At 41.3% G+C, this 72,089-nt stretch overlaps 1 long non-coding RNA gene across 1 annotated transcript; it reads left to right on the top strand.

The window, feature by feature from the left end:
* The first annotated feature begins 18,646 nt into the window (after positions 1-18,646).
* Positions 18,647-45,077, top strand: LOC118493501. The gene is made up of 3 exons (XR_004895451.1): positions 18,647-18,659; positions 24,706-24,709; positions 44,821-45,077. It is a non-coding gene; the product is annotated as an uncharacterized LOC118493501 (long non-coding RNA).
* Positions 45,078-72,089: the final 27,012 nt, after the last annotated feature.

The following is a 72,089-nucleotide window of genomic DNA, read 5'->3' on the forward strand; positions in this document are numbered from 1 at the left end:
GAAGCAGAGGTGTCCTCATCCTCAAAGGAAAAGAATTCATCCTCTATGGCTGAGTCGGTGCTGAGGCTGTGCGTTGGTACCTGTTGGCTGGTCTTCATCTTGGGCACTTTTCCGGCACTCCGCCAGCAGACTTGCCTTGCCTTGTCCTTCCTTTCCTGTGTCCGCAGCCAACGTACTTTAAATCTGGGCAGTGTCACCGCAGCCAAGACAGCAGTCTCACTTTCCAGCACCTCTGCAAATCTGGTTTTGATTGCCTGAAATGAGACAGACACACACACACACACACACACACACACACACAGACATAGACATAGAGCATTACACATAAGCCAAGAGCTAAGAGATATACATTTCATTTTACTTTGATTTCATAATTCATAATTAATACATATTTCATGTATGGGAGTATGTATTCAATGTATTTGAAGAAATACTAGCTCTTACCTTGACAACAGCCTCTGGAAGGTCACCAAGAATTTGATTCAAGTCCAGGGTCTTGGAGATCAATGTCTCCAGTGTGGGTAGGATAGTGCCATAGAAACAGTTGTCTTCGCCCTGAAGAATGTCAAGGGCTACTGTTAGTGGCTTCATCACTGTGGCATCATGAAAGGAGTTCCATCTTGTCGTACATGGGACAAGGAGCTTCCTTTCAAGGACTTCATCCACGATATCTGCAGCCACTGTGGAACGGCTGGCCTTGTTCCACAAAGCTATGCATTTGGAGGTGGCACTTCTGTACACAGCTTTTATGCCTGGCCTTGAAAGTAGCCACTTGTCCACATCAGAGCATGAAATAAGGTTTGCTGTGTGTGATGCACATCTATGGTGTGGTGGCAAAGTCACAACATCCTCTTCCACATTCATGTCTTGTAAGGCATCATGAAGGTTGACAAAAGTCACATCATCATCATCATCCTCCTCCTCCCCAGAGTCATCACCCTAAACGGGCTGGTAAACTTTAAAATCTTTCACAAAATTCGAACCACTGTCTGTGACAGTAGCTGTGATTTTGTTAGAAATACTAAAGGATGAGTGGATATTGTCCAGTTCAGTAGCAATGCTGTCATACGTATGACGGCCCTTGAAACGTCTGCAGGCCAAGGCTGCTTTCTTTCGCTCTAGGCTGTGTGGCTCTAACCAGTGGGCAGTCACACTGAGGTAACTGCGGTTGTGCGCAGTCCAAATATCTGCAGTTGTAGACAAAAAGTCCAACTCTTCAAAACTCTTTTTAAGCTCTGTGTTCATTTTGGCGTACTCAGCATCTAGGTATTTAGCAAACGTCATTGAGCATGGCGTACAGGCCCCTGCTTTCTTAGGTATTTTAGCAATAATGGCTCAGAATGAATCATCCTCCACCATCAATAATGGCAACATACTTTTAACAACATACCTGCCATCATACAGTTGACTTCAGCCTGTGTCATAGGTTTGTGTTGTGAGGCAGAAAGATCTAGCTTTAGCTGCTTGGAGGACTTTGCTCCGAGTCCTTCTTTGCTAGTGGATGGCGAGCTATCATCTGTGGTGGAGGTATCGCTGTTTTTGGCCACTAGCTTTGTAGATGCGTGTGTCGTTTTGAGATGCTTCATTAAATTAGAGTTGCTTACAACAGATGTCGACAAAGTCTTCGCTCCCGGACATAATGTACACATTACATGCACGTTCTTGCCTTTGACCACAATGAATTTGAAGTAGTGCTTATATCGCCACCTTGAAAATGCCAACTTTTCATCGGATTGCTCCTGACTCGCAATCTCTGCTGCTTCATCGAATCTCTGTTTAGCTGTTGTGTGTGTGTGTGTGTGGCGTGTGTGCTGGCATGTGTGTAAAAACACTGGCTCTGATTGGCTACCATGAAACATGACTCTGCCTTAGCCAATCATAATCGCTTACCTCGTTATTAACCCACCTCCTCACTAGCTGTGAGCCAGGGGTGCGTTCGGATTACACAGTTTATTCAATCAATGCATAGTAACGCACCGCATTTAACATCCAGTAACATTAACGGCGTTGTAACGACGGGAAAAGTAATTAGTTAGATTACCCCGTTACTGAAAAAATAACGTTGTTACCTAACGCCGTTCTTTTAAACGGCGTTATTCCAAACACTGCTCTTCTGTCAATCAATATCACAATTATACAAAATTGGCCTCTGACTCAAACTCAGAAAGAAGCCCTCAGACATGTGATTTCCCTTGGACAAGCTCTGGTATGTCTAAGGTGCCAGTTTCACTAATGGAGCATAGCATTAGTTCAGGCAGAGAACTGAAGTTGTCCTTGCATTAGCTGATTGTCATCAGTTTCATTTAGGCTGGCTCAATTATCAGCTGTTGGCCTAAAGGATAAAGAAGTGAGCTTGTGCCAGGGAGGTCGCCGGTTCAATCCCCAGACCGACAGGATGGTGGGGGAAGTGAAAGAGCAGCGCTTGTCCCTCCCTCATTACCACCACTGAGGTGCCCTTGAGCAAGCCTATAAACCCCAACTGCTCCAGTGGAGCTGTTCAGTGGCCAGCAGATCAGACTGTGGTAGTACAGGGCAGCTTCCAGGTATCAATGTGGAACTGTGTGAATGTGACAGGTCGTCATTGCAAATGAGAATTTGTTCTCAATCGACTTACCTGGATAAATAAAGGTTAAAAAATAAATTAAAAAAAAAACATTATAACCTGACATATCTCACTATCACTATGGTGGTACACTCTTTCCAATGCTGCAGCTGGTATTGTTGATAATAATAATTTTAAAACTACATTTTATTTGTTGGCGCCTTTCAGGACACCCAAGGAGACCTTACAAATATTAATGTTAACACACTGATGTACTGTATGTTTGTTGGGAGTTAGGGGGTCACCACCCTAACCTTGAACCTACACTTACCGCTTTGCTACATAAACATGAACTCCTGCCTTCGTACTAGACATAAATCAGTATTAGGGTTAGCAGAGACAATGAGTATAGTTCCAAAGAGCGAAAATGTCAGAACAGGAAACACATTATTTAGATAAAGCACTATAAAAATTAAGAAGTAAAGACTGTGATCGAGAAAGAAACCTAATCACTGTTTCTGGGTAAATATGTAATCAAACAGACGGCATCATATCCATCAATGGTGGACACATCTGACTTAAATGTATGTCAGTTCACAGGTTACAACTCTGGTGAAACATTTGCAATACCTTTTCCCACGTTATATGATGTACACCACAGAAAGAATCCCAGCGAACAGCCATAGGCTATCAGCTGTGAGAGTGTCCTTGGTTCTACATGTTGGCTCGTGTTTGGGCAGGAGTGCAGGCTGGAAATGGCAGCAGGGAAGTGGAGGCTGTCTGCTCAATGAGAGCGACTGTCGCCTCGAATCTGCAGCGGGCACATACTTTGCAGCGGCCTGGTTAAGGGAGGCCGGGCTGCCAGAATGAAAGGTAATCTCAGATATCACTTTCAATAGGCCCGGCAGTGGGTGCAATGTAGAGGGGCTGTATCGAGCCTTCTCAGTGGATTAGGACTGTGTTCTCCTCAAAGGAGAAGTGACAGAGGAGAAGTCAATCTCCAGGGAAACCTCACTTTCTTTGTGCCTGTCCCCGTCCATCTCTGGCTCTGACTATCATCCACTACCACTGTTTTAAACTGGTCCAAAATGTACAATAAATCACTGACAGTTTTGCATACATAAATGTCTGTCTTACTTTTCTTAGTTTAAAGGATTTAAATTAGGACATTGCAACATATTAAAATTGGTCTTTTATTTTCTTAGCTCTGCCCATTATTTTTGTTGGTAATGGTAACATGGTACTTAAATCCTAAGATCTGGGAACAAAGTGAGGTTGCTAAAAATAAATCAATGGGAACAAGAAAAATGGAGCAAAAAAGAGCTATTTACAGAAAAGAACATGTTTTTAATTAGTTGACAGAAATTCTGTACAACATGCATGTACGGTTCTGTGTCCAGAACACAAAGCTGTTAATAAGCATACGAGAAACAAACCAATAAGAGAAGATACTGAACTTTACAAAGCTATTCTCAGACAGAAAAACATACTGTAAGAAAATGTTTAAAAATCTTCATATTAAAGGGTAACAATTTTTTTCAACCTGGACCCTATTTCCCCATGTTTTTCTGTCTACGTGACTGAGGGGAACAACAATTTTTGAAATTGGTCCAGTATAATGCAAGACAAGCTGCAATGTTAATGGACAATTGTGCACCTTCAATTTACATCAACTAAAAGTACTTGTTTTGCCACTGACATGCACAGATTGTTAAGTGTCTAACAACATTATGGAAAAGATCCCTACAGAAGTTGACATTTTTGTTTTTGTAAGGAGTAAGATCTTTTTTGTTTAACATGAAACATCCCCGAAATCGCTATCACCAAACTCACCAGGCTCCATTTAAATAAACAGTAATTTTATCGTTGTCAAACACATTTCATTCAAAGTCGACAGAAACAAAATAAAACCACCACTCTGCAAATGGTTAAAATAAACCCTTAATTTACTCATTAACATGTGAATATAAGCTGGCTCTATACACGCTAAAAGTACTGATTATTTAATTTGAGTCTGGTGGGTTTAGCGATGGTGATTTCGGGGCTGTTTTTGGTTAAACAAAAAGGATCGTACTCAATAACAAAAAGGTTTATCTTTGTAGGTCTCCTTTCCATACTGTTGTCAGACACTTAGAATAATAATCTGAGCCTGACAGTGGCAAAAACAGCACTTTTAGTAGACCAAATTGATGAAGCGCATTTGCCCTATATGATTACATTGCAGCCCGGTTCACAGCTGTCAGTTACAGTCTTCTCGCTCAATACTGGACCAATTTCAAAGATTTTTGTACACATTAGTCACTTAGACATCAATTCGTGAAAAAATAGGGTCTAGGTTGAAAAATACCGAAATTACCTTTTAACATGATGTGATGGGCTGATTTGTTTTGCGTGTATGTTAAACCAAAGTATTGCATGAGGTGACATTTTGACCTGATGATTGTGCTAGATGTAAGCTCTAAGGATTGCTAAAGTTATAACAATCCATTCTGTATGTGTTCAACAAAACGTATGGCAATCCATTCAACAGTTGATGAGATGGCAGCGTTGGTTGGTCTGCAAACTGACACTGACATACCTGGAGAATACTATAACTAAAAAAATGCAAGGGAGGTTTGGAGGGTTGGATCGTTACCTTGGGTATGTTTTTATTTTCATTCAGTTTTACATCACTTATAATAACATTGTACTCACCATGTTAACATTTAGGAATATAGCGACATTTTTTAAATGAAGCCTGATTGGGCAAGATGGTTAAAGGGGACATATGCTTTTTCATACTTTCTGTCATATCTACAATGTTATAATGTCGGATTTTCATGTTTAATGTGGCCAAATTTCAAATAATAGGGTCAACCTATTTTAGAGAAACCCACGTGAGCTAAAAAGTTCAGATTTACAACTGTTCTGAACGCTCCGGTTTCAACAGTTTTTTCTACTCTCAGCTTAGTGTTACACAACTCTAAGCCGGCCTTCTATGATTGGTCATTTGCGCCAGACAGGCAGGACTGGAGTGTTTTGTTTTTTTAAGCTAAAAACATTGTGTTAACATTGTCGCATGTAGCTACATGCTAACGGCAGTAAAATGTGTCATAAATGGCTGCTAGTGTTGTTAGATTCTCCCCAATTCCGGGACACATAACTCCTAAACATTTCCAGTTATGTAGGTTAAAAAGCCTTTATTGGTGATTTTTGACTGTAGAAAGTGCTGCTATTCTATTAGCGTCCACTGCTAACTATAGTAGCTAACGTTACATGCTAATGGCAGTAAAAATTGTCATCTTGGCTGCCAATTTGTTAAATTATCCCCAATTTCGGGTCGCATTCCTGCTGAAACATGTCCGATTGGGTAGTGTTTGGTTCAGAAGCCTTTATCTGCTTTTGACAGTAGAAAGTGCTGCTTCATTGCATTACAATCTAACGTTAGCCTAGTGCTACATCTTAAGTAGCTGCATGCTAATGCAAGATAGCTGTAATCTTGGCGGCCAATGCTGGTCATTTCTCCCCAATTTCAGGGTCACATTACTGCTGTGGCATGTCCAGTTGTGTGGTATTTGGTTTAGAAGCCTTTATTGGTGATTTTTCATGGTACAAAGTCCTGGTATATACTCCGTTGCAGTAGCTCCAGCTTCAACTAGTGAAACAGCGGAGCAGAGCACAGACTCCAGGAATGCTCTGGCCAATCAGAGCAGACTGGGCTTTGTCGAGAGGGGGGCTTAAAGAGACAAGCGCTCCAACAGAGCGTCTCATACAGAGTGTGAATACAGGAGCAGCAGCCATGGGCAGTATGAGAAAAATAAAGTGTTTTTTTTACATTAAAGCATGTAAACATGTTCTAGTACAAACACAAAATACAAATATTATCCAGAAAATGCTATATAATAGTTGCCCTTTAAACTTTAACCTACTGTACTTACTGCTGTTGGCTTGATCACAACCCGTCTTATCATCTGACTGATTGTGTTTCTTACCCATATAGACCTATTTTTAGTGATGATTTGAGAAGGAAGCCATGAGATCGAGCGCTGCCTTGGCGTGGCAAATCACTCAAAATTTCCAACGAGCACTGCGCTCACAGTTCAAATTATTTTGACTTTGACCTTTCAAAGCACAACTAATGAGATAAGGAGGTAGCCAGAAGTGATGATGAAGATTTCCAGTCCGAGCGTGCATGGAAAGATTCCCATGTTTAAAACTTGGTATTGTGACCAGACAACTCACAATAGTTGTATGATTGGTTGTCATGTGAGGGATAAGAATACTGTGAATTGACAGACAGACAGAACTTTGGCTGACATAAGTGTCCATGTTTGTTTGACTTTCAGGCACATATACTGTATATTATCATATTATTGAGCATTCAGTCAAATCTATCTCAGTGTTTCCCAGTCATAACAACTTGGATGTTGATGTGAACACTACTTGCAATATGAAATGTTAAGTAATGTTATGGGTTAAGTGTAAAGCTGGAGTCAGGATGTGGTTAGCCTAGCTTAGCATAATGTCCAAAGTTCAATACTACACCTACCAAAACCAGATACCGATTGTTTTGGCCACTGACATATAATCACCTCTGAAGTTGACTTGTTGGCCAACAGTTGCTCATTTACACATCCAGCAGTTACAGTGCAAAAGTATTAATCATTTGGAGTGGTGTTTGTGTCCATCTGATGAATGTAAGTCCAATATTTCTCTCTCTTCTTTCTCCTTTAGCTCTGTTTTTGGTCGCTACCAACCTTTGAGTAAAATCTCTGTTTCTTTAGCTACTAAATGCTCCACTATGTTCACCAGCTAATCTCTAACTATGTCTGTCTGCTGTTTGCGGCTGAGCAGGTAGAGTACAGTGGCTTTTTATTTGAGAGTGAACAAAAACAATAAAGTTGTGGCCCGGACAGCCAAACAATGAGCTGAAACTCACAACAAAGCTCAAAAAAGGGGAGGGGAGCTGCAGATTCAGGTGACCATTCTCTTTAGGTTCATCACTACATGTGATGCCTCTCACATTGCACATAATCATTTGATACATTGTTATTTTAAAAATGTGGATTATAGCCACTTTAAATGATATGCCATAGTACCACACTTAACCAAGACGTACATTGTGGAATTGATGATGACGGTGATACATCTGTAAAAAGCATTTCTTTTAGGATCAAAAAGCAAAGCACATTCAAACAGAGCAGTACTATTTGGAGGCTGTAAACACTCTGCGTCTAAGCAATCCTATCTCTCAAGCTTTATCTGTAGTAGCAGCATGGCCTCTGTTGGTGAAGCAATCTTCATTCCAGTCTAGGTCAACCTGCAGATGTAATGGATTCACTCAGCTGTCCACCTTCTAGGAAGTAAAGAAAAGATTCTACAAAACTGACTACTTAACTGGAGCTCCAAATTCAGCAGAAGAAAAAAAAACTGACAGGAGAGGAGGAAGGAGAATCAGTCTAGCGTGGGCCGGCTGCAGGCAGTCATGGATTCGTGCGACTCGCAGCCTTGTCTCTCATCTCCGAGTGACAGCGCAGAGTAATGACTGGTAATGTGATTACCCAATGTCATTTTTCTTCTCTCCGCATTCACACTCGGCGAGAATGTTTTATCTCGGCGCTACAGCAGCGTATGTGTGAGTGTGTGATTGAGAAAGCGAGTGAATGAATGAATGAGTGAGGGAGTGAGTGAGTGAGTGAGTAAGACAGCGAGTGAGAGAGGAGTAAAGGTAGTAGAGGCAGAGAAAGATGAGCATTTCATCTGCTCTGGCAGCGTGCTATGGTACCTGCAACATTGGAAAACAAATTGGTGTCATGTCTGTTTTACTTTTTGCAGGATGCTGTCAGAAACTTTCTCCTGGTAAAAGAGCTATTTTATTATCCTTGTTCTATGGTTGTAGTTTTTCTCAAAACTGTGGTTAATAGTAGAACAAGGTGAGTCTAAAGTAAGGTCAGCAGTACGTATCCCATATCCATTAAATTAGGGAGTTAGTTGGTGACAAAACACAAAAATAAGGTTTGTGATGGTAAGATTAAAAATCCCAAATGTGCTTATAAAGGCATCTCTCTGAAAAGAGAAGTAAAAAGATGACAACAGAAATTCAACCAATGAAAAGAAAAACTACTATTAATTAATGTCACACTATGTCAAACAAATGAGGAAAGAGACAAAAGGACAGATAGTCGTTGAAGTAGTTCAATAGTTCATCAAATAAGTCCTGAGCCTAACAACAAAAACACACCGCAGCTACCCTTCCCTTCTCCACTATACAGAACGGCTGTCTTTCTCTCTCTCTTGCCCCGTGTGTGTGTGTGTGTGTGTGTGTGTGTGTGTGTGTGTGTGTGTGTGTGTGTGTGTGTGTGTGTGTGTGTGTCTCACTCTGTCTGTCCATCTGTCGCTCTCTCTTTCTCTGTGTGCCTGATCACGTGTCTCGCTCTAGACACTGCTGAGAAGTCAAGACAGCCAAAATCACCATAAAACTGGCTGTTTTATTTTGAAATTTGTTTTATTTTGTAAAGTATCCCGCTGCACTGTGGCCTTCCTGTCTGTGATTACCTGCCTGGTTTGAAACATTTGCTCGCGGAAGAAATAGAGGAGACGCTGAAACAATCTCTGCAGTGCGCGGGCCGGCGCGGCTGCTCCGCTCCTAATCGCGCCCGCTCCGCGTCAAATCGGAGCCGGTGTGGACGGACATACTGGATAACATAGGCGTCTATTTGCGGCGCTTCTGCCTGCGGTGTGTTTCTGGCGTAACGTGGATTTTCCACTGGGCACGTCTGTGCTGCGTTCCGGGTCCGAACCGTTTCTGTGACGCGGGTGGTTGAATATAACACACTGACTTGACTTGAATGGCTGCGGGGTCGCTGGAAAGTGTGTGTGTGTGTGTGTGTGTGGACGGCTGGATGGACGGGCACAGGGATTTGGTGTGTCATCAGATTGGCCAGACTTAAACGACCTATGCTGGAGGACAGGCACTGAACTGAAGTGGACCAGTCGTAGAGGACCCATCTGTCATCGTGGAAGCCAGGCTGCACCATAACAACATTGCTTACCTGCTCCAGTCTAGAAGATCAAGGCAGCCCATTCTATCTATTCAAAGAGCCCAAAATATGGAGTACTGGTCCAGTCTAAAACTCCAGGGAAAGTTGGCAAAACTGCCCTGTGCAGACCACTCTGTATCACCCACTATCTACAGCAACACCACCATCAGTGAGGAGATCCTTATTTTCTGTATAACAGCATGTATGCAGGTTCTTATCACTGTGGTTTCCCTCCATTCATTCACCCCTCTGCATGTTGCATGACCCTACTCAACAGTCAGTAGCCCATATCATTAACAGTTGTCCATCATTTAAAGGACTATATACTGCCAGACATGACAGACTTGTGGACCTCATTGCTGCTCAGATTCCTTGCGTGGCTGATGAGCAGATTTTTAAACACACTACTATACAGTCTGAATGGTTTAACTCACATGCAAATGTTTTTTTTAGAAATTGCTAATACACCAGATATTGTTAACATCTTTCAGAATGGCAAAACAGTTATACTCTTTGAGGTGTCATGTGCATTTGACTTGTTTATGGAGGACTCTTACTGTTCTAAAACTCTAAAATATCAGTCATTGCGATCTACCATTGAGAACCTTGCGTACAAATGCAAGCTCATTGTGCTAGTGTTTGGTAGTCTAGGTCATGTACATAGGCTGGCGATCTGTGGACTTTGCATTGGGGGGCTATCTAAAACAGGGGCCAAACAGTTGGCAAAGTACTGTTCAATCTCAGCAACTATAGGAAGCATTCCTTTATTTGGAAAAGGCAATGTTTCCTGTACCCTTAGAATTGTATAATTTATATCAGTGTGCTAATCTGTTTTACACGTGTGTGTGTGTGTGTGTGTGTGTGTGTGTGTGTGTGTGTGTGTGTGTGTGTGTGTGTGTGTGTGTGTGTGTGTGTGTGTGTGTGTGTGTGTGAGTGTGACTGTACACCTGTGAAATTTTGTTGGGAAACGCATGCTGCATTAAAAAAAACTATAATTATATAAAAAAAAGCAGGAGTTGTAGCTAGACATAATATATGTGCAAGTAGCAAAATACAAAACACTACATTTTATTTACTGCTATAAACATTGGACCAAAATATAAAAAAAAAAAACACAAAATAAACATGAAAAATAATATAAAGAAATCAGAATAAAAAACATACATTTGCTGCATATTTTGGGGTAAATTCCACTTCTACGTTAGACAATATTAAGATTAGAAGAACAATAATGAGGAGTAAGCACAACAATTAATACATTTTAGGTAGTTGACCTATTTTTAAATGTACAACTTAACAATTAGAATAAAACAACAAAAACGTAAGGGTAGGGGAGAACATTTGCTATTTTACAGGCTACACATAGAAACAGGGTCAATAAAATATATACAGTTTATTTAGTATGTATCACATAGTAGTAGTAGTACCAAAAAGGAAAGTTGTAAGAATAGTTGTCAGTGGCCTGACTTCTAGTGTTCTAGGATCTGTTTCCTTACAAGTACCAACATCTCTGCATGGAGTTGATCTTATGCACAGCAGCACCACCATATGGCCCGTGCTGCAGCCAGCCATCTCTCCATGAAGCTGTGAGAGGGGCGAGCAGAGAGAGCGGCTGAGCCTGAAGGCCTGCTGATCCTGGCCCACCTCTCACTGTTCCTCATTCAATTAATCAAAGCCTTGATCAGGCGAACACTGACTCCCTCAGGTAATGATGAATGGGCTGCTGGAGACGCTGAACTCTGCATACTGTAAGTGTGGCTTGTATGGAGGTGGCAGACAAACCTGGAAGCAGGAGGGTGGTGGAGGGGTTCAGTCAGAGTTCTGTACATAAGACAAAAGACATCATGACAACATATGAAAAACGCAAGACAACACAGAAAAGACACAAAAGATTTAAAAAAGAATGAAATTTAAAGATAAGCTAACAAAATAAACAAAGAATACACATTTTAAAATGCATTGGTATTTATAGTTATTTTGAATACATTTTATATCTAAAAAACACTTTTGATTTAAATATGTGATTTGGGCCTCCAATTGAACTGCATCATAATTTATAGATTGACTCTATTGAGTATAACTCATAAAATATGAATCTCTAAACTTTCTAGCTTCTAATACATGAAATATTTTATTTGTCTTAATGACACTAAATGACAACTCATTCTCATTAATATTCACATGTAGCAAAGCTGCTCAGCATTTATATTTACTCAGTATTTTTCAGTGTACAAATGTATTAAATTGTCTATTTAAAAGAGTACAGTTAATGTAACTAAAGATTTCATATAATAAAGGCCTGAAGCAAACAAAAAGTTTTTTTCAATAGGCTGATTCTGTAATTATTTTGGTCATTAAAACTTAGCTCTGAGCTTTTGAAATTTGCACCATTGACCAATCTTAACAGTGCTGACCAAAGACAGCTAGAAAGCCATCTTAGCTTAGCTGTGTTACATCATCCTCTTTTATAAAAACCCTCCTCTGTCAGTGTATAAAGTGCTCCACAAGAGAGACATGGTTTACAGTTTTGAGAGAAGAGTCAATGGTGCAAATAGGTCTCGTGAATAAACTGTTTATTTAATGTCCCGTTAGAGACTGAGAGCTATTGTGAGATTAGAGCTAGCATGTTCCCAGCTGGCTAGCGTGTTAGCAAGTAGCTCGGCAGCTACAGTATTTTGCCAACTAACCGTGCAAGTTGTCACTATGTCATCAAGTTTGCTAGCAGTATGTAAAGACACTTTCTACTGTAAATAGGGCTTCATTCAGTGATAGCATATTTAAATGTATGGGTTGGCCAACACATTCTCACTTCCATCACGTAAAATACGGATGCTTGTTCAGGTGCCTTTGGCATTGTTATTGACGCTAAAAGTCTCCTTCAGCATCATATCTAAATAAGCTTTATCTAAATGAGCTTGGTCGGGACTATTGGCGTGCAGTTAGGTTAAGGAAAAGATTGTGGGTGGGCTTATAAAAGGTACGTTTCTGTGACACGCAGGACAAGAATGGGACAGATGGGTTTAGGTAAAGAAGAACGGGACAGTTGGGTTTAGGTAAAGAAGAACGGGACAGTTGGGTTTAGTAAAAGAACGGGACAGTTGGGTTTAGGTAAAGAAGAACAGGACAGTTGGGTTTAGTAAAAGAAGAACGGGACAGTTGGGTTTAGGAAAAGAAGAACAGGACAGTTGGGTTTAGGAAAAGAACAGGACAGTTGGGCTTAGGAAAAGAAGAACAGGACAGTTGGGTTTAGGAAAAGAACAGGACAGTTGGGCTTAGGAAAAGAAGAACAGGACAGTTGGGTTTAGGAAAAGTAGAATGGGACAGTTGGGTTTAGGAAAAGAAGAACAGGACAGCTGGGTTAAGGAATCGTGACATGCCGTACACGAACCCTAGTCTCCGGGGTGTAAGTCTTGTGTTGTTTGCAGAGATGGCAAAAGTACTCACTTCCCGTACTCAAGTAGAAGTACAGATACTTGTGTTAAAAAATACTCTGGTAAGTACTGATTTAACTTCTTTACTCAAGTAAAAGTAGCTCAATGGTGTTTTAAGCCCCCAACATCTCCATCCAGGCAGCGCTGCGACCGTTGACTTCAAGGCACCCACCCATTTCCATCGCCTTTTGATTCTGAACAGTAGCTATTGGCTGGCTTAATTTTGTACCACTGGACTTCCAGCAAGAGCTGCTTTTTCCACCACCAGCTATCTAGCAGGGCTAGCTACTCTCCTAGCAGCCCCCTGCTCACGCACCTTCTAACACCACCTAGAAGTAACAACCAGGACAGTCCTACGCCCTCCACTACACCACTGGACTTCCTATAACAGTGGCCCATTTCCATCAGGTAAGAGCCCTTCATTTTACAAGCAATTATTAACATGTCTTTTCTTCAAGGGAAGGCCTCTCCTGCCAGCAGAAGGGTGAGTCTCCCACAGCCCTCACACACCACATACACCACACCAACACCACTCATGTCCCTCAACATTCCTCACGGACCCTCACGTAGAATCAAGATGAGGGACGTACCACCCACCGAGGCTCTCACCCAACCACCAGATCCAGAGACCAGAGCTACCAGTAAGACATATTTCAAACTTATACAGGCAGTGCACCACAAACACATCATCGACCATGCAATAGCCACAAACAATTTTCCAGTAGGTATGACAAGTACAAAGACTCACAACTTCATCAAACCATCCACACCCTCAACCATCACACGAGAGAAAGTACAAAATAACGCCACAACCTGGATGATGACCAACATGCAGATTCTTCAGCGGCACTATCAGACCACCATCTTCACCCTGAGCACCACCCCCTATAACCCACTGGCCCTTCACATAGTCTTAGGCTGGGCAAAAAAGCTCTATAAGAGTAGAAACATCCCAAACAGTCCAACACCTTTTGGACCCTCAGATCTTACACAACAGCACCCATGACCCCCAGACTAACACTTCCGCCTCGCCTCGACCACCGACTGGTCGTTCAAAGGAAACAAAGCAGTCTTAATTTTAGGCGACTCAAACATCAACCGGATTCCACCCCACTCCAATCCCAACATCCAACTCGACAGCTACCCAGGAGTCAAATTCTACATTTTCATCGAAATCTGTAAGAAAACTGCCCCTAACCCACATCCCAGAGTGGTTGTCCTCTCCGTCCGGACCAACAACAGGGACGAAGACCCCAGGCAAACCTGAAACCACAGTTAAGAATTCTCTATAAACAGGCAACAGACACCTTCCCCAATGCAGACATCTACTTCCCTATCATGAACTTTTCACCTCACCTCACCAGTACACAACAGAGCAATCTCAAACTCATCAGTAACACCATAGCTACCCACTTTCCTTTTCTAACAGAAATACCACACAACACTTTCATCACACAATCAGACAACATACATTGGGCAACCGACACAGCCCAGACAATTCTTGATTATTGGTGCAAACAGTTAAATTTATTGATTAATTTAAATCCAACCTGGCCGACAACATCACACACAACACTAACACAACATCTGACCCTCCACCTGACACCACTACTCATCTGGACCTGGACTGGACTTCCTCTTCCAATGTTTTCAAACTGTCCAAACTCTTCACCCCATCACCCATACAGCTTTCACTTCTGGAGAGGGGACTTTCTTTCATTCCACAACCATCCCGCTTTGATTGGGAGGAACTTCACAGGGATCTCCATAAGTACCATAGACGCATCAAACTCATTTGTCACTTTCACTCCCATGCCCAGTCACGCCCGTCTCATTCATTCACTCAACCATCTAATTGTGAACTACTCCATCACCAACTTGACCCTACAGTTAAAAAACTCATTCAAAATAACAAACGGACCCTCGGCTCATATCGACCTCCGCCAGAGGCCCCAGACAACCTGTCTGGTGATGAGCGGAGGGCCCTGTCACAACTCCATCGGAATCTAAATATCATTATTAAACCAGCTGACAAAGGATCCAAAATTGTGATCATGGACAGGAACCAATACCTAACTGAAGCCAACAGACAACTGTCCAGCACCGACCACTATCAACCCATTCAATCAGGCATCCAACTACAAACCAAAGCAAAACTTAGGAACATTATCCAATCACTCTACCATAGAAAATTCCTCACCGCCAAACAGAGAGATCATCTTTTCGGACCCGAACACCCACGCCCTAGATACCTCTACCTTTTGCCAAAAATTCATAAAGAACCCCACACCTGGACCATTCCCTGTGAAATTCCTCCTGGCAGACCCATAGTCTCCGATTGCAACAGCACATCCTACAATATTTCCACATACATTGAACATTTCCTCGGCCCCCTCTCTATTCAAGCTACATTAAGGACACATACCATTTTCTGGACATCATTCGACCCATGGTTGTCCCCCTACACCAGTCCAGGTCCACATAACACTATGTAATCCACCAGCTCCCAACCCTTCAACCATTCAAAAGATCATCCCGTTGGTATCCACATATTCCCAACAGACCACCAGATTACACCACCATATTAAACAAAATTACACTATCTTACAATCACAACATCAAGCCTTCTACAACCACAAAACTATTTCTGCCTACCGGAGAAAACAAAAACCTCCAAAACCTACTTGTCCGATCTCAGTTTACAGAACATAGACCTGCCATCAACACCCAACACAACACTTTCTATAAAAACAGAAAATTCGTCTGTAACCCACATAGCCGGATGTCCCACCCCATTCTTCAATCTTACGCCCTTCACACTAGTAATACCATTTACATTATCACATGTACCATCTGTAACAAACACTACATAGCTGAAACCAAACACACTATACTCACACGCCTCAAACAACATCTGTACAACATTGGGGAAGGTAAACTCACCACACCACTAGTTCTACACTTTCAGCAGCACTCTAATAATCACCGCATCATTTCTGGTTTGGAGTCTAATGACTGCTGGACCGTGGGGCAGAGGAAGAGGGCAGAAAAAATCTGGATCCACCTCCTTAAGACCATACCCACAGGTTTAAACGATCTATAACTTCCCCATATGTACATCCCTTCTCCTCAATTGTTGCCTCAAATCCACCCCCTTATCATTAATACATTTGCCATAAGTCAGCCCCCCACCACCAAGCACTTATTATATCTTGTTTTCAATTCTTTATTATTACTTATTTTCTATTTTATCTATTTAATTATTTATTTATTTATTCTACTGCCAGCTAGATGTGTTTGCATGATTTTTAGTGGCCTTTTTAACTCAGCACTTATATATTTTTTATCCCTTTTGGGTGGCTGCATGCACATAACTGGTTACTTTTGTTCTTATATTACTATGCAGGACTTTAGCACTTATCTCAACCTTTCTTATGGACTTTTAGCTACTTCTTCGTCTTATATTACTTATTGATGTTACTTTCTCTACGTCTCTTCTCTATACTTACCTTTCTCCTTTCTATCCATAAATCCCATTTCGGTTAAACTTTAAACACTCTGGTGCCCCTCCCATCCCCTCCCTAAAATGGACACCCGGACCTCATCCCAGCCCCAGATTTGTTGTTTTTCCGCTGTCCTGCGATCCGGTGGATGTACCTTGCCTGGGCCTCGTACCCCGCTCCCCCGGGTTTGGAGAGACAGAGCTGCCTCTACACTACCAACCCATCTGCCCACTACTCACTAGCAGCCCATTCAACTCCCTCAGACTTCCATCTACCTTTTTTCCCTCGGATCAATAGGCCAGTGCCATAGAATTATAACCCTTAACCACTAACTCTAACCCTAACCCAACCCTAACCATAACCATTGCCTAATCCTAGTGCCTTCCAGGCAGCGCTGCCTCCATCCAATTAGATTGATTTCGGTATTGATGACGCAAAAAATAATAACGGCAACTCCACTGAAATTATTTGAAACTAAAGTAACAAGCCAATTTTGTAAAATGTATGGAGTAGAAAGTACCGATATTCGTGTTAAAAATGTAATTGGTAAAAGTAAAAAGTTGGCATAAAAATAAATAGTAAAGTAAAAATATCTGAAAAATCTACTTGAGTACAGTAACGAAGTATTTGTACTTTGTTACTTCCCATCTCTGGTTGTTTGACGCCACCCCAACCAACCTCCCTATGCGGAATTTTCTCTCTTAGTTTAATCTTCTTCAAGCGCTGCGTAGGTGCTGCTCTGCCCGGTGCGTTCTACACACACGCTGAAGGGTGATTTTTGCAAGATAGTCTCTATCCTGCGAACAGGCTACAACCCAGTTAAAGAATGTGCCTGAAAGACCCGAACAGGTTGTCGGTTCAATTTCTGGAGATGTAGGGAAGGTAGAAGCTAGGCTGCTACTTGGACTAGTATTTTTGCTTGGACTGAGGTCATAGCAAATATTTCTATTTAAGACCTATAAGCAGTAAAGTCAATACCTACAAACACAGACAACTGAGAAAAGAATAACAACACTTGAACTGGTGCCATGAGACATATTTGGAGTTGGGCCATTGACACTGAATCAGTGACAGGCTCCATGAGCTCGTAGAATGCTTTTTAAAGACACTTCATCCAAATGAGTTCAGTTTGAATACTGGGCTTCCAGCTGTGAAAGAGAAAATGTATTCATATATCCCAGGAAAAGCATGGCTGATGGCACAGTGTCCTAGGAGTTGTTCCATTATTTACTGTCTGTGGAGGAGCTCCAGCATTTGTCTTGAGATGACATCATTAACTCTCATCTGTCTGCTGATCAGCTTAAAGAGAGACATCCTCAAATTCACAACTGAGCTGGACAGTTTTATAGAATTCATATATGTGTATATTTATATAATAATATAATATAAATTCTCAAATGTTTACCTGTTGTCTTGAACAATTCAGAATATTCCACTGCACTATTCCCATCGGTACAACAACAGAGTCACTGTTGCTGCTCTCTTCCCTAAAAAAAAACTGTTTTCATTCAATAATTATTTCCATCTTTGGATCACTATTTTCCTACCATCAATAACTCAACAGGTTTTGGACAGATGTTTCAAATTAAAAGTCTCATCAGCTCAATTTGAATAAGGTGGTTCTGGTTTACTTTTAATGTGAAAAGTCTTTAGGAAGTGTTTCATTGACTGTAGTTAAACTATGGTTGGGCAAAAAGCAAAGTAGCAACTAAAAAACATATCTTTGCCCCCACCCCACGAATTTAAATTGAATTGTAGTTATGAGTTGATTGTCCTTTTGTTAACATAGGACATTTTAACGAAGATTTGAAGGTTTTCACTCTGTGGAAAACCTTCATTGGTTGTTTGGGTTGAGAGGAAAATAAGAAATATCAACCTGCTATTTTTAATATGAATTGACAAGGCATGCACCAGTGTTTAGGTTAAATGTGCCTTGTCTACGTTCTAGGAGGTTTATCATTTCAGTGTAAAATCAAGTTGCAGATTATTATTATTATTATTATTATTATTATTATTATTATTGAGAGGGTTCCCACAGACTTGCCTGCACTCTTATACTAATTCCTTTTGAAACATTTTCTTTTATTTGGTAAGAAAAGTTAAGGAACATAATACCAGAGGGGTTGCTAACTAGTGGCTATCGGTAAATGTAGTGGAACCAGATGTACAGTGATGGTGGTAGGACAACTGAGTGGGCCTTGGCATTCACATGAAGTTGCCTGTCAAGCCAGTTGGGCCAGTTCAGCCTAAGCAGATACAGTGTAGATATAAGCCTGGGTCAAGCCACTGAGTATCTGCTTTTTGCTTGGGTGAGGAGAGAATTTAAACCTATAGTGCATCATTTTTGTCGTGGAATTCTAGGTAATGACAACAAAACCACTGATGACATGTCTTAAGGACATTAAAGCATGGATGGTATTATATATATATATATCTTAAGCTTTAATGAAAGCAAAACTGAGGTCCAGATATTTGAAACAGGTGGTGAACATAATGTGTTCCCTGGAACCATATATGAGGTCTTCTGTTAAAAATGTGTGTGTGATAATAGATTTATATAGATAATAGAATTAATGATTTTAAATTGGACAGCAGATAAATTCTGTAATAAAATCAAGCTTTTTTCAACTGAGGCTCTTATCTATAAGGTCAAGCCCTTTTTGTTGTTTAGTAATTTTCAATGAGTTATACATGCTTTTATTTCAACCAGGCTTGACTACTGTAATGCCCTGTATGTTGGTGTAAACCAGGCCTCTATGTCATGCTTGCAGTTGGTACAGAACGCTGCAGCTCATCTTTTAACAGGAACTTGTAGGCGAGATCACATCACCCCTTGTACTGGCCTTACTTCGCTTGCTCCCTGTAGGTTTTAGAATTGATTTTAAGATACTTTTGTTTATGTACAAAGCACTTACTGGGCTAGCTCCAACCTATCTCTCCAACCTACTGAAACCATGTGTCGCCTCCAAGGTCCCTCAGGTCAGCTGACCAGTTGCTCCTTGTGGTCCCAAGAACAAGGTTGAAGAACAGGGGAGACCGCACCTTTGCAGTAGTAGCCCCTAAACTGTGGAATCAATTGCCTCTACATATCAGGCTGGCTTCTACATTGTCTGTTTTTAAATTCTGTCTAAAGACATATTTTTATTCTCAGGCTTTTAACAGTTTACAATAGTTGCTTTTTGATTTTACTATAATTTTGCTGTTAAACTGTTGTCCTTTTGTTGTTTTATGTTCATTGTGTTCTTTCTATGTTTTTGTTTTTCTGATTGTTAAGCACTTTGGTCAACTGTTGTTTTTAAATGTGCTCTATAAATAAATTTGGATTTGGATTTGGAACAAAACTGTCGGCGCGTCCACATGAAACAAGCCATACGTGATTGCGCACGTGGCCCCACCCCTCCTCCACGCAGTTGCTAGTAGCCAAGGAGGACACGGAGGATTAAAAAACATGATGAACTCTTCAGAAGAGGTCATTATCTTCACTTGAGTTTCTGTGCATGAAAGTCACCGGACGCCACAATCTTCTAAACATAGCCATACTGAGAAATCCAGAGAGAGTTGTGTGGAGCTGATTGGAGCTGAGTTTTAATTAGCTTTGTAGCAACTCATTGAGCAATGGATTGAATGTAACGGATGTTTATTAATATCAAAAAGCTACGCACTAAAGCTTTAAGGGTATGCTAGGTCAGACCTAGAGAATGGTAAATTTAACATTCTGGCTCAAGGTTCCCCTAACTTTTGACACATTTTACTGTGTACTGATAAAGCTAGATTTATGGTTCTGCATCGAATCTACGCCAAAGGTACGTACGTAGGTACGCATAGATACAGACCCCACGCCGTAGCCTGACATGCACGTCATCAACACAGACACAACTGTGATTGGTCCGCTTGGCCGTGGCTTGGTAGCGTTGTATTTCCCCCTACTCATTTCTGGGTTCTCCTCCTCTGTAAACAACATGAAATCAAAGAGAGGGTTACTCTTCTCTGCTTCTCTTCATAGTCGTCAGATTGATCTACCAAACCTTATAGAACTGGCTAATAATGCGGTAATATGGCCAGACTGCTGGGGGACTTCCTTTAACACACTGAACTCCTCTCGCCTCTCGTTACTCACTTAGCTCCGGGGAGCTTATGTTTTCTCACCTCGCAGTTTTTCTTGGATTGGGGTGGCACCTAAATCGTAATTGCAGCTGCCGCCGTGGTCCTGCTTGGCGCCCTGCCATGCCCTCCTATGCCCTACTACACCCTGCTATTCCCTGAACTGCTACAACTATTATTTCTAATCATAGTTCCATTATCGTTATCGTTACTATGATTCATCATACCAACTGCTATAATTATTTTGAATCATATATCTGTATATCTGTATCAGTGTCTCTGTGTCCCAACCAGCACCGGCAGATGCCCACCACCAAGAGCCATGGTCTGTCTGAGGTTTCTGCCTAAAAGGAAGTTTTTCCTCAGCGCTGTTGCAATGAATGCTTGTTGGAATTTTTTGGGTCTTTGTAAATGATCGAGTGTGGTATCTGTAAAGTGTCCTGAGAAAACAGTTGTTATGATTTGATACTATGAATAAAATTGAAATGAATTTAACTTTTCCGACCGTGGTCAGACAGCACAGGGGAGAAACTTTGTTTCTCCATCTCCGCAGCTAGTGTCGGTACTCGCTCCGAAGGTTATCACCGTCACTCTCTCACTTGCTCTACCACACACTGCGCACACATACACACATACCGGCCCTGCTATTCTCTTAAAGAGATACGCAACAATGATGCAGACATACCAGCGCACAAGTATAAACCTCACAACGGTGTCGGCTACTTACACAGGATACGAGCCTATGTACAACCATAAATCAGCCTTGACTCACATTAAAACTAGCTAGATATAAGTAATCTACTAAGGTGACTATATCCTGGGGTATTTTGGAATGAATAAGCTGTTGGCAATAAAACACAACCCTTTCTGCAGATGTTTCACAATAAAAGCCACTGGAGGGCTTTTATCTCTTAAATGTCTGCGGCACGTTTTGTTGCACGGATGGCAGCTTGATAAGAATGGAACATGGCAAAGCAGCACAGATTTCATTAGTGAGACCAGGTTTTCTGTTACAAAGAGAAATAACATGACTCTGTTGTTGCACTGATGGAATTAGTGCTGTGGAAATGCACAGTACATAATACAGAATATATCCACACAACATGTAAACATCAAAGACGTTTGCATTGGGAGCAGATCAGAAAACAGCGAGGCATCTCTCTAAAATACAAAATACAAGGACAATTAAAACATTGTCTATATAAGCCTGTAAATAAAGACGTGTGCATTTGAGGAAAGTAAAGCCCCCTTCCACAATGTACTCTATTGTTATAACAGTTGATCATAGATAACTGCCTCAATTTCTTTAAAATGGGAAATCAGTAACAAAAGAGAGTAATCCCAGTTTAATCTTCAAATACAAGAACAAATGTGTTTTTTTCTGTTTAAACAACCAAGGTACAAAAACAGATGATGCCTGTGAACCATACGGGGCATGACATCTTTTTGTTGTACTTTAGTGTCCAGAAAAAAAAAAAAAAGAAAGTCCAGATGTTTGATCCCCTATGGGCCTTGCGAACAGTGAGAGCATCGAGACTGTCTCTGCCAAATGCAAGGGAAGACCCCCAACTCTGAGATCCATGCAGCAGGCTGCGACACTCTGGCTGCTCGCTCTGCCTACCCTGCCAGATGGAGGGCTAATCACAGGAACAGCATGCAGCCCAAGCCCCTGAGTTAGCCCTGCCTGTCTGGACACAATGCAGGACGCTAAGCTCTGTCTTTCACTGTACTGGACTGTCACACTGCTGTTTGCTCGCTCCATCTGTCTTCCTCATTCTCTGATCCTTTTTAGAAGTTTGCCTCACTGCACACACCCTGTTTCCCGTCACTTTGTTGCTTGTTGCACTCAAACATTAGAGAAACCCACCGAGAAATTCTACAATAACTCAGCGGACAGCAAACAAGAGGAACAATTTATGAATCTCTTTTCATTCCAAGAGATGCAGACCCATTTAGGTTTTGTTGTCAGCCTCCGAGTATTCTCCAGAGAGGAGCAGTTGCAGGAGATAAGAGGAACTATTCAAGGTCGATGGTATTGAGCCTGGATTCCTGTCCCTGACGAGATTAGCTGGCAGAGAGAGACAGAGATGTTAGGTAAGCCACGATTTGAAAAGAATTGCAGTTTATAGATTATCTGTAATCTTGTTGTCCCCAGAAAGCCCCTCTTCCTAACACTTATCTGTCAATGACACAATTCCATCATGATGCAATTGTATGTGTTCAGTTTCTCTGTAAATCACAACGCAGGTGTTCCGACTCAACAGCGTTTCAAACACTGCGAGACAGAGGTTTGGTGTGTATAGAGGTATTATATTTGTTGTTATTCAGGACATCCTTCAAGCAAAGAAATTAAAAAAACGTTATCTCATGGCCACTTTGAATAAACATGTCAATAATAACAACTCAGACATAATTGAGGGAAGATGTGACCCATCTAAGAGAGAAAACGTCTGTCTATCCATTGTTGTTTTTCCGGAACAAGATAACTTGTCAAGTATGGTTGGAATACAATGGAATTTGCTAAGGACTATGATTACTTTGGTGGCCAAAGTTTCCATTTTTGATCAGTACAATAGTATACAGTAGGACAATTTGTACAATAGCAATAGTATCCATGAGAAGGTAATAGCAATAACTCTGAGCAGCCACAGGATGATTACCAAGAGAGGCAAGCAGAAGAAAAACAACATATTAGTTAAAAAAAAAAGATGTGCTTAATTATAAGACACTACTCCAATCTTTGCTTCTTGCCTGCGCATTTATCAGTACATATACAGTATATGAGATTAACCCTCTGAGAACAATAGACGCACTGGCGCGTCCAAATATTAACACTACTTTGTGAACCTACATTTGGTAAACTCATTTCAAGCACCAAAACAATTTGTACAACACATAAGTTAAGGTTTGTTTTCAAAAGAGATTTGAGTATTTTCAAAAAGCGAATATCAACGTTTTCAGTTTTAGCGCCACATCATCTCTTTACACATTGCTCTGGGACAGATTTGGGTCTCACTATACAGAAAGATGAGTTTGTTCTGAACATTTTTATGTTAAACACATGGGGATCAGTTATATGCAGATACCCTAAAAGATGAATTTAAGAAGATGTGTGAAGATGCCCTCAGACCAGAGGGTTAATATCTCATAGAAACAAGAAAACGGTCTCATAATTACAACATCTATAGATCATTGTTACAAATGTTTTGCATAATTACATATGGACCGGCAATACTTATTTGGAAGAGAAAACACAAAAGGTGAACAGTACAATTATTACTTAATCTATCTATTGTAAACATCCATCACAGTGTACGGCCTGACTTCCTGTTTCAACTTTAAACATTGTGCACGCTGCGTTCAGGTTTTCTATGTAAAAAGGTAGGGCTGCACCATATGAGGAAAATATGTGATATGCGATAACGTTGTTGAATATGCGATGAATAAACAAATATTAGAGTGGACTCAGTTCTGCTACTTTCCACCATAAAGTGGTCTAAGTACCGTATTGGTCCGAATATAAGACAGGGTTTTTTTCCTAGAAAAAAGTCTGAAAAAGTGGGGTCGTCTTATAATCGGGGTCTAGACTTTCAGCTGTTCAAGTCGCAGAACGTAAGGGACGTCACCTGTTTCAACAGCCAATAGAGAAGTCAGCTATAAACTATTGAAATAAAATGATCCATAATACATTTTATATTAATGTTACAAACAGCTGGTCAAAACGACCGATAGCACTGTAATGTTATATGGTCAAGCGAGATAGAGAGTGACTGAAGAGAAGAGAGGGAGCCGTGAATCAGAGAAATAAAACATGTTTTTGCCGATTCATCACTAGAAGTGTAACTGTAGCAAGCATTTCAATATAACTAACATTATCCACATTAATATTTACACGAAACAAATGATATATCCAGCTACAGAAAGCCTGGAAGTCAGAAGTACAACGGAAGTACAAAGAGGCGTTGTCTTGGAGATGATACACTGTCTAAAAATGCCAACAGCCAGAGAAAATCTTACAACAGTCCTCAAAGCTGCCGCTTCCAAGAGATTGACAGGAGAGTGTGTGATTACGTGGCAGAAAAACGTAATGATGGGATGCCCAGTACCAGAGCAGTCATTCAGCTGAAGGCCTTGGAAATATTTACCGTTAATATAAATGTAACACTTTCATCTAAAAAGATATGGAAAATATTATTTTATTTAAAAGATTTTAAAAACAACAGTCTACATTGTTTTATTCAATGTGTTTTTATTAGAATTATTTTCAAATAAAAATATTTTCTTTATGAAAACAATATTTGGCTTTTATGAAGTATTTTTCCAAAAATGAGTCTTGAAAAAGAGGGGGTCGTCTTATTGTCAGGGTTGTCTTATATTCGGACCAATACGCTAATTTGGATAAACGGTTGGATGGTTACCACCTGTCTGATCGTCTGACTGCTTGGTATTTATTGCAACCCGTTCTCACCCCGAATTCGTAAAATACGGACGCTTGGTCAGTGTCTCTCAGCATCAGATACGACTCAGAAATCCCCCTTCAGCGTGTGTGTAGAACACACCGGGCAGAGCAGTTCAGTTTATTCTTTGTCCCAGAAGGGCAATTTGTATGCAGCAGGAAGACATCACATGGAAATGTACAACACAAACCACACAACAATGAACTTAATAAAAAAAGCAATAAATACAGCAATAAAAACAGCAATAAAAAAAAATAAATAAAAAAATGAATAAATACAGGGATAATTAAGATAAGCAAGAGCTATCACCTCCTCTTAGCTAAGTTGAGTGCCTGAATGGAACGAGGAATAAAAGAGTTTTTGTATCTCTGTTTAAGAGCCAAGGGAGTGCTAAAACGTAAGCCAGATGGTAATAACATGTATTCTCCGTACAGCTACGCAGCGCTTGAAGATGATGTAGTAATGAAGCTCAGCGCAAATTCTTTCAGGAAGACTTCTATATTACACAATCACCACTATCTCTCCCTAAAACTATTTATCTGTTAAGAGGCGTTTACTTTTCAGTAAACCAATCAGAATTGGCCACGAAATTCATGATCCAATCACAGCATGACATCCTGCTTTAAATGTCTTCTCTCCTTGCTATCAGCTGTCTTTTCAGGCAAACGTGCAACCCTCCTCCTCCCCTTCCCCCTCCGGGCATCGGCAATCATTGCAACCTGAGTCCCTTTCTGGCAGACGGGTCCTTCATTCGGTCTCCGGGTTCCCTCTCCGCCAGTGTCTAGGCTCCATCTGGGGGAATATGTTGGCTTCTATAATATAAATATTTTTAATAATGGAGTCTAATCTCCAAAGACTCATTACATATACATTTCATATTATGCTTATTTTCAAGAAATATTTGCATATCTGCAACGAAGTCTCTCCTGATTGAATTAAGAGCAACAACGGTAGAGAGTAGTATGAAACCCCGAAATTCCACGTAGGGAGGCTGGTTGGGGTGGTGGATGAGTCAAACAACACAGGACTTTCACCCAGGAGCCTGGGCTTCGTGTCCCACATGCCACGTTTCCTAAACACAACTTTCCTGTTCTTCTTTTCCTAAACCCAACTGTCCCGTTCCTCTTTTCCTAAACCCAACTGTCCCGTTCTTCTTTACCTAAACCCAACTGTCCCGTTCTTCTTTACCTAAACCCAACTGTCCCGTTGTTCTTTACCTAAACCCAACTGTCCCGTTGTTCTTTACCTAAACCCAACTGTCCCGTTCTCCTTTACCTAAACCCAACTGTCCCGTTCTCCTTTACCTAAACCCAACTGTCCCGTTCTCCTTTACCTAAACCCAACTGTCCCGTTCTCCTTTACCTAAACCCAACTGTCCCGTTCTTCTTTTCCTAAACCCAACTGTCCCGTTCTTCTTTTCCTAAACCCAACTGTCCCGTTCTTCTTTACCCAAACCCAACCGTCCCGTTCTTCTTTTCCTAAGCCCCACTGTCCCGTTCTTGTCGAGTGTGTCATGGAAACGTACCTTTTATAAGTCCACCCACGATCTTTTCCTAAACCTAACTGCGTCAAAAGTGTCTCCAATAGTCCCGACCCAGCGCATTAAGACAAAGCTTGTTTAGATCTGACGCTAAAGGAGACTTTTAGCGTCAATAACAACGCCAAAAGCACCTGACCAAGGGTCTGTATTTTACGCGATGGGAGTGAGAATATGTTGATTTCTTGAGTCTCTGCCGGGCGACAGGGCAACCAATCATTAATGTCGATCCGGCTCCAGAGGTTGATTGAAAAGCAAGTGTCATCCTGAAACAACAAAAACCTGTCAAAATAACAAGAAAGCCAGCCTTTATATAGATACTAAATGAAGATGCTGGATTCATTAAAACATATGCAATAGAGTTGGAATGCAGTTTTTAAAATAATAAACATATTTAATTCAGTGGATACTGATTTATTTAGATATATTTTTTAATTGCTTAGATATTTATTTCATTGCCTACTCTCTCATAATGAGAAAAACTTTCTCATAAGCGAGATTAGAGAAATCAGAGAAAATTATATCATCATAATTAGAAAAATAAATAAACAAGATTAATATCTCACAAGGAGAAACTAGAAATAAATCTCATAATTACAAGATCCATATCCCATGATTACAAAATACGTTCCCATAATTACAAATGTATTGCACAGTTATACATAATTCCATGGGCCTGCATGTTACCAGACACAGAAGACAGCCTGTAAATCTACTATGGACAAAAGACATGCAACACTTGCATATCTGGAATCAAACCTGAATGGAAATTACGATAAAACTATCTCATACTTCTAGAGACCTGTATCTCATAGCTATGAGATGGTTTTCTCATAGATTTAGAGAGAACGACAATTTTCTCATGAATGAAAAAACTGTCTCCTAATTTTTGAGTAATAAGATGATGCAAATCTTGTGCTATACAGAGTCACTATTTGGAGATACAGAACTCAATTATAAATTAAAAAAATATATATATATCTCTCTCTCTCTATATATATATATATCTATATCTCTCTCTCTCTCTCTCTCTCTATATATATATATATATATATATATATATATATATATATATATATATATTACTCTATATCTCTCTCTCTCTCTCTCTCTCTCTCTATATATATATATATATATATATATATATATATATATATATATATATATATATATATATATATATATATATATAAGGGCTGTCAATCGATTAAAAAAATGTATCTAATTAATTACAGACTCAATTAACGGTGCCTGAACCGATACTTTTGTTTATACCGTATCTTGAAGAACAATGTAATGTAGTTAGAATTATAACAAAATGCAGTAGCGCAAAACAGTTGCATTAAAAGGTAATTTAGGAGGTAAGGTTGTCCTTGGAGTATTTCACTTACCTACTCAGAATGAGCACTTCATCCTTAGGTTTAAGAAATGAGTATTCACTGTAATTGTAAAGGGTTGGGGTGCCACCAGGTTTATACTTTTGCTTTTTGTTTATTGCTAAGGCCATATGGTCAAAATGAAATGATTTAATAATAATGTATAACAATAACTTATTTCACTAGTAAATTGCTGTTGAACGAGAAAAACAACCACCAAGGACATTTACAATAACTTCAAATGCACCACGAAGCTGTAGTTTACCAGTTTCATTGAACGCACCGTCTGTGTTGGCAGCTCGGCAGCTGCAGATTGTTACATCCTGCTGTTGAGTCACAGTCCTCTACAGTAAAACACAGTCAGACTTTACACCGTTCAGCACTAGCTGTCAGCATTGTAACCGTGTTTAATCCAGCTACTAGCTAGCGGTAGGCTAACGTTAGCTGCTGTTGAGTATAGTGTTAACTAGCTAGCGGTAGGCTAACGTTAGCTGCTGTTGAGTATAGTGTTAACTAGCTAGCGGTAGGCTAACGTTAGCTGCTGTTGAGTATAGTGTTAACTAGCTAGCGGTAGGCTAACGTTAGCTGCTGTTGAGTATAGTGTTAACTAGCTAGCGGTAGGCTAACGTTAGCTGCTGTTGAGTATAGTGTTAACTAGCTAGCGGTAGGCTAACATTAGCTGCTGTTGAGTATAGTGTTAACTAGCGTCACGTGCAGCGGTGTTTGTGTTTCCTGTATCGTCTGTTTCAGAGTATCAGAGAGAAGAGCAGACATATCAGTGGCTCCAGATTTCGGTAGCCAGGGTTGGCAGGAAGAAGATTTTTACAAGTAAATGTTCCAGTTAATGATCCAGGCAGCACATTCTCGTCTCCCTCCTTCATTTTACAGTCCAATGGTGGCTAGAACGGCTGGAATGGATTAATCTGCGTTATTTTTTTTAACGCGTTATTTTTTCTCAGATTAATTAATCGAAATTAACGCGTTATTTTGACAGCCCTAATATATATATATATATATACACACACACACACACACACACACACACATTGATATTGTTGCCTTTCATTCTTTGACTGTTTTCTCTATTTACATTTATTTATCATTCATATTTTTGTTGTTTAGGGTGTGTATAGTCTCGCATTGCCAGACCTTCCTCCACAGTGCTGTTAAGGAGGGTCTGTGTAGTCCACACAGCATTCCAGGAGGGGAGAAAAACGTGCTCTGGTTTATTGGCATTTCTTTAAACCAATCACAATCGTCTTGGGCGGTGCTAAGCGCTGCCACGGTGCCTCTGCTAAATAGTCTCAGGAAGAAACTTGTTTTAGTGGAACATGTGTATGTTCAAAAGTAGTTTCAGTCGTGCAACAGAAAACTGAGATTGGACAGATAGTCTAGCTAGCTGTCTGGATTTACCCTGCAGAGATCTGAGGAGCAGTTAAACATAGTCCAATTCCAACTTAACAGCTGGCCGAAAAGAAGGACACTACATGTTTGGAGAAAGTTACTGTAATATGCTATGTATTGATGTGATTCGACTCAAAATGTATATTAATGTGTATTCAGGCGCAGTGGCGCAGGATTCTACTAAAGCAGTTTACTGCGCCAGAAATCAGCTGTTCTTAAAATATTTAATGTGTATGATTTAATGAGAGTGTGCTAATAGCGTACTTTTATCGATGACCAGATCATGAAAATATTTTACTAAAGCGTTTTGTAAGAGAGAGAGAGAGAGAGAGAGAGAGAGATGCGCTCAGAGCAGACAGCTGTCAGCGAGCATGTACGGAGATATGAATAACCTGATTTCTCTGTGTGCCATGTAAACATCATATCCCGAATATGATCAAAAACAGGATAAGCCTCATAACCTGCATAACCACAATATTCATGTGCATGTTAACACACATGATTCAAACAACATGCTAGCTCCGTCTGTGGGTTCAGCGATAGTCAGCGTCCAGCAACCAGTTTATCTACGGATCGAGATATGAAAATGAACATTCTGATTAATAGTGAATGGGTTGTTGGTGAAATAATGTATAATTAATGAAAAAATTATTACTGTGAACAGAGCAGAGAGCAGAACAGAGCTGGTCGGCTGCTGCTCCTCTGCCCATTTACGCATTGTTATCATTAGACGCGTTGCGATTAATGCTGCCGGCGCCACTGTTCAAGCGGGCCAAAACTGTTGTGCACTTTCCCTGCATGTCCGTTTCTCTGTCTCGCCGCTGTCTCACTGGCTGACTGAGGTCTGTGTTCATTGTTAATCAGTTAAACTGGCCACACCAGGCGGGAGAGCAGAGCGATAGTGGTGTGTATACGCCATGGAGATCCGCTCTACAAACTGTCTCCTATTTGCGGTGAAACACGGGAACAGAGGATGTCAATGATCGTGTAAAACACGCTCATAATTTGTTGCGCCAAAACCAATGCCAAATGTCACGGCAGCTGAGTGTGTGAACGTTTCTTAAAAAAATGACCAATAAGCTAATAATTGTGTGTCAATTATCGCTTTCAGTGCATTTGGGCCTTTAGGTGTAAGGTCTAATGTTAGCGTTATCATTATACTCTATCACATGCACACTCTGCTAAAGTACCGTCATGCTGTACACCCCCTTGTGCAATGTGCTAGGAACCTTAATACAGTGTTAAATCTAACAGGGAGTTTCTTAATGGGGGCTATTACTCAGTTCCTGTTCCTTTGATGATTCCAGTCTATCATCCGTTCATGCCATTTTAAAGCTTGTCAGTGTGGAGAGTGTCTTCAAAGCACATCTGCGTGGCTCACATGAAATATTGTACTTCTCTGGAACACACTGTACTCTTAGTTTACTGTATGTGTTCTGACATTGAACGCAAGGTAAACTGGCTTCAAAAAGTCTTGTGGTCTCCTGGCTCCGGTTAGTGTGTGTGAATGCAGAATGTCGAGTCAGGGCTTCTTTTGGTCCGTGACAGTAGTGTAATGGACACTGACAGGCCTGTCTCCTCTGCAAGGAGCATGTTTGATGGAGACTCATTAATTACCCCAAGCAGGGTGGCCATTCGCAGCCTTCAGGTTGGTTGGCCTGCCCATCACCTGCCTGGTTAAGGTTAGAAATCATTCAGCGCTCCCAACTTCCTGTCCTGATCAAGGAGAGAATAGCAGACGGTGTCGGACTCTGTCAGGGCTCCTTTGTCAACACAGTGAACAAGACGGGCAAGGTGAGGTAAGTAAGGTGCTGTCATGGTAATACACTGTAAGTGTCAAAGAAAGAAAAGAAGAACAACAGGGAGGGGAAAAAGCTAAATTTTTTGTTGCTGTTTCTGACAACCATTTATGAGCTCCTTTTAGTTCCCCCTGGGTTGACTGCTTTAGCCTGGCGCATGAGTCGGCAGGAGAAGTTTCCAGCAAACTTCACGGAGAACAATGGGGACAAAACAGCATCACCAATCTGTTTTAACCATACAGCTCAGCTTAAAACACCATATCCATCAGCATGTTAGCGTGTCCAACAATGTTTCAACTGACTTTGGCAGTTCAGATAACACTCTCGACTGTCCTGCTGTTACAGACGTAAACTAACCACAGACATTTGCCCCGTTTATGGACTCACAGCAGTGCAGCGCTGCAGTTCATGGCAGTGCAGGTATTGGCGTTATTTTTGGCATTAAAAAAACAGAATAATTCTGCCCTGGCAGCGGTTCCTGGTGCCTGGTGGCACCCCAAGCCTTTACAATTACAGTGAATACTCATTTCTTAAACCTAAGGATGAAGTGCTCATTCTGAGTAGGTAAGTGAAATACTCCAAGGACAACCTTACCTCCTAAATTACCTTTTAATGCAACTGTTTTGCGCTACTGCATTTTGTTATAATTCTAACTACATTACATTGTTCTTCAAGATACGGTATGGTTAAGTGTAGGAAATTCAATAAAAAAATTAAATTGTGGGTTAAAGCTTTAATGTGTAACTTTTTGATATTAATGAACGTCCGTTACATTCAAGCCATTGCCAAATGAGTTGCTACAAAGCTAATTAAGACTATCAGCTCCACACCACTCTCTCTGGATTTCTCAGTATGACTATGTTCAGAAGATTGTGGCGTCCGGTGACTTTCCCGCGCAGAAACTCGAGTGAAGATAATGACCTCTTCTGAAGAGTCTATTATGTTTTTTTAATCCTCCGTGTCCTCCTTGGCTACTAGCAACTGCGTGGAGGAGGGGTGGGGGTGGTGTGCGATCACGGAAGGCTTGTATCATGTGGATGCGCCAGTGGTGTTGTCATTACTTAGAATTCCTCATGGGGGGGAGACAGAAACTATGCACTATAGCTTTAGTATTATCAAGATTAAAAGTTTATAGCCAGTTGATTAAGGCAGTTTGTTGTAGTGCCTGCCTTGAGCAAAATGCTATTAGCATGCTGCCCATAATATCAATCGGGGGAGCGGAGTTAGTACCCCAGGGTAAACACAAGATTTTCACCCAGGAAACAGGTGTTTGTGTCCTGTCGTGTGTTTTAATCCAAACCACGATATTTTTTCTAATCTTAACTAGTCGTTTTGGTGCCTAAACGTATCTGCCGGCACCGCATGACGCTCTCCTTTTGTCGGCTAAACTCAACTTGCCATGGCCCATGAAACAACAGACAGCTCACAGTGCTCTGTAGCTGGCTCCCAGTACCCGGCTCCCAGTACCCTTTGGTTGGCAAAATATAACTGTAAAGACCGTTAAACGTAACTGTCGTGTAACCGGTCGTCACGTGATAAGCCGGCCTTTGCCTAATTTTGTTTGATATCATATGAGTGGGTGTGCATAAGCTTTCGTACAGTACGATATCATACAAACCCATTCATGAGAATGCGTTTTGTTTTGAAAATGATTAACTTCAATAGTAAATGCATGTTTATATATTAAAAATGAATGACTTCACAGGTAAATGCGTATGTCCAAAATGAATCATTTTAACACATTTAAACATGTTATGTATCCAAAGCATTCTTTTTTCCTAAATATAAATTTTGTTGATTCATTCTGTTCTTTGTTGGCCTTTAGAAGGCATTTCTGTTTTCCCTGAGAAGGTGAAGGAAAGGACATTGTGTTCACTGCTTTCTGTGGACAGCATTTAGTTTACTAAGGAAAAAGAATTTGGCTCACCCTGAGAGTGGCATTTTGAACTGTGCCTCGGCAGCCCTGACCTGCTTTTCTACTGTAATGGCAACACATTACAGCCAGTTCCAGCTTACTGAGTCTTAAGATTGAGCCCTTTGCAGTTCAAACAGGTGTGACATTCAGACAAGCTGTTCTCCTTTGTCCTTGGTCACAAATCAAGATCTCCCAAAATGTAATGTTCTGTGGCTGGATGACGCTTGAATAGGCAAGGGGACTGCTGGGTTGAATATATCAGCTGACACTCAATATCTCAAGGTTAATACATTCTGTGTTTTACAATTCTCTAATCATTAGATGCAAAAGGCAAATCCAACAATTTGGTAAATATTCCACTTCATTTTGAATTGTTTACTCATAATATCTGACAGATTATAGTTTTCTCTGTCTGTTGAAATGTGTCCGTGGTATGTACCCATCAAGCACTGTGTAGACTGAGGTTTAACATGAAACTGTCCACAAAAGGTTCAAGCCCCAACACTCAAGATATCCAAAATCATTCCGAATCACTCAATAATCCCTTTCAAAATCCCAAGTCAAAAGTACTCCCCCAAAGAAACTCCCACACCTGTCTTACTTGCTAAGGTAAATTTAATAGCTGGCAACGTTTCGTTACTAGACCTTCATCAGGCAAATGGTATTAGATACTAAGAAGTCATCTTTTGTAGGAGGTGGCTGTGGCTCACATTCTCTACATGAAATAAAGCATAAATACATAGCAACCATTTCCTATACATGGAGCTTCAATAACAACACTTCATATAGTATAGTAACAACAATAATATACCATCCCAAAGAAATATATATGGAATAGATGTAGATTTCTGTATAACTAATGCTTAAACCCAAATGCTAAAATGCATGTTTTCAGATATGGCAGGTAACCTTTACATCAATAGATAATAAACACAGCAAAAACACCTCACAAAAATGCAATGGGCAAATACTTGATCACTATCTGTTAGATAGTCTTAATCATCGAAAGTACATTTCCAGGATAATTGCCTGGATGTCCCTCACCTTCCTCTCTTTGTGTGTTACCATTCTCAATGTCCCTTCACTACGGGAAACAACAACAACAACAACAACAACAACAACAACAACAACAACAACAACCTTCGAGCTAGCAAGCTACACGCTGAAAATGGCAAGTTTTGAAGCAAATGTGGATGGTGCAACAAGACAGGCCTGCTTGGTTGTCACAAGGGTAAGTAGCGAGGCTTGGACCCAAATGCAGTTCAGTTCAGAAAACAGAGTTTATTAGCAAAAACGTACAACAAGTGGTTCCAAAAGCACGCAGGCCAGGAAGCGAGGAAGCCAGGAATGAGCAGGCACACACAGTACCCCAATCGAAAAACATGAAAAGCAAAAACTTGACACCACTGAACAGCAACACATGCAGCACACAGACAGAACGTAATGATCACACAAGACACAAAGGAAACACAGAGACTAAATACACAGGGTAATGAGGAAACGAGGGACAGGAGACACTAGGGCTGGGGAACAGGTGAAACATGTCAGACAATCACAAGGGCGGGAAAACCAAAAGACAGGAAGTAAAACCAGACGAGACTAGGGAGAAAAGACAGACTTCAAAATAAAACAGGAAATGGGAAAAACAAACAGAACATGAACATGAACCAACTAAACAAAGGGACTAGAAGTTACATTGGTTCTTTCAGGGAATGATTGCAAAGATTTACAAAGAATATGTTTACATAATTTCCTCTCTAACTGGGAATTTTTGGGACCGATTGGTGGGATTGCTGTGGAGGAGTACACACGGAGATACACTGGTAAGAGCCAATGAGGTTTAACCATGTATCAGCTAATTTTAATAGCTCACGTTACTGTATTATGTCAACAGTTAACTTCATTTAATATTGAATGTGGCGTTTGGCAAGTTCCTTCCCGAGATTTGCATTGCCACCGTTGCTGAGTCCAGAGTTTAGCACCGCCCAAGATGATTGTGATTGGTTTAAAGAAATGTAAACAATCCAGAGCATGTTTTTTTTTATCCTATCCCAGAATGTATGGTATGTGTGGTGTAGCCAGACCTTACTCTGCAGTGTTGTGGAAATAGAGGTCTGGCAATGCGACACTATGTGTTCAGACTGATCTCATGAAGTGGCGTATGTATGACCCATCAATTCGTATGCCATTATTGGTGTGTTATCAAGACGCATAATCGCTTTATAGCGTGTTTATCAATGCCGTTTTGGCCTCCATTGACTTACATTACCTTGTGATTATGTGTCAATTTACGCCGTAGCGAGTAGTATGAAAGGGCGTAATCAATCAAATCACAAGATGGGGGAGGAGGAGCAAAGTGTGTGACAGGACTGACACAGACAGCCAGGTCGCCTCTTTGATGAAACCGCAGCGGTGCATACTGGAGAGAAACTGAAACTAAAGTATCAATCTCATTACACTGGTATTGATCAATTATATTGATTATTATATTATATATATATATATATATATATATATATATATATATATATATATATATAATATATTATTATATATATTATCGATATTTCGATCGATCTGCCCACCACTAATATTTATATAAACAAATAATTTCTTCAGTAGTGATAAGCAGCCTAACGCTTTATATTTGTAATGTCTCTTTGCATGATTAACTTAACACGCTTATTTTAGACAACATGACTCCAGAAAAAAATAATTCATGTTTACTAATGATTTATAGTAATGGCTACTAATGTAAACTAGATGTGTCTACTGCATCAACTTACTGCTCTGTGTTAATAAAACTTAACCTGTTAAATGTCACCTTGTGTAAAAACTTCAATGGTTCAAGGCAACGGGTTTCCATGGAAATTTTTAGTAAAGCCAACTAATTCAGGATAACAGTGTACCATTTTATCTTTAAAGGCATTCTTGGTGAACTTCCTGTTTAACCTCTGGTAAAAAATGCTTTCTCCTATTTCTAATAGCAATCAGACCAAATCATCTAGATGCATGATCTTCAGTGTCTCCGGAGTTTGCTCAGAACTTGGTTTCGTATTATGCACTCTGGGCTTGGAATAATTTAGGAGAGAAACTTCATCTGGAAATGCTGCCTTCGTATTAGGCATTACAAGCATCACATACAAGAACATGTTTCATGAGGAATGTAATCGTGTTAAATAGTCAAGTTCTATCTCTTTCATGTCTCTCGGGTCCTGTTTTATTGTGCTATATGTGTTTATATATAGATTAAAGGTCCCATGGCATGAAAATGTCACTTTATGAGGTTTTTAAACATTAATATGAGTTCCCCCAGCCTGCCTATGGTCCCCCAGTGGCTAGAAATGGCGATATGTGTAAACCAAGCCCTGGGTATCCTGCTCTGCCTTTGAGAAAATGAAAGCTCAGATGGGCCGATCTGGAATCTCCTCCTTATGATGTCATAAGGAGCAAGGTACCTTTCTCTGCTTTGCCCGCCCAAAGAATTTGGCCCGCCCATGAGAAAGAGAGAGACATCATGGCTTGCAAACAAGCAAAGTGGCAGTTGGTCAAGGCCACACCCCCACCCTCCACCTTGCCCCCCCTCTCTCCTCCTCAATAGCATTTAAAGCTACAGACCCAGAAATGGCACATCCTAAGGAAAGCTCATTGTTGGGACCACTAATGCCTATATAAAAGAGACTTCAGATACAGTATTAGGGGACCACTAAGGCCTATATAAAAGAGACTTCAGATACAGTATTAGGGGACCACTAAGGCCTATATAAAAGAGACTTCAGATACAGTATTAGGGGACCACTAAGGCCTATATAAAAGAGACTTCAGATACAGTATTAGGGGACCACAAAGGCCTATATAAAAGAGACTTCAGATACAGTATTAGGGGACCACTAAGGTCTATATAAAAGAGACTTCAGATACAGTATTAGGGGACCACTAAGGTCTATATAAAAGAGACTTCAGATACAGTATTAGGGGACCACTAAGGCCTAAAAGAGACTTCAGATACAGTATTAGGGGACCACTAAGGTCTATATAAAAGAGACTTCAGATACAGTATTAGGGGACCACTAAGGCCTATATAAAAGAGACTTCAGATACAGTATTAGGGGACCACTAAGGCCCATATAAAAGCATCATACAAAAGTTAATTTGCTGCCTCAGTTTCTGTTTTTCACCTGTGAATCTGTGTTTTCTGGGAGTTCCTGAACGCATCCTGTCTGGTTGCCTGGCGACGAAGCAAGGTGGGAGAATCTGCAATCACACTCACCTGTTTCTCATCTGCAATCTGCACACCTGGTCCTGATCATCATCTCTCCACCATTTAAGCCGTGAACTGACATCCATTCCCTGCCGGATCGTTAGCCTCACCAGTATGTTTGCTAGAGTATCAGTTAGAAAGTTTGATAAGTTTGTTCTACTGTTTTGTGACGTTTTGCCGTTGCTAATCTGCCTGTTCCTCTGTCTGCAGTTTTGTGACCTGGAAGATTCTCTCCATCTTCGTCTGGCCGTCTGTTTCACCATTATTACTGGATCTGCATTAATCCATCAGCCGACTCAATTCCACCCACTGCCTTACCAGCTGGACTCCCCTGCTTCCATATACCAAAACCAAATAAATACTTACCTTTTTCCATTCTACTTACCTTGTCATTGTCTGCTTTTGAGTTCCTGTCCTAGTGAAACGTGACTGAACGATCCGGCCTAGATGAACCCAGCGGACCTGGACTCTGTTCGCCATGCCATTACCCAACAGGAAAATATTTTGGGGCAGCACAGAATGGTGCTTAAGGAGATGGCGTCATCTGTGAGTAACCTGTCTGTTACTTAACTCTGATGGAAATGAAGGCTCAGCTCGGGGTTTCTGCAGATAACCCAACATTTAGTTGGCATTAAAGGAATCGCACTAAACTGGTTTAAGTCCTACTTCTCTGATCGATCGCAATTTGTTAATGTTAACAATAAACCCTCCAATTACGCTAAAATTAACCATGGCGTTCCTCAAGGCTCAGTGCTTGGACCAATTCTATTCTCCTTATATATGCTTCCTCTAGGCAAGATTATTAGGAAACACTCAATTAACTTTCACTGTTATGCGGATGACACCCAATTATATCTGTCAATCAAGCCAGACGAAACCAGCCAGCTAGCTAAACTTCAAGCTTGCATTAAAGATATAAAATCATGGATGGCCTACAATTTCCTGATGTTAAACTCAAACAAAACCGAAGTTATTGTCCTGGGCTCCAAACCCCTACGAACCTCATTAGCCGAAGATATAATTACTCTGGATGGCATTGCCCTGGCCTCAAGTACTACTGTCAGAAATCTAGGAGTTATTTTTGATCAGGATCTATCCTTTAACGCCCATCTAAAACACACCTCTAGAACAGCCTTTTTTCACCTTCGTAACATTGCTAAAATTAGGAACATCCTGTCTCAAAACGATGCAGAAAAACTAGTCCATGCATTCGTTACTTCCAGGCTGGACTACTGTAATTCCTCATTATCAGGATGCTCAAATAAGTCCGTTAGGACTCTCCAGCTGATCCAGAATGCTGCAGCGCGTGTTCTGACAAGAACTAAGAAAAGAGATCATATTTCTCCTGTATTAGCTTCTCTCCATTGGCTTCCTGTAAAATCCAGGATTGAATTTAAAATCCTTCTTCTGACCTATAAAGCTCTAAATGGTCAAGCACCTTCATATCTTGAGGACCTCTTAGTACCATATTGTCCCACTAGAGCACTACGCTCCCAGAATGCAGAGTTACTTGTGGTTCCTAGAGTCTCTAAAAGTAGAATGGGAGGCAGAGCCTTCAGCTATCAGGCTCCTCTCCTGTGGAACCAGCTCCCAATCTGGGTTCGGGGGGCAGACACCGTCGCTACATTTAAGACTAAACTGAAAACTCTCCTCTTTGATAAAGCTTATAGTTAGGGAGTGAGGAGTTGCAGTGAACGCCTAGACCGGCGGGGCAGGGTGTATAGCTGCAGACACAGCACCCCTGCTTTTCTCTGCTTCTCTTTACAGTCATCTGATTTACCTATCGTATAATCAATAATATAGTGCCTCTCCTAGTTATGCTGTTATAATTCTAGACTGCCGAGGAAGTTCCTTCTTATGACACGCTCTTTTCTTTTGTTTCCTTTTATGCACATCATGTCTCAGAAGTGCTTGTTACTCACCTAGCTCTGGGGAGTTTACTCCCCGGAGTCCTTATGTTTCTTCTTCACCCAGAACATCGCCTCGGATTAGGGCGACACCAAGACCTGGGTCTTGGGTGCAGCTGTGGCTATGGACCTGCTACACCCTGCTACGCTCTGCGATTCCCTGCAATGCCCGACTACGTCCTGCTGCGTCCACCGCGTCCACCCATGCTCTGCTGTGCCACGCTACATCCTGTACCGTCATAACCCCAACCGTCAGACACCGCCCACCAAGAGTCTGGGTCTGCCGAGGTTTCTTCCTAAAAGGGAGTTTTTCCTCGCCACTGTCGCAATAGCCACTGCTAATGCTTGCTCTTGGGGGAACTATTGGAATTGTTGGGGCTTTATAGAGTGTGGTCTAGACCTACTCTATCTGTAAAGTGTCTCGAGATAACTCTTGTTATGATTTGATACTATAAATAAAATTGAATTGAATTGAATTGAATTGAATAGATAATCCACCTGTTTCTCTATCCACGCCTGCTATTCCTGGAGCTGTTTCGTTCTGTGAGCCCAAAATACCAACACCAGATAAGTACGAAGGAGATTTGAGAAAATGTGGTTCATTCTTCATGCAGTGTGGACTGGTTTTTGACTTGCAGCCCAATTCCTACGCCACAGACAAGGCTAGGATAGCCTTTGTGATTGGACTGCTGCATGGGAAGGCTCTGGAGTGGGCTTCTGCCCTATGGGAGCGACAGGATCCCTGCAAGTTTTTGTACCAGAGATTCACGGTTAAGATGAGGAAGCTTTCTGACCACCCCGTCCGAGGGAAAGACGCATCTAAGAGACTGTATTCACTCCGCCAGGGAGCCCGCAGCGTAGCGGAGTTTGTTATTGAATTCAGGACGTTGGCAGTGGAAAGTGGGTGGAATGAGGAGTCATTACAGGCTGCTTTTCATCAGGGATTATCTGAACAACTCAAGGATGAACTAATTCCTTATCCCGAGCCTAAGGACCTTGACGAACTGGTGGCGTTGGCCATTCAGGTGGATAACCGATGCCGGGAGAGAAGGAGGGAGAAACGAGGTGGATCTGCCTACCATTCACCGGTTCTGTTTCCATCCAGGTTCAGACACAGACGGGATTTCACCGGCCGTTCGACATCCCAGTAGACAAGGAGAGTGTCAGTCATCTGATCCGGAACCCATGCAGGTGGGACGTCACGGGTTGTCTGTGGAGGAGCACCAGCGTAGACGTGAGTCCAACAGCTGTCTTTACTGCGGTAAAATGGGCCATTACATCTCCTCATGTCCACAGCGCCCGTTAAACTCCTAGGCTCGCTAAGTGTGGGAGGCTTCTTAGCGAGCCAACCTCAGTCCCCCAAGAATCCAGTCAGACCCAGTTTTCCTGTCACACTCATAAACACTAACCTGTCTGTAGAGATTAATGCTTCAGTCGATTCAGGGGCAGATGACAGTTTTATGGATGCCGACCTGGTGGAACAGCTGGGGCTCTCCAAGGAACAACTCCCGGAGGCCATTGAAGCTACCACTCGTAACGGCAGACTTCTTGCACGCATAACCATGAGGACTGAACCTGTGAAGATGCTGTTGTCTGGTAACCACTCGGAGATCATGTCTTTTTTCATTTTGCCCTCACCTCACAATCCACTGGTTCTGGGTTATCCCTGGTTGAGAGAACACAACCCCACCTTTGATTGGGTGACAGGAAGGATAACCAAATGGAGTACTGATTGTCATGCTAATTGCCTTAAGTCTGCTTGTTCCCATACTGTTTCCAGTCAGGTATCCAACCATGCCCCCCCGGATTTGTCCCAAGTTCCTGAAGTTTATCACGGTCTTGGTGAAGTCTTCAGCAAGCAAGAGGCACTTTCCCTTCCCCGTCACAGACTGTATGACTGTGCCATAGACCTGATCCCTGGAGCTATTTACCCTAACGGGCACCTCTCTACAGCATCTCTCGACCTGAACGCGAGGCTATGGAGACCTACTTGAAGGATTCTCTTGCTGCTGGCCTCATTCGTCCCTCCTCGTCACCCCTGGGAGCGGGGTTCTTCTTCGTTGGTAAGAAAGACGGATCCCTTCGGCCTTGTATTGACTACCGTGGGTTAAATGATATCACCATATAGAACAAGTATCCTCTGCCTTTGAACTCTGCTTTTGATTTTCTGCAGGGTTCAATTGTGTTCACTAAGCTCGACTTACGCAATGCATATCTTCTCATTCGGATCAGAGAGGGGGACGAATGGCTCACGGGATTCAATACACCCATGGGTCATTTTGAGTATTTGGTCATGCCTTTTGGACTCACCAATGCCCCAGCTGTATTCCAAAGTATGGTAAACGATGTTCTGAGAGATATGATCGGTCAGTTTGTGTTTGTTTACCTGGATGATATTCTCGTTTTTTCCAAGGATCTTTCCAGCCATGTCCAGCATGTTAAACAAGTCTTATAACGACTACTGGAGAACCGCCTTTTCGTTAAGGCCAAGAAATGTGACTTTCACGCCCATACCACTTCCTTCCTTGGGTACATCGTTTCTGAGGATCAAGTGAAGATGGATCAGGAGAAGGTTAGGGCGGTGATTGATTGGCCTCAGCCCGGTACTCGGTTGCAACTCCAGAGATTTCTGGGATTTGCCAACTTCTACCGGCGATTCATCCGTGACTACAGTCGGGTGGCCGCTCCGTTAACTGCTTTGACTTCAAGCAACAGAGTGTTTTGCTGGACTCCTGAGGCGGACAAGGCTTTCGTGGATCTAAAGCAGCATTTCACTAACGCTCCCATCCTCGCTCAGTCTGATACCTCTCGTCAGTTTGTTGTGGAGGTTGATGCTTCAGATGTTGGGGTTGGAGCCATTTTGTCCCAGCGTAGTTCCTCTGATAATAAACTTCACCCCTGTGCTTTCTATTCTCATCATCTTTCTCCAGCAGAAAGGAACTATGATGTGGGGAACCGGGAGCTGCTCTCTGTCAAGCTCGCCTTGGAGGAGTGGCGCCACTGGCTGGAGGGGGCTGTTCACCCGTGTTTGGACGGACCACAAGAATCTTGCATACGTGCAATCCGCCAGACGTCTCAACTCCCGTCAAGCCAGGTGGGCATTGTTTTTTGGATGTTTTAACTTTTCTCTTACTTTTCGACCAGGCTCGAAGAATGGCAAGGCGGACGCTCTGTCCCGGATTTTTTCTAAGATGGAGGAAAACGGTACCAGATCCGAGACCATTCTTCCTCGGGAACTCGTCGTGGGAGCTGTATCTTGGAAGATTGAGGAGGAGGTTATGACAGCCCTTCGGACGCAGCCGGATCCAGGGAACGGGCCGCCCAGTCGTTTGTTTGTGCCTTTGTCAGTCCGCTCTGCCGTGCTCCAGTGGGCACACGCCAACAAGATAACTTACCACCCAGGTGTGGCTCGGACTATGGCATTACTTCGTAGACGGTTTTGGTGGCCTGCCATGGGAGAGGAGACCTGAAGTTTTGTTGCTGCCTGTCCTGTCTGTGCGCAGAATAAGAGATCCAATCGACCCAGCTCTGGACTGCTTCACCCCCTGCCCATTCCCCGGCGACCATGGTTGCATCTGGCCCTGGACTTTGTTACCGGTTTGCCCTCTTCTGATGGGAACATGGTTATTCTGACTGTTGTGGACAGGTTCAGCAAGTTTCCTCACTTTCTGCCCCTTTCAAAGCTTCCCTCTGCCACTGAGACAGCCGACATCCTTGTCAAGGAGGTTTTTAGAATCCACGGTCTACCCTGTGACATTGTTTCTGACCGTGGTCCTCAGTTCACCTAGGCTGTCTGGAAGGCCTTTTGCTTGGCCATTGGAGCCACGGTCAGTCTCGCATCTGGATTCCACCCCCAATCTAATGGTCAAGCCGAGAGGGCCAACCAGAAGATGGAGTCAACGCTTCACTGCCTGGTCTCTTCCACTCCCACCTCCTGGTCATCTCAGCTGCCATGGGTCGAGTATGCCCATAACACACTTCCAACATCCGCCACTGGGATGTCCCCCTTTCAGTGTCTGTACGGTTACCAGCCGCCTCTGTTCCCATCCCAGGAAAGGGATCTCTCAGTTCCCTCCGTCCAAGCTCACATTCGTCATTGCCACCGGACCTGGCATTGTGCCAGGGAAGCCCTTCTGAGAGTTTCTGACCGGTATCAGCTCCAAGCCAACCGTCGCCGTGTTCCGGCGCCCACTTATGCTGTTGGGGATAGAGTCTGGTTGGCAACCCGAGACTTTCCTTTACGGACGGAGTCAAAGAAACTGTCTCCCAATCTACCAATCATCAATTCTGCTGTGGTCCGCCTGAAGCTTCCTAAAACTCTCAAGGTCCATCCTGGTTTCCATGTCTCCTGCATTAAACCTGTTCTCCTCAGTCCCTTGTTACCTCCTCCTCCTCCTCCTCGGATGATTGGAGGTGGCCTTGTCTACACTGTACGTCGCATTATGGACTCCAGAAGGCGTGGTCGGGGATTCCAGTACCTGGTGGACTGGGAGGGCTATGGTCCTGAGGAGAGATGCTGGATTCCTCGGCGTCAGATTCTTGACGAGGACCTCCTTCATCATTTTACCGCCTCCATCCTGAAGCTCCGGGTTGTCCGCCCGGTGGCGTCCGTCAGAGGGGGGGTACTGTCATGAATTCTGCTTCCTAAATTCATTTTCTGCCTCAGTTTCTATTTTTCACCTGTGAGTCTGTGTTTTCTGGGAGTTCCTGAACGCATCCTGTCTGGTTGCCTGACGACAAAGCAAGGCGGGAGAATCTGCAATCACACTCACCTGTTTCTCATCTGCAATCTGCACACCTGGTCCCGATCATCATCTCTCCACCATTTAAGCCGTGAACTGACATCCATTCCCTGCCGGATCGTTAGCCTCACCAGTATGTTTGCTAGAGTATCAGTTAGAAAGTTTGACAAGTTTTTTCTGCTGTTTTGTGACGTTTTGCCGTTGCTAATCTGCCTGTTCCTCTGTCTGCAGTTTTGTGACCTGGAAGATTCTCTCCATCTTTGTCTGGCCGTCTGCTTCACCATTATTACTGGATCTGCATTAATCCGTCAGCTGACTCAATTCCACTCCCCTGCTTCCACGTACCAAAACCAAATAAATACTTACCTTTTTCCATTCTACTTACCTTGTCCTTGTCTGCTTTTGGGTTCCTGTCCTAGTGAAACGTGACACTAATAACGAACAGATTCATTTAAAAATTAAAATAATTATTAGTTGCAGTCCTAAACCACGGAACATTCTCTTGGTTGTGTTTTAAGCCCAGTTCAGACTGGTGATGAGACGAAACCGTTTTAGAATGTCCCAGAGAAAAGTTTCAGCGGTCTGAACCGACCTGTCTCAGCTGGACTCAAACCAGCTGATGGTGGTGCAGCGACTCAGCTGGTCGAGTCTCCAGAGGCTGGTTTTAGAACGTAAGGGATGTCAACTGTTTCAACAGCCAATAGAAAAGTCAGATGGTAAAGTCAGCTATAAACTATAGAAATGTGTATGTTACAAACAGCTGGTCAACGTTATATGGTCAAGCGAGATAGAGAGTGACTGAAGAGAAGAGAAGGAACGGTGTTAGAACAAAGCCGTGAATCAGAGAAATAAAACATGTTTTCGCTGATTCATAACTAGAAGTGTAACTGTAGCCAACATCTTAATATCAGTAACGTTATCAACATTCATATTTAGATGAAACAAATTATATATCCAGCTATAAAAAAGCTTAAAAGTCGGAAGTTAGAACGGAAGAACAAAAAGGCGTTCTTATGGAGATGATCCACCCTCTCGTCTCATTGGTGTTAACTGGCAGGTTTCAGAACGCTGCAGACCGGCTCGTTGCAAGAAGTTGCAAGTTTCAACTCGTCTTGTCGTGAATCTTTGGTCTGAACTGGGCTTAAGGGGTTGCAGTTTTAGTAATTACCCTTATTACAAATATAAATGTGATTTTCAATTTTCTTTTCACTTCTGGAGCAGGACAAGGGTGTTCTGGCCCTCTATAAATATGAGGATTCAGATGAGAAGCCAGAGACAAACAGAAAAGAAAATATGAATGAAAACAATTTTACAGGACAGTTGCTTTGGTTTAGAGAATAACTTTGCTTTTTCTTTGCTACATCCAGACGGATCGTGGTATCATGACTTGGTTTTTAAATAAAATCTCCCCCTGAAGTGTGTGCCTCTAACCTGTGATTTATTCATACTGAATACTCAACATTTTTCCTTTCGGGGGCTTGAAGCGGTGCTCGATTTGTTTATCAAAAGCTGATAGAAAAAGCGTAATTCATCCTGGAATGAAGCCGCTCATTGCAGTCAGTGAACATGAAAATTGGATTCAGGTAGATAAGTCAATCTGTGGGTCGGATCCTTTTACTGTTGACCTGAGAGAGCGAGATTGAGGAGGTGGAGAGAATGCTGCTACAGCGTTTCCATACCATATCAGTCCATAAATGTTTATTTACTTAACTTCACTTTTGGTTAAAGAGAGATCATTTTATTTTATTGTCGGAGATGCTTTGTTATATGGAGCCTTTGCTTTTATTTTCTGGCTATACTATCAAATTAAATGCAATGAAATGCCATTAATTGCACTTTATGTTCTGAAAAGCATGCAGCAGTTATAAATGTAGTTTTATATTCAGCCTTGATAAACACAATGAGATATTTTGGAGAGAAATGTACAGCAATAAATTGTGCATTATGGAGCTGGCTTTCAGAAGAGATGAGCATGATTCGCCAGCTAATCCAATGGCCAAACAACACATCTCTGTGATGTATATTAAGAAATTGCCTTTTTCTCAGAACAACAAAGCCTTCTGTGCATGGCAACAAAAGTGTTGAAATGTGTGTAAAAACACTGGAGTTCAGCAGTGTCAGCTGGGAGGGATCACTTCCTACCCATCCATGACTCCAATATCTTCAGAAGACAGGTCTTTGGGTATATGAAATAATATGGATAAACACTTAATTTATTTGGAATGTTACCTGGATGAACACAGAGCCAGTTCATCTGCTAGTCTGCTTTTGTAAACCATTGTAATCACTAGGGGTGGGGATAGGGGGTGGGGGGAGGGGAATCAGAAACCGTATGTATCGTGATTATTTTCCCCAGCATCGATATTTTTAACCTAAATATGTTCTGTTTATACAGTACCCCTGACGGCGACTACATCATATCCCAATACTTAATACTATCGAATTGCAATACTTCTAGAGCAATACAAAACGCATCTGCACCCATGTATCGGCAAAGAATCGAATTGGGACAAAAACACATTGTCCCAGCCCTAGTAATCACAATAATCAGCAAAAATATGGAACAGCTCCATGATTCAAACCATACACTCAGGGCCGTTTCTCCCTATAGGCATTATAAGCGAATGCAATGGGCCCCTAACCACCAACTTTGATCCAAAAAAAATGGGCCAACATATATATATATAGATATATATATAGATATATATATATATAGATATATATATATATATATTATTTTATTTTATTTTTTTTTTTTTGGGCTTTTCTGCCTTTAATTGATAGGACAGCTAGGTGAGAAATGGGTGAGAGAGAGGGAGGACATGCAGGAAACTGTCACAGGTCGGACTCAAACCCTGGACCTCTGCATCGAGGCATAAACCTCTCAGTATCCAACATAGTTCTTTAATTATCTATTTACATCGATTTAGCCTTTTTTTCCTTTCAAAAGCTGTTGACGTGCTGTTAGATGAAATAAAAGAGGTTTGTTATAACATTAGCTAGGCTAGCTACCATACATTACAATTCTGCCTGGGATAGCTACCGTTAATGTTAGCTTATGCAGTATTGCACCAAAACATTATGAAACATTAATAAATGTGTAATGACAACTCGTTTTTTGTACTAGGGGGAATTTACAAGCAGTCTCCTTGCTTTGGAATAATCTTAAACCTAGTCTAAAGTTAGCTAACACCTATGACCTTTAGGTAATGTGTTACTGTACTAAATGGACGTTGGACGAGTCCCAGCCACTTTTTATTTAACGATTGATTTAGTGCATTTAGTGTGACACCACGAAAGTGAGACACACTAGAGTGTAGATGGCGTTCCCCACGCAGTTGATTAATCATTCAAGGACCCTCCCCCTCTCACACACATCGGCCCACTCTGGCAGACTCGCTCCCTCCTCGTTTTTCAACATTAAATAATTAAAAAAAGGTCGTCAAATTCGCAGGTCACACATGTGCGAGTAGTTGCGAGCTTAAAAAGTCTTAAAACGTGGTTGCAAAATGCAATAATTTGGTTGCAGTCTGGAGCCCTCAATGACTGGGCTGAGAAGGTATTTATTGGGCAGGCAAAATCGCATATACTATTAAAATCACCGGACCTTAAAGAATAAATCCTGAATGTGGCTTAAGCTGTTGTTTTACACAGTTAGTGCTCAGTCATCAGTAAACAATAAACTATTATTGTTCAGTACAAAATACTGTTTACTTTGTGTAATAAATGACACAACAAAATAATGAGTACTTTAGTTGAAAGTAGAATTGAAGTAAAATAATTAATTATTTTACTTCAATTCTACTTTCAACTAAAGTGTACTGTTGCTAGCTAAACCACTTCCAACGATCCGCAGTTTGATGTTTCACTAGCTACTAGCTACAGTTTCAAAGTAGCTTCCACCATAGATATACTAAATACATAGATACCGCCTTTGGCCATTTTGGGATGGACATCTTGACCATAAAGACTCATAGAAAAAGAAAATGCCAAACTAAGTATCATGGAATAACATTTTGCAGATGAAAAAAGTTGTTTTAAAATATCTTACTGTGACGAACGTGTTGAATTTAGTATCACAAGATGTAATGTTAATTCTCCTTGTTAACTACCATAAAGTTAAGTGACTGTCCTGATACTGAATTAAGCTAATGCTAGCTTGTATCAGGTGATGTATTTGTTGTTTAAGTAATTACTAATATCTCAGTAAGATGCTAAAAATGTTTGTCGTATGTGTTATTGAAGCAGCAGCTCCGGGCTACGTCTACGTATATATATATATATATATATATATATATATATATATATATATATATATATATATATATATATATATATATGGGCTTTCACAATGCTTATCAAGTAACTGAACTATTCACCTATCCTGTTCCAACAAACAAAATTAATTTGTAAAGAAAGTTCAACCAAAATTGGTCAAAACATGGAATAAAACAAGTAGTGTGTATTGTTGGAGGTATACTTACAATGAAGCAGTTCGGTGTTCAGTCTTCATAAAGAGGGATTATCATCACTCAACATTGGGCGTGGGTTTTGGAAAGTGCTGAGGAATGGTAGTGGTGCTCGTAGTGGAGGAATTAGCATGGCTCCCAGCAAGACGGTTTGTCCCAGCAGGGAGGAAGAGCAGCTTGTTTATCAAAGGGTTGACGCTGCATATTTCGTTATCAGCTCTATGCACCGATGCTTTCTTGTTGGTGGGAAGTAGTGGAAGAACTGGCAGCCCCTCCATTCCTCTCCACTGAAGACCCGAGCTGCACAAAAGCCTACAGCGGCTTTTCTTCTCATTCAACATGGGGCTTTACTGGGGGCTTCTCCCTGTCAATGCCGAGAAATAATTAAAGAAACATAGTCTAATTACACTAAATAGCAATTTAACAACATTGTTTCAAAGCCAAGTAAATTCCAATGTAGAATGTGAAAAATGACTGCATAGTTATCCTATTTAAAGTCTTTATTCTCCTCTGATACTTGTATACATCTACCCTAAATGTATTTTGTAATGTATTACATTTCAACCCGTTCTCACTCCGAACTCGTAAAATACGAACGTTTGGACAGTGGCTGTCAGCGTCTGAAGCGACGGAAAAAGCGCCCTTCAGCGTGTTTGTAGAATGTATCGGGGAGAGCAGCAGCTACACAGGGTGTAGTGAGTAATATGTAAGGGGGAATTCCGCGTAGGGAGGGTGTCGGGGTGGTGGATGGGTCAAACACAGGACTTTCACCCAGGAGACCAGGGTTCGTGTCCCGCGTGTGTCTTTAACCGCCCCGTTATTCCCACGTGTCGCGTAAGCCCACCCACGACCTTTCCCTAAACTCAACCGTCCCGTTCTTCTCGCGAGTCATGGTAAGCCAACCCACAAGCTTTTCCTTAACCTAACTGCATCAAAAGGGACGCCAATATGCCCGACTAAGCACGTTTAGTTAAAGCGTGTTATATGACACTAAAGGAGACTTTTAGCGTCAATAACAACGACAAAGGCACCTGACCAAGCGTCTGTATTTTATGAGATGGGAGTGACAATGTGTTGTACATGTCATATGTGTTGGACTGCTTTTATCAACCCCAAGCGTGTAACTTAAAGGGGTGATAGAATGCAAAAACGATTTTACCTTGTCATAGTTGAATAACGACAGTTCGGTGGGTAAATAGGACATACATAGAAGCTCAAAATCCCATTGATACCCCTATCCTCTGCAAATCTCACATTTTGAAACTGCCGCTGAAAACGGGCGAATCTCAACAAAGCTGGAAGTTGACGTCATGATCTCAACTCCTAGTCTTTGTCACGCCCCAACGTTTGGCTACACCACTGACCTGAGGTCAGCTTAGTCTTCTGAATCTAGCTAGGTCATGCAGATCTCCAGAGGTCCGCTATTTAATTACTAAATTCACTTCTGAGATTTTTTTATGCGAGAAATCAACTATGTAGAGGTCAAATATGGGCCGTTTTACGAAAATTGATGGCTAATTGCAAATTTTGTCCGACTGTGTGTCGGGAGTTCAGCGGCCGGTGCTGTCTGTGTTGCTGCCTCGCCGCCTGGCCCACCTTCCTTCACAGACCCTGGCCTGCTGTGAGGTAGATGGAGCTCCGTCTCGGCGCAAAGTCACCGTTTTTTGGGTTACTGGACTACCAAACGCCACTGCCCTGACAGAGCTCCAGGACCTGCAGCTCCTCTCTTCCTGCTAAATGGCCGCTGCGTGTGAGTGAGAGCGCGGTCAGCGAGCTTGTTACGCCCGCAATCTCTTACCACAGGTTCCAGTTAATCTTATAATGGATATGTGTGTTGAGTTATTTAAACAAACGATCGGGGAAATAAACGCCTCTTGTCCGCGAGTCTCATTGATAAAGCCTGCGGCTGGATGGAGCTCTATCAATGAGAGCTAGCTAGCCTCCTCTTAGACCTCTGAAACGAAACCACTAATGTTCACAAAAATGCATTAAATTGAAATCGGACACTATAGTTAGCTTTATGAGACCTTGGGGTAGATGTTCTATAAGTGGCGTGACGAAATTCAAACTGTAAATATACGAAAGTTATGCTGAAAGTGTAGCAACGATCTTTTCCCATAGGATTAAATGGGACACATAGCCTAGCTAGCAGCTTGTCATTCCACGAAACCGGTATGATTTGAGTCCCTCTGACCGAGGAGCATCTCGCTGCAGTCTGCGGGAAGGCGGGGCTTGACATCAAGCCCCGCCCACATCCAAGTCAGTCATTTTTTTTGGGGTCGTCTCCCCATACGCTCGAACGGACCAAGACGGTAGCAAAGCTGATATCCTCTTGTTTCACATTAGATGACAGAAACTGATGTAAGCTAAACACAAACGACATTTCATGCAACAACAGTGAACTGTAATTGGGCCCGTGTACTTTTTTGTTCATTTGATTTCCGACTTTGAAACGAAAAGAGTGGTTCGGAAATAACGTAAGACTGCTCCGGTGAAAGCCTTGTTTTCATGAGCTTCTGGGGCTAGCTGCTAGCTAGCTCGGAAGCTACGTCTGATGGCAGGCAGGTTGCTAATTAGCCAATGCTAAAAAGTATGGAAGTAGCCTACTAGTTTCCCCTGCTTTCTATCAATATTCCTCAATATTTGTCTCTTGGTGTAGTTTGCTAACATGCTCGTAGACATGTAAATGAACTGTTTGCGTGCTAGCTAAGTCAACGGTCAACACCTTTTATATTGTAACGTGAAAGCTCAGGCTGCGTTAGCTTCAGCTAAACCACAGCCGCAACTTGCACTGCCCCGTTAAAATGCAACTTCAACCCTCGGATATAACGGTAATCACGTAGTGATTTTACTGTATCTAGACATCTGTATGTGTGTTCGACCTTTTGAAATACTTAGATCAGGTGTGTTACTGTGCAGGTAATATCCAAGGAGCATCTCACATGATTGTGAGTTCTACTGAACCAGACTGAGAGACCATTTAAAGGCTCAGGAACCCTTTGCAGATGTTTTGGATTAATTAGCTGATTAGAGTGGGACACTTTGAGCCTAAAATATTGAACCTTTTCACAATATTCAAATTTTCTGAGGGTTTTCATAAACTGTAAGCCATAGTCATCAAAATTATAACAAATACAGGCTTGAAATATCTCGCTTTGCATGTAATAAGTCTATATAATTAGTTTTACCTTTTAAGTTGAAATACTGAAATAAATGAACTTTTGCACAATATTCTAATTTTTGGAGTTTCCCCTGTATGCTTCTGGTTCACCTGTTAATTGTTAAAGCAAAATCGCCCCTTTGTACATTTGGTTGTGACTGAATTCTTGCTGTTAATATGAAAGTCCATAACGAAACAACACACCATTCTACTTTTGAGGGCTAAATTAAATGAAATATGGCTCGTTTTCCGTTTGAACACATTGTCATCAATATTAACAAGGTTTAAAATGACCCATTTTTCAAATTTAGATATCATTTCAAAATCAGTAGTAACTTCACTGTTGCATGAAATATCGTTTGTGTTTAGCCTACATCATCAGTTTCTATCTAATGGGAATCAAGAGGCTATATCAGCTTCGCTACCAGGCTGTCTTTTTTTTTTTGTCTTCAAAAAACTTTATTATTCAAGTACAGATCCATAAACACATTGAAAACATTAAATGCATACATACATACACGAAAAAGGGGCGCATGAAATTTACATTAAAGAGGTTGTAAGGCATTGTAAATGTTCAGAGTCCGGATGGCTTTCTTATTTGTCAGTCCTTTTTTAAAGTTTTAAAATATAATTACATGTCATTTTTAAATTGGTGACTAGCCTATTCGGTTTTCTTTCAGATCATTTACATTTATAGATATAAAATTTTCAAATAAAATTAAAAGATTCAAAATAAAAAACATGGCATTTATCCAAATAATTTTCTTCATAGTAAAAAAATTCTACCAGGCTGTCTTGGTCCGTTCGAGTGTATGGGGAATGACGTAAGCAAAAAAAAAATGGCTGACTTGGATGTGGGCTTGATGTCAAGCCCCGCCTTCCCGCAGACTGCAGCGAGATACACTTGCTCTGACCTTTTCAAGTGTATTTTATCTATTGGGTCACCAAAATCTATTTTTAAAAGTTTTTTGTATCAATTGAAATGTCTCCTTTAATAAAGTTTGAAAACATGACATACATTTTATCTTTATGTTAGAAATGATCTTGTTTTTTTCAGTTGACACCACCTATTTTGTCATGTCCCTTGTGGCCTTCTATGAAAGTGTACTTGGGATATGAACAATAAAATAAAATAAAAGTCCATACATTTTGCCATTCCCATAAATATCTATCTGTGCTTATTCGCTGTTAATGTTTTTTTTCTAAGTAAGTTCATGATTATTCATTAAAATCACATTATTTAGTCCCGTCCCTCAGTAACCCCTCAACCCCATTACGCACATCATTCTCCCCCCATAAAAATAATGAACTGATCCTTATGTGGCATCAATAACAGGAAGTGACATCATTGAAGTCTTCTGAACAACATTGCATGCAGACACAGGCAAGTTACCACCATCTTTTATAATTATAACTTATTTATATATAGTGATATTGTGGTTGTCAAGCTCAACGACTCAACCCGGTTACATCAAATAAAGATAGAAAACTATTACTTGTGAAAATTATCTTTGTTATTTCAACAATATACACAATTTCTTAAAACCATGCATGCCATATGCTCTCCTGTTATTCACTACATGTAGAGCAGTGGCCATTTTGAGCAAAGAAATCACAACCCCGTCACACTCAACCCCGTTACTTCTTTGATCATAACGGGGTTGTGAGATTGTGATGGGGTTGTGTTTTTAACTCTTTGTGTAATGAAGATAATGGGTAGATACTCAGTCTTGGTGCTAGTTGTAGGGTTATCACTAAGTTCACGCAGGTGTGTCGGCCAGAACACCACTTAAGGCCAAATATCCTGTGAGTAAATAAATGAAGAGCTGAGAGATGTTCCTTTTCTGTTTATTTCTTCCTTGTTCCTTTTATACATTTGAGTGTGAGTGTGGTTTCTATAAACAGAGAAACAAATACAAATGAATAAAGAAACATATGTATATACTCATTCCTCTTTAAGCACTAATATACATTACCAAACATAAATAAACAATAATCAGCATATGGCTATATACCTCTTAAACTCCAAGAATATAAGCAGAGAAGAGGGATTCAAACACTTATTATATGGGATTCTCATAGATTTTCCACCATCCGTTAAGTTACTGCTAACGTAGACAGCACTTCCTGTTATCTATGATACGCTTTAAAGCCTCCAACTAAGTAGACGGCTTGATGCCTTTATTGTGAAAATCCCAGACCGGATGTTATATTCCGTTCAAGCTAGCAAAGTCTCGATAGAGAAGCCTCAATAGCGGCACAGATAACACTATTCAACACCACTAATTACTTATTTTACTCAACCACAAAGTACTGAACAATTTCAACAACAAATATAAAACGTATCAACATGTTTAAACACAATGTTACATATTCTGACCCGACCCGACGTACTGAGTCGGATGAGCCGAAGGCGACAAACTAGCTTGAATGAACGTGGCTATAATTAGCACAGTGGTTGCGTAGCGTGGCGACCCCTTAAACTCTTAACTCTCGTCCACATTAAATAGCAGAAATGAAAGCTGGTCTAACAAAGAAATACAATATTACGAGTGGTGCAGCAGATATACTTACTCTTCTCATTTACGCACACTCTGAAGAAAATGCTGCTCACAACTACACTCCAACTGACCGACTATCTTACTGCTAATTAACCGTGTGACGTCAGCTATAATATACCAACCAGCACGCACTTTGGCTACCCTGTTATAAGCACTGAATAAACGAGAGTAAACGTGAAGCATAAACAATATGGTCAACTGTACTAAATAATTGCAACACTAACATAACTTTGGGGCCTTTTCTACACTTTGGTTCTGACGTTATCCAATAATTTAAATTAATTAATATATTACTGCCTAGATTTTCACACGTCAGTGTTAAGTAAATTGCTCTGAAAGAATTTTTGATTTAATGATATCAATTTAAACATCTACAGACATCTATGAGTCTGAGATGGCACCGACAACAGTGGCAGAAAGGCAGAGGCAGTATCGTGCACGCCTAAAAGCTGATCCTGAAAAAAGGGAAAAATACCTGCAAAATGAACGCCAGAGATGCAGAAAAAATGTTGAGACAGGAAAAAAGAAAGGTATAAATGAGTTAAGTGAAAGACAACAGCGGCTGAAGCGTAGAAAGTGGAGAGCAGCTTACAAAAGAAGCAAGGAGAAGAGAGAAGCACTGAGAAACGTAACTACTCCTCCACAAAGCCCAGATCATCCCCCAGAGCAGTATCCACAGCAAGGATCTTCAAGGTAGAGCAACAGTGAGCAGTTAAGAGTTTAAGAAAATGACTAGGCTGAGTGTTAGAAAGTGTTAGAAAATTTGAACACTTTAGAAAAAAGTGTAGTGTAATGTAAGTGATAGTTTTACTGACTGAAAAAACATCAGATTTATGGCTGCTTGCTGTTTTGGCAGCCTTCAAACGGATAAAAATTTGTCAAGACTTTTTACCCTTCTACAGAGCCCTGATTTCTTTCATCCTTTTCCCTGTGTTCTTTCCCCTATTATCCTATTATATCCATTTCTCATCATTATTGACTAATATATTGATTGTTTGTAGGCAACATGTTGAGGGGAAGAAAAAAATAACAAAAGAAAGAAACAGGCTGAAGAAGAAAATAGAACAACTTCAGGAAAGCCTGGAAAAAGAAAGAAAACAGAAAGAAAAATACAAAAAAAGGTGCCAATGTTTAAAGAAGCATTCTGATTCACCACAGTCAAAGGTGAATGAGCTAACAGCAAATTGCCCTGTAAACCCCAGAATCAGGAAGACGTTGCTCTATCACCAATCACTAATTAAAGACATCAGTAACAAATATCAGCAGACCAACAAAGAAAGGGATAGACAACTAATTGCAAAAGTGATAACAGGGAGAATTGTCAAAAAATACAGGTTACAGAGATATGCTGAGGATTCCCTTGGCTTTTCGAGTAAGTGTTGGCAGCATAAGGAGAGTCTTAACTTTGAAAGGAAGAAGACCAACAGGTTCACTGATGAATTCAAGAACAGAGTGAAGATGTTCTATGTAAGAGATGATGTCAGTAGGATCACAACAGGGACCAAACAAACACTCACAAGGAACAAAGTCAAGATGCAGAAGAGGTTCCTGGTGGATACACTAAAAAATCATCACAGAAGATTTTTATCAGAGAACTCTGATGAAAAGATCTCATATTCACTGTTTTGCCACCTTCGACCATTTTGGGTTGTTAATCCAACAATCTCAGAACGAGACACATGCATGTGTAAGTTGCATGAAAATCTGAGCTTTGTGGCTGAGAAGCTCAATCAGCTGAAACTTATTGAGACTAATCGTGAAAACGTGGTCGAGAAGGTGTGCTGCAACTCATCCAACAAGAGCCGTATGTACGGAGAGCGTGTACACTGCAAGGACAAGAGTGTCCCAATTTCCAGTACATATAGCAGAATGACCAAAGTATCTTTCACCCAGTGGATAACAGAAGATAAAGAGATGGATAAAAAGAAAGAGGGAGAAGAGAGGTCAACTGTCAAGGTCACCATCAAAAAATCTGTGGAGGGCACACAGGAGAACCTCACTGAGCTGTTCCACACCTACATACAGCGGTTCAAACAGCATCACTTTAACATCAAGCAGCAGTATGCCTTCTCCCGCGAGCTGAAGAGGAACATGTCAGGGGAAGAGGCCTTGATACATATTGACTTTTCTGAAAATTACAGCTGCAAATACAGCTCCCAGATCCAAACAGTCCACTTTGGGGCTTCACACCAGCAGGCCACTCTGCATACAGGGGTGTTGTATGTTGGTGGAAAACCAGAGCCTGTGTGCTTCAGCACCATCTCCCACTGCAGACATAAAGGCCCTCCAGCAATATGGCAACACCTCAATCCAGTGCTGGATTACCTCCAGGCCACACATCCACAAGTATCTGTGCTGCACTTTTTTAGCGATGGCCCCTGTACTCAGTACAAACAACGAGGAAACTTCTTCCTTTTTAGCACAGAATTAAACAGAAGAGGATTCAAGGCTGGCTCTTGGAATTTTTTTGAGGCTAGTCATGGCAAAGGAGGATGGTGTAGGGGGAGCCTTAAAAAGAACAGCTGACATGATGGTGGCAAAGGGGTGTGATATCCCGAATGCACACGAGCTGTTCAAGGCCTTGACTGAGACAAACACAACAGTGAAACTGTTCTTTGTGAAGAGTGAGGATGTTGAGAGTGCAATGGAGAAAATGCCAAAGCAAATACCAGCAGTCCCGGGAACCATGAGAATCCACCAGGTGATTACTCTGGCTCCAGGAGAACTGATACACCGTGATGTCAGCTGCATGTGCACAACACGCAAGCAGTTTAACTGCAAGTGCTTCAACATACAGTGTTCCAGTTTTGGCCAGGAGATACCAACTGCTGTGCCTGTGCCGCAGCCAGCCAGTGAAGGGAATCCACAGCCACAGGCAGAAAAAGAAATCCAGTGGGGAAGTCCAGAGCTGCTTGGGCAGTGGTGCATGCTCAGATATGATCAAGAGCTGTATCTAGGCATCATCCTTAGCACAGATGAAACACATGTCCAAGTGAAGTGTATGCATCGTGTTGGGCCAAACCGATTCTTCTGGCCGGCTCGGGATGATATTCTCTGGTACCTGTTTGATGACGTCCTTGAAATCATTCCACCCCCAAAGCCTGTGACAAAGCGCCATGTGGCGATCTTGAAAGAGGTGTGGGCCAGACTTTGAATGCCATGCGTACATGCATGCACACACACACACACACACACACACACACACACACACACACACACACACTCACACACACACTCACACTCACACACACACGCACACGCACACGCACACACACACAGACACACACTCTCTCACACACACACACTCACACACACACACACACACGCACACAAGTTATATGATTTATTTTGAGGACCTATTCAGTCAGATTATAATGTTCTAATGTATACTGTTATTGTTGTTTTTCCTGCAGTCGGGTTAATAAAACTAATTGTAAAACTAAAAACTCATTCAATTCAATTCAATTTTATTTATAGTATCAAATCATAACAAGAGTTATCTCGAGACACTTTACAGATAGAGTAGGTCTAGACCACACTCTGTAGTTTACGAAGCCCCAACTATTACAGTGGTTGCCTCAAGAGCAAGCATTAGCAGTAGCTATTGCGACAGTGGCAAGGAAAAACTCCCTTTTTTGTTAGGAAGAAACCTGGGACAGACCCAGACTCTTGGTAGGCGGTGTCTGACGGCACCGGTTGGGGGTGTGGTGAATGGTGGCAATAATAGTCATAATAAAGATAGTGGAACAGTGACCACAATGGTAGTCGTAGTAGTTCATGTCATAGTAGGGCACAGCAGGGCGTTACGGGGTGTAGTGTGGCACAGCAGCCTGGGTGGACGCGGTTGGACGCAGCAGGACGCAGTCAGACACTGCGGGGAATCGCAGAGCGTAGCAGGGTGTAGTAAGTCCATAGCGTCAGCTGCACCCAGGACCCCGGTGTAGGTGCCACCCAATTCCAAGGCGATGTTCTGGGTGAAGAAGAAGCATAGGGACTCCGGGGAGAAAACTCCCCAGAGCTAGTTTAGTAACTAGCATTTCTGGGACTAAGATGCACACAGAAGGAGACAAGTGAAAAGAGAGAAGAGGGAGCAGCTCATTGTGTCCTTGGAAGGAAGGAACTTCCGACAGCAGTCTAGAGTTATAATAGCATAACTAAGAGAGGCAGGCTAAATCATGAATTATTTAATACATTTCCCCAGCAGTGAGCTGTAACTGTTGTCACCAGATTGAGTCGAGAACCAGATCAGTCCGATTTGTCAGTTTATAATGTTCTAATGTAGCTGTTATTGTTGTTTTTCCTGCAGTCGGGTTAATAAAAATAAAAATCAGTTTATCAATTATCAATCAATAAATCAATCAATTTATATTTGTTGTCTTTCTTGGTAACATATTGAAATACAGTGTTTATAGAAAATCTTACAGTGAATTTGAGTAAAAAACAACTATTTATATGTTAAACTGTATTTGTCTCTTCAACCCCGTTACCATCTTCAACCCCGTTACCCTAGTCTCAACCCTGCTACACGTAAGTTTTTATTAATTATTTTTTTTAAGTTTATGAAAAGTAATTTAATGTTTGTTGAACTCAGTCTGAAATGTTCAGAGCAATAATAAGAATACTGATTTTAGTTCAAATTCTGAAGTTAAACCACGTGTTTGGTAAAAAATGATGAGGTTGCTGTCACAAAAAGTGACCATTTCAGGCTTTAGTATAGCAAAAGTGAGATTTTATGTAACTTTTATATTTGCAATTACTGAATTAGTGTGAGTGTGAATCTGAATAAGAGGAACATTTTGATTTCATTACAAATACATTTTATAATCATATTCAAAGAGCTCATATATTGTCCATAACGGGGTTGAAGACTAATAGTGTCCTTATATTAAAATAATAACCAATAATAAATAGGGATTTGATGCCTGAGGTGGGAAAATATGTTTTTCTGGAAGTTGAATATGTCATTAATGTTGTGGCGTGTTCAGAAAAGTAATATATATAGGTAAAAAATCTCAAAATGTTTAAGTCCAAATCGTACCGGTTTCATGGAATGACTCACACTGATGTTCACAAAAATGCATTAAATTGAAATTGCTATTTAATATTGCTATTTATAAATTAGCTGTTTTATAAGTGACATGACGAAATTCAAACTGTAAATATACAAAAGTTATGCCGGCAGCTGGCAGCCAGCCAGCTCCGGAGCTCCGCGGAGCCCCAGCCCCGGTCGTCCAGTAACCGAGAAACGGTGACTTTCACTGGGTATGGAATTTGCCGCTTTCTCGTCAGACTGTGTGGAGCTCCTAAAGTCCGACACGTCTTACCAAATTTGCAATTAGCCATACATTTTCGTAAAACGGCCCATATTTGAGCTTTATGTAGTTGATTTCTCGCATAAAAACGTCTCAGAAGTGAATTTAATAACGAAATAGTAGACAAACAATGTATAACTTTGCAGTGTCTGAAATATGAGACCTGCTGTCTAGTCTACAATGGATGTGTATGTGGTTCGCTCAAACCAATCAGCGCGTAGCTCATCTAAATATTCATGAGCATACCATATTTGGAAGAAAAGCTCTTGTTCCAAATAGAGCCATATTCACAGGGTAGTTAAGGACCCATAAAATAGCATTTGAGCAATATTCAGCCCAACCAATGTTACATACCCTATTAGGAAACCTTAAGGAACAGTGTGAAATACCTTATATAATCATTCTATCACCCCTTTAAGCCTAATGCAGACTATATGAAAAAATCCCCTGTAGCCCAAAAAGTTTTTCCCCCACAGACCAAAATTATTAAAGAGATGTCTGTAAAACTGTTGACATTAGATCTTTAACTGTAAATAAGGACAAGTATTATGCTTTGCATTATGCATTTTTGAAGTAGCAGAGCCTAGTAAAGCTATTTTAATGTCCATGACGTCATCCCAATGTGAAGTCTATTGGCTGAGTAGGGCCGAGGGTAGTCTCGCATTGCCAGACCTTCCTCAACAGCACTGCGGAGGAGGGTCTGGCGAGTCCACACAGCATTCCTGGATGGGAGAAAAACGTGCTCTGGTTTTTTGGTGGAACATGTGTACGTTCAAAGGTTGTTTTAGTTGGGCAACAGAAAACTCAGATTGGACAGATTCCCCGTTAACATAATTGATGTGACTTGAAGGCAAAGCAAGGCAAGTTTATTTACATAGGCCTAGCACAATTCATACACAATGGCAATTCAAAGTGCTTTACAAATGAGCAGTAGTGTGTATTTATTAAAACAAACAAATGTATAATTATGTGTAAAATAATGAAAATAATTAGTTACAAAATGGAGAGAAATGTAAAATTTTAAATTAGAATGGACGAAAACAGCATAGCTACTTATTTTGCGCAAACATGTCAGCTCTCAATTGTGCGTAAGAGTGCTCTTGAGTGTGCATAGATTCTGTTCTTACCTAAGAACAAATCCCAAATAAGAAAACATTGGTGAATGCCAGAATCTTTGTGAAAACTGTGCAAGTGGGGTTTAAGAACACATTTGTTCTTAAGAACATTTGGTGAATGAGGCCCAATGTTTTTGTCCCCAATTTTGAGCAAGAATCTGCAGCCATACTACTACTTATAGTGCATTCCATTTGTTCTCAGAAGTCGGATTTTCCGAGGTCAAAGTCGGAAACACGCCCCTTGACTCAGATTTGCGAGCTCAGAACTCGGACAACCTCGGAATACCCTGGGCTCAAAATCCAACATGAAAGCTGTAGTAACATACAGTTATAAGCACTTCTGTCTTATTTTTGTCTCACTAAATCAGTCGTACAAGCAGTCCTTTCCAACTTCTATCTGTGGACATAAACGTCTTTAAAAAATGTATGGCCATCCATCCAATATTTGTTGAGATATTTGTCTCTGGACCAAAGAGGTGGACCAACCAGCATGGCAAAAAATGCAAGGCACAGATAGATACTGTTTATGTGAAGTTTGGTGATTTTCATTTGAAGAGATACACCACAACGTCTTCTATTTTAAAGTGTTAAATTAAAGACAATTTATGGTGATAAATGGTCATGTCATGTCATGTCCAGATTTGCAAAATCCCAGCACCTGCAAAGAATTTATGGATGTGTGTGCATTGATTGGCCTAAAGTAAAATTCCAATTATTCTACACTTAATTCAAAGACCAAAAATGGGCTATTGGACTGCTTTTGTCACATTTCCACATAACAAAAATAGTCACAATGGGGCTGAACTCCCCATTCGTCCCCTCCCTCTGCCGCCTGAATGTAGTCAGCTACACAATGACAGACATTCGCTGCATGGAAGCATCTGTGGCCTAGCCTGATATTAGTCCAGTCCTCTATTTGGCAGGTCCTAATTCCTGTTTCAATTGAAGGGTTTCTGCATTGCCAGGAGCTAATAGGTCATGTGACGTACCCTCAGGACACCTGCCTGCCTTCCCATGAATCCCCCCTCTTGGCTTTGGCATTTGATCATGCAGAGATCCTCCTATTTGTGTTGGATCATTTCTGTAATATAGCCTTCCGGGGAGATATTGATAGCCAGTTTTTGACTTTGCTATATTTACAGACAGTCCAATTGAATTCAAGCGCTGGCCAAAATGTTCATACTTAATAGTGTCATGACAGCAGCAATAAATGCATTCTAAGCTGATTCAACTAATTTACTGCCTTCCTCTTTTGTACTGTTTTATTGTGCCGCTTAATCTAGCCAAGGGAGGATTTCCTACAGCAGGTTTAGAATACAGACACGTTTGGCGTCCCTCTGCCAAACTGATCTCAGAGGCTTTGTCTTCAGCCTTGTTGAACCACTGGAATTGCAAGAGGAGAATTGAGGATGATGTGGTTGTCTGCTGTTGCAGTTCACCCTGTCACAAGCTTTTAAAAACCTGTTCACAATAATCAGCTGGCTGGGGACACTCTCTGTTCGTGGCTGGCATGCTCAGCTGCTCCCAGGATGCGTCTCCTGGCCGTCCTCCTATAAAACACTCCTCGCCTTGTGTGTAAAAAGCTGCATTTAGCATAATGAAATGTAGGAAGCAATCAGTGAGAACAGTGACGAAATGTAGGCTGACACACAGGATATTTCCTGCTTGGGAGAAGTCTAATGTGGTTTATGTGCAGTTTAGTCTCATAACTGCATAAATAGAGACAGGACCGCTATGCAGATGCTACCTATCCCAGCCACATTGCTTCATGGTCCGCCTTGACACACACACACACACACACACACACACACACACACACACACACACACACACACACACAAACACACACACACACACACACACACACACACACACACCACAAAGCAAATTAGCTTTATTTACATTTTTAGAGGTTGCTCAGTCATGCATACTGTGCATTGTATTATTTTTCTTTGTTTGTTCACGTCCTTTTTTTTTCTTTTCTTTTAGTTTTGGAGGCTTATCAGAATTTGAAAGTAAAAGGTGTTTTATGCAACCCAGATTTGTCTTAATGAGGATTCAGAAGTCCACACGGCGTTGCTCTTAGTCATCCAATTAAACCAATTTATTGCTGATCGTAAGAATCACAAACAAAAAAAATAAGAGCTTTGTAATTCCACAGTGATCAAAAAATCTGTGTGTGAACATATTAATCAATGATGTAGTGTCATTTTGCCTCATGTAGATTTATATCAGCAGATGTCATGGCCCAAACCTGTTCAGGGGCCCTGGACCTTACCTTGCACAGCAGCTGGATTCTCGCAATATCACGAGATCACTTGAAAATCCATCTTGTCAGGCTTCAAGAAGTCTCGTTTTGCCAGACCTTCCTCCACAGCGCTGCGGAGGAGGGTCTGGCTAGTCCACACAGAATTCCTGGATGGGAGAAAAACGTGCTCTGGTTTATTGGCATTTCTTTAAACCAATCACAATCGCCTTGGGTGGTGCTAGACACTGGGAAAAGCTGCAGTGCCGCTGCAAAATAGTCTCAGGAAGGAACATGTTTTGGTGGAACATGAAAAACTGAGAAAAGGTTAACCATAGTCCTCATAAATCGTCCGGAGTTTAAAATGCCAACACAGGCCACGGATATCCGGCCTAAATGAGTGAAATCCAGTGGAATTTCCAGCCCAAAAAAATGAGGCAATCCCGGAAGTGGAACAACAAGGATATAGACTAGGCTTGCTTCAAGTAATGCGTTTGTGTCTGAACCACCAGTGGTTTGGACCAATCATTATCCTGTGAAAAGCTGCTGGTTTATGGGTGTATGACGACACGGAGAGGCGACCATTCATTCAGAACAACAATGGCGGCTCCTAAAGAGGTTCGTTGGTTAGATGTTGCAATAGCATCAGTTATATTAGAACAGGGGAGTATTTCTTCATTAAAAGAAGAGCAAAGAACTGCACTGAAGGCTTTTATCTAGGGCTGGGACGGTATGCGTTTGTCCTGATTTGATTTTGTCACGATACATGGGCGCCGATTGGATTTGTATTGCGATTCGATAGTACTGAGTATTGTGATTTTCTTTTCCTTCTTTACCAAAAACAAAAGTTGAATAATGCACTTCTAGAGACAGTGTATCATGAGACATTTCTAAAAACTAATTGTTTTCTAAAAAACAAATGCACCTCACATGTCAGTCAGTCAGTCTGACATAGAGCTGTCAATCTTCCTCTATAATACCATTCAAATTCCATTTTATATTTTTTTTAATATTCGAATATTTAATGCTCAATTGCAGCCTGTAAAATAATATGTACTACACTACTCAGGCTTATGCATTGTCAATGGCATTACAAGCATGTGGTTGTTGTTACACGTTCCGTCCACTAGAGGGGCTTCCAACATTAGCCTGGCCTTGAGGGGACCTGCACGCAACTTTGTTTACATTCATTTTCCACCACGAGCACACAGCGACAAACACAAATCAACAGAGAACTCTGTAATGAAATGTTATCTAACAAGTGTAGTAAAGCGGCTCTGTTGTAAAGGCTAACGGTGCTCGGTTAGCACAGTGACATCATGTTAGAAAGCACAGCCGAAACGTTTTGTCATAAACTAGCTAGGTAAGTAACAAATTATGCTAACGGCATTAATAACTAAGCCAAACGGTGCTGTCACTACTATTTTAGTGATTTATAAGCAACCTGTTTCTTGCAGATTGTCACGTTACTGAGAATACAGCTATTAGAAGGTAATATATAAGTAGAAGCTAACTCTGACAGCTGTAGGGCTGCTAACATTACCTTTAGCTGTCTTCATGAAGCTCCCAGCTACGCTAACGTTACTGTACCTCGCGACGCAGTTAGAAAACAAGAACGAGCTAACTAATGTTAACGTAAGCACTTTGGCTCGGTGGAAGTCGATTTTAAAGTCATGTTAAAACTATTTCCCGTCCTTCTTACGATTTCCAGCCGCAGCCTGACACTCCCCCTAGTACTGACGTTACTCGGTACGTAACGTTAGCTCCGTAATGTTGTACTAACGTTACTCGGTACGTAACGCTAGCTCCGTAATGTTGTACTAGCGTTATCTTAGACCTCACAATGCCTTGTGTTTCTCACTCCCGCTAAGTTATTGTTCATAAGACGTGACATGAGTGACACATGTGGGTAGGCCAAGGCGAGAAGAGGGAGATTAGCTAATGTTAGCCAACATATTTATAAAAAAAAAAGTCACATTCGAATAGTAATTTCAGCATTCGAATAGTATTGATTTTTTTACTATTCGAATTATATTCGAATTTTGGCATTCGTTCCAACAGCCCTAGTCTGACATTTATTTCATTTGTAAAGAACATAACATGGATTTTCTGCATTTTCAGCTTTTGGTCTGTTTTTCTGAAAAAAGATATGATGTAGTCGCTGTCAGCGGTACCGTAGAAACAGAAAATCTTTAGGTAAATCATTGGTAGAAAAATAAATAAAAAATAAATGCTAGGGCAAAGAATACAATTTTTCGATTTTTTGTTCCCACCCCTACTGTAAACTGGCAAAATTTTACTCCCACGCTTCCTCTGTGTGTCAGTCTACAAGACGATACTCTATTCCTGCATGTACAAAGGTGGCTTAAGTGGCTTCTTTGCAAGTTTACCCTCCTACATCCCTGGTTACTGTGACTCCTCACATTGGTAACGATTTGTGACATGGCTGCTGTTTTTGGATGGTGAATGGTACATCTGTTCTGGGAAGTGCCAGGAAGTGCAGCATAAAGAGCTGGTTTTGTCACAGATTGTCCATCTCTGTGTAGCTGTCTCCGTACACCTAGAGCCAAAAGCAGGCTCAACTGGCAGGGGAATGACACAATTGCAACACCGGAGCTGTCAGTCAAAGCTCCAGGGAAGCTGAACCAAAGGGGGTTCTCATGTGGCCTGCAATTTTCTTGAGGCCACCCACCCTTTTTAATACCCTTTCTAACACTCTATTCTCTACGCTATTCTCAGTATAAAGTAGTCTTTTAGTGCTAAGCTTACCATCCAAAGACAGAAATGTGAAAAGCACTTTGCAGAACAATGCTGGACACATCTGCTAATTTCTCAGGCTAAAAGAGAATCTAATGGTGGACATTTTCATTCACTTAGGGCTCTATAAAGATTGTCAGGCAGACAGGTCACTGGATATTGTCGTGCGAACACTGGCACTCTGATTAGATTTCTATACTTTAAAGAAAGACTTCTCACCAAATGTCAAAAATCACAATCTTTTTCGAAACCCTGACCAAGTTATTTTGTGTCTTAAAGAGCAACTTGCAGGTTGAATTTTTTAAAGAAATGTAAACTTAAAGCTATAGTGCATGGTTTCCGTCTTCCCCATGAGGAATTCTAAGTAATGACAACAACACTGTCAGTGCATCCACATGATACAAGCCTTCCGTGATCCCAAAAAGAGGTGCATCCAGCGGATCTTCCGGCTGCACCTGAACAATCCCGGAAATGAAACGTTGTTGACATAGACTACCAAAGACTTGTCCTCCTCTGCTCCTGCCCTCCCTTTCCCCATCCTGCAGAAGATCACGAAGGATGAAGCAGGTGGTCTGTTTCTTACAGCAGCATTCAGTTAAACACAGGGCATTAGTGTGACAGCACAGATGTTGTGGTTCCAGTTTACAGGTCGAGATTATTATAAGTCAAGACCAAGTCAGATCAAAGTCTACCATTCATATTAACCTAAGATGGCCAAAGAGGTCTTTGGAGATTCTGGAACATTGATAAGGGTTTTTAAATTACCTTCTGTATTTTTCAGACATTGCCCGTTAATTATCTTTTAGAGATAGTGATGGTCACCTCTATAATCTGAATGTATCCTAATAAATGAGAGGCACAAACTGGGGTTAGTTGAGTATTTTTCCATGCATATATATTCCACTATTATTCCGAATATGACAATATTCCAAATTTGATACAGGTCATGCAAACAGCGTTTTCCTTTTGGATATTTCAAATAAGACCTTTTTCCGAATTTAGCTTTTTCCCATTAAGACATGTGGGATATTCCGGTATTATTCAGGTTTTAGAGGCATTCTTTGGACATGTATACAGCGCATTTGGAATATGCGTCTCAATCTGGGTTTTTACCGCAGTTCACGGCCAGTTTGCGGCTTACGGTCAGCTCTGTGCGTTGCTATGGTCGTTGTACACTGTCATAAACCTGGCTCTACGTAAGGGTCTTCAATGTTTGTTTTTTTTTTTAAGTCAAGGACCCCTTAACTTAAAGACACACAGATCATGGACCCCCTACTACATATATTGTATAAAATGAAGTTGCATATTAAACTGGGCCTACAATAACCTACTAATTTAGGGTGGCCTAAAGCCTTTTTTACATACATCTTTAGTGCATAAGCTATTAAAATATTTGTTGGCATGATTTTATAAATCATGTTTTAATGTTTAAAGTGCCCATATTATGAAAAAAACACTTTTTATTGGATTTGGGGTGTTATTTTGTGTCTCTGGTGCTTCCACACACATAAAAACTTTGAAAAAAAAACCATCCATGCTGTTTAGAGTGAGATACAGTTTCTGAATGTGTCCTGCCTTCAGTCTCCGGGTGAGCTGGTCAAAATCTGCACGGCTTTCTACGTCACTAGCCGAAACGAGGTGGCTAACCGCAACTGTTAGCATGCTACCTCGTTCTCAATGGCAAAGCATTGCTACAACACACACAAGTTCACCATAATCTACAAAAGAACTACTTACATGTGCGCCCTCATTTAGAAGAAGTCTCCCAGCTAATCCTGCCTTGTAACTGACCGAAGTTGGAGAAACAGCCTTTCTTTTACTGTCTATGGAGCTAGCTAGCTGACATGATCTATGATCTGAGCTACAGCGCATGTGCGAGTGCAAACAAAGATAGTACAGAAGAACAGATGTCTCACTCTGTAGCTAAAACAGAGACCTGAACACAGGGTGAAAAGAGGAGCTGCAGCAATGTGCAGTACAACAAAACTATTGTGTTTTTTGAAAATTAAACCATGTAAACTTATTCTGGTACAACCTTAAAATACAATTATGAACCTGAAAATGAGCACAATATGGGAGCTTTAAAGCAGCCATATTATGCTCATTTTCAGGTTCATAATTGTATTTTAAGGTTGTACCAGAATAGGTTTACATGGTTTAATTTTCAAAAAACACCATATTTGTGTTGTACTGCAGTGCTCTCTCTCACTGCTGCAGATCCTCTTTTCAGCTGGTCTCTGTTTTAGCTACAGAGTGAGACCTCTTTTCTTCTTCTTCTTCTGTACTATCTTTGATTGCACTGCACATGCCCAGTAGCTCAGATGTAGATCATGTCAGCTAGCTAGCTCCATAGACAGTAAAAGAAAGGCTGTTTCTACAACTTCGGTCAGTTACAAGGCAGGATTAGCTGGGAGACTTCTAAATGAGGGCGCACATGTAAGTAGTTCTTTTGTAGATTATGGTGAACTTGTGTGTGTTGTAGCAGTGCTTTGCTATTGAGAACGAGGTAGCATGCTAGCGTTAGCATGCTAGCGTTAGCCATAGCGTTAGCATGCTAACGCTACGAGCTAATGTTGCGGTTAGCCTGCTCGTTTTTTAAACAGCTCACCCGGAGACTGAAGGCAGGACACATTCAGAAACCGTATCTCACTCTAAACAGCATGGGTGGATTTTTTTCAAAGTTTGTATGTGTGTGGAAGCACCAGAGACACAACATAACACCCCAAATCCCAGAAAAAGTGATTTTTTCATAATATGGGCACTTTAATGTAAAGTGAATCCTTATTAACTGTATCTGTGGATGGCTAATTTATCAATAGGCCAGTATCAACAATGTTTTTGTTTTGTTTTTACAGATAAGCTGATTTATATTTGCTAATAATATGTTGGATTCATGTTAAGACACTTTAATAAAAAAAAAAAATCTAATTTTACAGTAACTCTGAGGACCCCCTGTTGAAGATCTGTGCTCTAGGTCATGACAAAAACTTGGAAGAGACAATGGATGCCAATAATTTAAGGTATTTATTACAATATATATATATATAATATAAGGTTGAACTAAATACGAACATGAGTTGTGAAAAATCAGTAACATCAGTAGTGTGCATGTGGATGTGTAAAATGTATGTAGGGTGTTGTGATGCAAAAAGGAACAACAGAACAAACGAAATAGCAGCAGGGCTTCTAGTTTCAGACTCCATCAGCAGATACCTAAAACACTGTTATTCATAGTTAGAACAAGCAGACACACACAGCTAGCAGGGGCCATCACATACACAAACCAACCGGCCAACAGTTTGCAAAGGTGCACTAGGCATGCACGCCCAAAAGAAAAGAAGGAGAAACACAGCTACTTTTAAACATTATCAAAGACTTGGATATCAACAGGTTTTTGGATATGCGCACACATCGCAATGACGACCTTGAGGAATGAAAGAGGGAAGCTGTCCACCACCACTTTGAAAAAACATATTTTGCACAGCTACATGTTAACGGGAATATTAGTGGAATATTCTCTTTCATTAGCCATGTAAACAGCTTAGTCGAAATATTGTCTTTTATAGAATAAGATTATTATGTGCATGTAAACATAGTAATTGTGTCTCGGTGCCCCTGCTGGCTCAGCTGTCAATCTAACTTGTACACCCGCTGGCTCACTCAGAGGCTTGGAGGCATTGAATGTATTTTATTATATCTTCGCTTGAATATTAAAAAAATATTTTGAATATATAATGATTTTGATGGATGATTTTAGATTTTTTTTTTATTCAGTTGGAAAGAGTTGGATGGGTGACACAGTTTTTTGACTTTGACTTAGCTCTAAATATTCAGTCGGGGGACATATACATTACAAGGTGCTCCAAAAAGAACAAACAACTCTACTGCTCTGCCCATACAGGTAATGTAGATTGAATAAATAAGTTGTTTAACTCCTGAAAAAGCAGCTTACCTTTTATTCCCTTCCCTCCCTCTCCACATAAGTGTGCCATACTCAATTTCCAGCTTCAGTGAGAATGAAGAAAGATAGGGGGAGAAAATTGGAAGTTTGGTTTAAAATGCAGACAGCCCTGGCTTTCTGCTTGACGGCCTGTGACATCTCCCCGCACCACACTTTGCATGGCAGAATAGGAGCTTGTAATAGAATTTTCCCCACCAAGGAGGTTAATTACATCCCCTCCCCATCCACCCTTGCTGCAAAATAAAATAAAATGCACCACATCGCCTGTAAGCGTCTGTGACAGCCACAAATCCCTGTTGCCATCTTACCTTTAAGATTTAATTCCAGGTTAATGTCTGCCATCGTGTCACATTATAGTGAGACCCTCAGGGGAACTTTAGGGGCCTTCAGCCAAAATGACTGACATGACAGCTTATGGCAAAGAGGAGAGAAGTGGAGGGAAAACAGGCTGCCTGTCAGTTTCTGGGGAAGAGAGGTCATCATGTAACTTGACTGAGAGGGTTTGAAAATGCTGAATTTATCACAAGGCACACATCAAAGGATAGCTGGCAGTGGATGGATCACAGCAGGGCAGATGGAACTGGTTAATATCTTACAAATCCAGATCATTTCCTGTCATAACATTACTGTACATTCATTTAGCTGACGCCTTTATCCAAAGCGCTTTACAATAAGTGCATTCAACCATGTGTATCCAACCCAAAATTGCAAGAATCATGCAAGTATGTTAACCTTAGCAAATATAAACTGAACTTCTTCAAGTAAGTAAGTAAGTAAACTTTATTTATATAGCACCTATCACAGACAGAGTCACAAAGTGATTTACATGCAGCAAGTTTAACATTTTACAATCATACAAACATAAAAACAGTTAGTTCAGATAGTTCAGTCAAGTGAAAGCTTGTCTGAATAGGAGTGTCTTCAGCTGTTTTGTAAAAGAAACAATAGAATCGGTCACACGCAGTGACAGGGGCAGGTTGTTCCACGATCTGGGAGCAACTGCCTGAAAGGAGCGGTCTCCCCGAGTTTTAAGGCGGGTTTTTGGGACCATCAGGAGATTTTGACCTGAGGAACGAAGCGTGCGGAAAGAAGAGTAGGGGGTCAACAAGTCAGCGATATATTTCGGCGTCTGTCCATGTAGTGCTCTAAAAGTTAAAACTAAAATTTTAAAATTTTCAAGTGCTACATTTAAACCAACACATTCTCACTCCCATCACGTCAAAAAGTGACGCTTGGTCAGGTGTTGTTATTAACGCAAAAAGTCTCCTTTCGCGTCATATTTAGACTCGCTTGGTCGGGACTCTTGGTGTCACGTTTTGACGCTCTGGGTTGGGACGTGCGTTTAACTGATATGCGGCACGAGACCGAGACAGTTAGGTTTAGGAAAAGATGGTAGGTGGGGTTACAAAATGTACATTTCAGTGACACGCGGGACAAGAACTGGACATGATCCCCGGTCTACTGGGTGAAAGTCCTGTGTTGTTTGACCCATCCACCCCCCGAACCTGCGTCCTTACGCAGATTTTAGGTCTTTCACACCTCTACTGTTGTCTCTCTTAATACTACGTCATCTTACAGCGCTGCAGAGCTGCTGCTCTGCCCGGTGCGTTCCATACAAATGCTGAAGGGTGATTTTTGCATCGGTATCCAACGCTGAGAGCCACTGACCAAGCGTCCGTATTTGACGAGTTGGGAGTGAGAACGGGTTGTTCAGACACAAGAGATAGAGATTTTAGTAATATTATTTTATGAGCCAAGGTGCATTGTGAACAGATGAGTTTTTTTGTCTGCAATTCTGCTTGTTACGACACAGGCAAAAGGACTCAATAGCACAATTCAAGAGTCAGGAACTTGATTAAAAAAACTGTCTTTACTTGCCAAAAACAAGGATTGATACACAGCTAACCAGTCAGAGAACAATGCAGACAAATTTGACCAATCATCGAACTTCCTCCTACCAATAAAACAAGTTCTGGCAATCAGACGGGTTCGATCGGGTTCGGTCTTCATTTCTATCATGTTACACGGGCTCGGGTCGGGCTCGGGCTTGCGCTCCGAGTTGCGCAGTAAACGAGCGGTCAGGTGAAGCGTTTTGATTAGCGTGAAAATGGATGCTGAGGAGGTGAAACAGAGGCTGGCTTCTGGAGGGCTTATTTTATTTCTTTGTTCCAACTTAGCCTCCGTTAGTCATGAATAAATTATGTTAAAAAATGTATAAATTACTCATTCTTGAAGGAAGACAAAAGAGCTGTGTGCGTGCGGCGCAGTCTCTTTTTTCTTTCTCTCCCTTTTCCGCCGAGTGGTGCGTGTTCCCGCTCGCGGCGTGAAGAGCGTGTCCGCGCTATTTTCCGACATGCACTCTAATCACTGCTGATAGACGGCCTTTTGTACAGTCGGGCTGTAAACGGGTTCGGGCTTTTAAAAATCTGTCAATCAAAATGTACTTGTCGGGCTCGGGCCGAATTCTGTCGGGCTCGGGCCTTGTCGGGCCAAACTTTTAAGGCCCGATTACAGC

The sequence above is a fragment of the Sander lucioperca genome, chromosome 16 (assembly GCF_008315115.2).
Source record: "Sander lucioperca isolate FBNREF2018 chromosome 16, SLUC_FBN_1.2, whole genome shotgun sequence".
Lineage (NCBI taxonomy): Eukaryota > Metazoa > Chordata > Actinopteri > Perciformes > Percidae > Sander > Sander lucioperca.